This window comes from Lampris incognitus, chromosome 8, assembly GCF_029633865.1.
Source record: "Lampris incognitus isolate fLamInc1 chromosome 8, fLamInc1.hap2, whole genome shotgun sequence".
Classification (NCBI taxonomy): domain Eukaryota; kingdom Metazoa; phylum Chordata; class Actinopteri; order Lampriformes; family Lampridae; genus Lampris; species Lampris incognitus.
This window is the reverse complement of record NC_079218.1, coordinates 17,935,759-18,007,847: the sequence shown is the minus strand read 5'-3', so window position 1 is coordinate 18,007,847 and position 72,089 is coordinate 17,935,759. Positions and strand designations below refer to the sequence as shown.

Genomic DNA, 72,089 nt, shown 5'->3' with positions numbered 1-72,089 from the left:
AGAAAGAGTATATGAAAATAAATTCCTAGGTGTGATACTAGACCACAAGATCTGCTGGAAACCTCACATAACATATGTGCGAGCAAAGCTGGCAAGAAGCACTGCAATCATGAGAAAAGCAAGACGCCTTCTGGATCATAAATCATTGCACACTCTGTATTGTTAATTTATTTTACCATATCTGGTCTACTGTGTGGAGGTATGGGGTAACACCTACAAAACCAACCTACAACCATTATGTATAATACAAAAAGAACCATAAGCATTGTTAATAATGTAAGATATTGTGAACACACCAACAAGCTATTTTTAAAGTCAGGCGCCTTGAAGTTCAGGAATTGAGTAGAATTTAACACAGCACAAATAATGTTCAAAGCAAGAAACGATCTACTACCAAGTAATATACAAAAAAGTATTAGATAGCGAAGGGGATTATAATTTGAGAGGGAGATCAAACTTCAAAAAACTGTGTTTGTACAACTTTGAAGAGCATGGGCATTTCAATCTGTGGGGTAACGTTGTGGAACAGTTTGAGCATGGAACTCAAACAAAATACAAACATTATGCAGTTCAAGAAGAAGTACAAAGGACTGATTATCGAGATACAGGGATGATGAAGAGTTGAATTAACTAAGTTTTATTTATCTCTAAACATTTCTTCTTATTATTTTTTTTCATTTTTCTTTCTATGACACAGTGGATATTCGGGTTGTACGTAGCATTGGGATCTGTTTATTCTTGGTACATGACAATAGGATGTGGTTTTCTTTTTCTTTCTCTCATGTTTGATGGGTTTTTTCCCCCCTCTCTATTCCCCTATTGTTCACAGTAGTTGAGTTTGTATTGTGCAGCACAACTTGCATTGAATTTGAACTGTACAGTACAGTGGGAATTGAGTTTGAAATGTAGGAAAAAATAAGTGTATACTTCCTCCTACTCCTTTTCCAACATGTAACAAATAATCTGATGCATACGGAGATTTGTTCGCTGAGTTTGATGTGTGGATTCATTGATCACTTCACATTATTGGCAATAGCGTATTTATATGTTACATCCTGCTTGTTTACATGTTCAAAATAAATCATTCATTCATTCAAAATACATTCACAGAAAGTTGAATCAGGTCATCTGGGCACAGTTTATTGAGAGAAACGTTTCATCACTCATCTAAGTGACCTCTTCAGTCTAAACTGACTGCAGGTATCCCCACCCATATAAACAATACAGTGGTATATTCAGGGATTGTGATTGTGTTAGTCGCAACCACAATCCCAATTGTGATTGCAACTAATTTAGATGAGTGATGAAATATTTGTCAGACGTTGTCACCAGATATTGAGCATGCGTAATGACATTGCACCTAAGTATTCACAAATCCTCTGTGAATTGTACAGATGGCCATTGTAACTCGTTAATGGTCATGGTAATTTGCATATTGAAACAATACTTCTTTTTGGTTGTTATGCCACTGTGTTTTTTATAAAGGTGAGGATACCTGTAGTCAGGTGAGACTGAAGAGGTCACTTAGATGAGTGATGAAACGTTTCTCTCAATAAACGTTGTGTCCAGATGAACTGATCCAACTTTCTGTGATTTTCTTACCTGGATTATTGAGCATGCATAAAGACATTAGAATAAATTGTTTTCTTTGTTGTTCCTATTAGATCAGTGTAGATGTGGGTGGCACGCATATGGAGGTGTGTCCATGCATTGGAGAGAGAATGTAGTTTACTGAATATGTAAAACAGAGACATATGCAAGATGATGTATGGATAACTGCAGCCAACAATTAAAAGTCGGTGGCCCCTCTTCTGACAAATGTAAGGCCCTTAAGTGAAAACATAATCCAGGGTGGTTCTCTAATTTCCAATCACGGTAAAATGGACATCTTTGTTTTTTTAATCCTCAGAGTAGAGCTGTGAGTTGGGCAAGAGAGGGGTCAATTTTCCATCATTGACCCCCCCCCCCCCCCCAGCTCCAAAATGGCCCTTCTCACATCATCAACAGCAGATGTGCAAATCTAATTACCTGTAGAATGTAGTGCATAACAGCAAAGGTGGCAGTTCAGGTACAAAATGAAAGCAAAGGTTTATCATTATTCGCATTATTAAAAATATTATTGCACCTGTCATTCCAGTACACTTAGAAAAAAATCCAGATATCAGGTTTGGGAATTAAATTCAGAATTCTGTTTATTCTTCGTGCCTAATTCACTGTTCACATGGCATATCTCCTCTGAAACGTATTAGAAATATATACATATTTTTTTCCAAGGCTGTGCTTGGGAACAAGTCAGTCATTATGTAATTATTAACATATACATTGTCCTCGAGTTAAGGTCAGCTGATGGTGACTTTCTTCCAAATGGCCGCTAGAGGGAGACAAAACTGACCAGCAGGCAATCGGGCATAATCGAAAGTGGTTCAGATTTCAACTCTCTCTCTCTCTCTCTCTCTCTCTCTCTCTCTCTCTCTCTCTCTCTCTCTCTCTCTCTCTCTCTCTCTCTCTCTCTCTCTCTCTCTCTCTCTCTCTCTATGCACCGGCGCGTACGCACACTCGTGCACATACATATATACACATACCATATACAAACACATAATTTAGCGATTGACTCTTGCCCGTGTTTTCTATATTATTATTATTATTATTATTATTATTATTATTAGTGTATTAAGTACATTCATCAACAAAGCTCAAATAATGACCAAAAAGCAATATTTCCACTACAACTAAGCAATATGGCCAATATGCTTGATATGATAAGGCTCTTTCCTTACCTGCAAGATAGGGGCAGGAAAAGATGGCTTTATGCAATTCTGTCAAGACCTTTCCTTAACCGTCTTTGTTGTTGTTTCTAAAATCTAATTCTTATACTTGAATTTGTCTTCCGCCAGACTAACAGCATGTTACTAATTGGGTTCCAATTCACTGCCACCGGGTTTGTCGGTTAAATAAGTCGGCCCTGTCTCTAATCTCTACAGAAGGGGGGGAAAAAGAGAGAGAGGGTACCTGTTCCCCCGTCTCGGTCCCTCTCTTTTCTCATGCTAATGAGGGATGCGGTCCTAGATCTCGGGCACCATCTGCCTTTCCTCAGGGCCGGGGCCCCAAACACTCCAGACGCGTCCCATTGTTGGTGTGTGTCCAAGCAGAATGTGGTGAGTACACACGCCTCTTGTGGCAACACACAGTTGCTTCTCCATGAGGGGCACGAGCCTGCAGGTCATTATCCTTCATGGGATGGAGGGAGGGGGCCGCTCGCGTGCCCTGTCTGCAGCAACATGAGGGTGATTTACTATTTACTGTCAGTTTTTGTGTGTGTTGTCATTCAACATATTAAAAGAGAAAACAGTGAAGTACAGATTGGATGGAAATTCTGTCTTTTCAGAGGTGCATTCTATGAAAGACATACTTTTACTATTACCATTTATACTGGCAGGGTTTCCAGTAAATTGTAAAGAGTAAATAGCAATATAAGCGTTGTATAAGTGAGGGAGAGAAAAAATATAACCGACGGACCAGAAAAATAAAATAATCTAAATTAGATAAATGAAGCATATACAGTGAAATCAGTAAAATACATCATCTGATAAAGCATGAAAAGATTTGTTTGCTTGTTTTCCCACACATATTTTATTTTACATGAGGTTATACTGGGAGTGAATCTTGTACTGTCCAATTTTGAAACCACAGCATTATTCTGTAAGGCCTTCCCCTATTTAACCACATGCTCTGCAATGTGCCTTTCAATATGTCAACGGAGAGTCCACCTTAAAACCTGAAATCTGGATGATACTAATTGCGTGCTGGACATAATTTAGTTTAATAATCGAGCATCACTGGCAAAGCTACAAAACAAGATGATGTGCTGGTGAATACGTAGTACTGAAGGTAACATGACAAAACAGTCGGCCCAAAAATCATGCCCTGAGGGACTTCACATGTGGTCAGTAGAGCAGAAGTAACAGAATCCCTGACAGGGCATTGAAAAATTCCATTTTGACAAATAATATAGTAATGGAGAACCAATCCAGGCTAGCCCCAGAGACACAGCTTGTCAGTTAGTGAAAGTATGATAGCATGAACAACACATGTCCAGAGATTCCTCGCCATCTTGTCCAGTGTCTAGCAGGGAAAAGATTTGCCATGGAAGTGTCTAATGCATACCCCCGGTTCTGACCGGCCATGAAGGTCTTCCTCCAACGGGTTCCTGTTTGATTCCCTAAAAACAAGTTGCTTTATTGGCCTTTATGATAGACCAGGTAATCAGGGGTCTTTCAAAAAAAAAAAAAAAAAAAAAACACTGACGCAGTGATCTTCAGATAAAAAAAATAATACACAAAACCAATAGATTACTTGTGAAGCAATTTGAAGATGCTATTATCTGTCTCGGTCCTCTAACCAGGACTTATGGTCATTTCATGTCGCCCGGAAATGCATACAGGCAGCTTTTGACTTGTCTATAATTGCCCCTGTGAGCTGGAGAGGAGTGCGGCAGTTACCCTTCCTCCCCACATCACTGACAAGGAGTCCATGTGTTGCCATTGGGTCTGTCCTCCTCATTTTCAAAGATTCAGTTGGTGGGAGGGGGCTGCTGCTAGCTGCAATGAGATTAGTTATTGAACTGTCCAAGCAAAAGGAAACAAGGCAGCTTCAGTGGCACGGCACACAATAAACCAGCTGTCCATGGGAGGGGCTTGTTTCTGGCCAGTGCTGTCATGGATAGGGTCTTTGTATTAGGCTCCCTACAACCTGATAGTCACACCCATGCTAGCCCACCATGTGCTGATTAATATTGACACAGAGCTTGATTGAGGGCAGGCAAGGGAGTGGGGGTGGTGGTGGGGGGGGGTGCAACAGACTATATTCAACACATGAAATAAATCATGAAACGCTAGTAAGTATTTATACTCTGCAAGTGCTTGCCTGCCCGAGACACGTGTCTTCCTGCACTGCTTGGCTTTCATATGAACATTGCCTATGCTGTATTGCATGAATTTTGACAACGCTCATTGCAATTTCACCCATACTCGTGACAGTGTTTAATTGTAGTTTTAACAATATAGATATTTTAATTGAAGTAAATTTCACTTACCTTCCCATGTCACCCACTAATTAATAACCAATGTCATCAATTATATAATGTTAATTGTTTGTGTGACATTGTGCTCTAAACATATAGTATATACAAAAGACATGTAAAAGGATATTTTGTGGACTTACAATACATCCATATTTCCTCCTTGATAAATAATGCTGCAATGGCCTCTTCCTATGAAAGCCCCTGACATGGTTGTACATTGGAGGATTTTGCTCATCTTCACACTCTTCTAAGGATAACTGTACAACTGCTGAATAACAACTTTGCTGTCGTGGTATCCCCCCCCCACACACACACACACACACAAACGCACACACACACACACAAACAAGCGTCTCCTACAAATCCCAAGTGACCACTCAATTCCATATCCACTTCTATTTTACATTCAAAGGTGCATCTCGCAAAGCCTCCCAGCCAGCATGGATGCCCTTGTTGAATGTTTCATACACCCAAGCCACGCTCTTTCAGACTGAAAATCTAAATGATAGATACTTACGTTGAATTAACATTTATTAATTTTAGCATTTTTGTGATATTTGTGATAACTTGTAACCCAAAAGCTTTTCGAGTTTTTGACAGGATTCACATCTGATCGTTTACACCGTGCAATGTCTATTGCAATTTATTGGTTACATAATAAATATTTTTAATTTCGCTTTCTTGTCTCATGAGCTATAGACACTTACACAATTATATATATTTATGCTTTAACTATGTCATCTACAAGTATAATGTTAAATGATAATTTAGGCCTTCCCATACTGTAAGTATACCTGAATGGTGTTATGGTCATTTTGTTTGAGGTGAACAACAAAATGACATTTAATGAGACAGCCGCTGTATGGATGGAAAGACATGGCAATCAGGGTATGCAGAAGGTAGAAAGAGCTCAGATATAACCCAGAAACGTGAAACCTTCAAACCCACAGAAGTCCATCACCGAATTGTTCAATGAACATAACATACATTTCATTAAAGGAATACAAAGCCATATAAGAAACTCCTGCAACAACCTCTGTGATGCTGGCAAATTTGTACTTGCTCATCCATCCATCCATCCATTATCCAAACCGCTTATCCTGCTCTCAGGGTCGCGGGGGTGCGGGAGCCTATCCCAGCAGTCATTGGGCGGCAGGCAGGGAGACACCCTGGACAGGCCGCCAGGCTAGTTTTAAACCCATCTGATTTTTGCATCCGGATAATCCTCCCCCTCCCCCCCTTTTTTTCTCCCCAACTGTACCCGTCCAATTACCCCACTCTTCCAATCCGTCCTGGTCTCTGCTCCACCCCCTCTGCTGATCTGGGGAGGGCTGCAGACTACCACATGCCCCCTCCGATACATGTGGAATCACCAACCACTTCTTTTCACCTGTAGTGAATTCAGGGGGCAGCCGGGAACCGCCGCCACAGCCGGGAAGTGAACCAGGGTCGCTAACCAGTCAACTAAAGGCTCCGACCCGTTAGCCAAGGCCTAGCAAGTCTAGTCATTCATGGTCGTTACACACCTGACAGTGAGGAGTTTCACCAGGGGGACGTAGCACGTTGGAGGATCACGCTATTCCCCCCAGTCCCCCCTCCCTCCCAACAGATGCCCTGACTGACCAGAGGAGGCGCTAGTGCAGCGACCAAGACACATACCCACATCCGGCTTCCTATCCGCAGACATGGCCGATTGTGTCTGTAGGAACGCCCGACCAAGCCGGAGGTAACATGGGGATTCGAACCGGCTGCACCCGGATAATTGTGGAGCTAGTAAGCCAACTAACTCAACTACATGAAAAAAAAAAAAAAAACAGTGCACACTATCATAGGATAGTTTGGATATGAAAATTACTCCCTTATTTAGGTAATTATTGCACTGTTTATTTGCAATTTCTTTCAATCTGTGGCTCACACGTGGCTGGCTTCACAGGATTTCAGCATGGAAAAACAGCACAAGACAGCAGCACAAATGCATGCCTGCCTTGGGAGATGCCACCTAAATGCCCCCACTCAGCATGTACTGTTGGTAATGGCTGAAATGAGATTCTGTAATCTGCTAATTGCTGAATCTCTTCTATAAGTCACTGCATAAAAGCATGTGCTGCATGAATAAATGTAAATGTGCTCGTTGAGACAGTGAGACAAACCCTTATAAATCTTTGAAGGGGTATTTTTCGAAAACACAAAGAGGCGGACAGCCACAGTAGCAGGGCTACTCCATTGAGAGGACACACTGCATCGGTGACACTGTTAGCCAAATCCCCAACGGCAGCTACTGGTTACACATTCATTTGCATGTGATGATAAAAACAAATGTTGCAATTGTAAAATGGCAGTCGTCACTACACAACTTGGTGGTGTTTTGCGGAACGATCCTCGCTTGTTGTAAAACACTGGCGTGCAATAGACAAAAGAACAGAACCCGTATGTATTATCCAGGAACGGCGCCTCCAGCATCTGGAGCTTCAAAAGAAAATGTCATTCAAAATGTTAGCCCCTGGGTGCAGTCTGTGTAAACTCTGCTCCTTCATACGCTTACGTGGGGTGGGGTGGTGGTGGTGTTGGGGGGGGATTTAGGTCTCTTTTGAGAGCAAATTTCCTGTAGGTGCATGTCTTTTGAATGTTTCGTCCTGTGCCAAATCATTTGGGCCACTGAACAAAAAAAAAGAGATTATTTTTCATTTCATAGAGTGCGATATGTGAGGACAAATTAGGTCCACTTACACACCGGGTAGAAACTGAATGATTGAATCACCACAGCAGGCTAGAGCCAAAGAAAATCTGTCATCTTTTCACCCTAACTCAAATATGTGACAATGCCGTGAGTGTGGTAAGATTTAATTTGATTGTTCTTTAACGTTATTCATTCATTCTGTTAGACACTTCTTTTTTTTACATGGTGATGCTGGTCGCGTGGCTCGGGTCCTGGCTGTGGCGTTTGGACTCTGCTTGGCATCCTCCTCATCATATTCTTCATATATTTTATAATTCCATTACAATTCTGTTGTCCTCTTTCAGTTCTGCAAATTGTGTAAGCACAACATCCATTGCACGTCTGTCCGTCTTGGGAGAGAGAACCCTCCTCTGTTGCTCTTCCTGAGGTTTCTTCCTATTTTTTTCTCCCTGTTAAAGGTTTTTTTTTTAGGGAGTTGTTCCTTATCCTATCGATTTGGACTGGGGAGGTCGCTTGGATGGGTGATGAAGCGTATCTGTCGATGGACGTTGCATCCAGATGAATTGATTCAGCCTTCTTTGATTTAATGGAGAATGTAGAAGTAGATCATAGGTTTCTGGACATTATACAAACGTGTGCGTGCATATATATATATATATATATATATATATATATATATATATATATATATATATATATATATGTGTGTGGCGGCACGGTGGCGCAGTGAGAAGGTCACAGCAAGAAGGTCCTGGGTTCGAGCCCGGGGGTAGTCCAACCTGGGGGGTCGTCCCAGGTCGTTCTCTATGTGGAGTTTGCATGTTCTCCCCATGTCTGTGTGGGTTTACTCCGGGGGCTCCGGTCTCCTCCCACAGTCCAAAGACATGCAGGTCAAGTGACTCGGCCATACTAAATTGTTCCTCGGTGTGATTGTGTCGGCCCTGTGATGGACTGGCGGCCTGCTCAGGGTGTCTCCCCACCTGCTGCCCAATGACTGCTGGGCTAGGCTGCAGCATCCCGCGACCCCGATTGAGATAAGCGGCTTGGATAACGGCTGGATGGATAGATGTTCCTTATCTGATGCGAGAGTCTAAGGGCAGGATGTTGTATTGCAGTAAAGCCCACTCAGGCAAACTTGTAATTTCTGATATTGGGCTGTACAAATAAAATTGACTTGACTTGACTTGACACTCAATCCAGTTCAACGCTGCGGAGTTGATGGATCCTACCTCAGCATGGTTGGAAGGCATCCTGGTCTGGTTGCCCATAATTCACAGGGCTCCACAGACACCCATTCACATCTAGATAACTTTAGATTCTCCATTTTTTTCCTGACATGCGTGTCTTTGGACCGGAGCCAGAGCACCTGGAGGAGCAATCCACCCGCAGAATGGAAATGTCATATAGGCCCACCTGCTAAAAGGCAGTGGGAATGTGCTGAGTTTCCACGATATTATACTGTGCTTGGCAGGATGTCTCGGCCACAGAAACTCGTAAAAGTTTCCAAATTTCATTTTGTTATAACATTCTCAAATTACCATGTGTGAGGATTATGTCTCGGTATTGGTTGACAAACTTGGAAAATCCTTCACACAAGACCTCAGGTCACCTGGAAGGGCTGTGGTTATGGTTATGTGTGTGTGAAGATAGTATGATTATTTGATATAATGGCTGCTCACAAGACTCTCAGAAAATGAGTGGCTTCCTGTTGTGTGCAGAACCTTTTCATTATATCCAGGCTGATGGCAGCGGAGAAAACCTGACAGCAGATTTCATCACATCCGACCTGGACACTTCTTTCCCATTATCACCTCTCATCTACCGGGCTAACTTCCTGCTTTTTCTGGTGGTGCTTCCTTGTATCTTCCCGGCCACTTTGAGCCTTTCCATAATTTGATAACACAAATCAGGGTGGCACAGTGGTTAGCGCAGTCACCTCACAGCAAGAAGGTCCGGGATTCGAGCCCCGGGGTAGTCCAACCTTGGTGGGTCACCCCAGGTCATCCTCTGTGTGGAGTTTGCATGTTCTCCCCGTGTCTGTGTGGGTTTCCTCCCACAGTCCAAAGACATGTAGGTCAGGTGAATTGGCCCTACTAAATTGTCCTAGGTATCAATGGGTGTGTGTGTGTGTGTGTGTGTGTGTGTGTGTGTGTGTGTGTGTGTGTGTGTGTGTGTGTGTGTGTGTGTGTGTGTGTGTGTGTGTGTGAGTGGGCCCTGTGATGGCCTGGCAGCCTGTCCAGGGTGTCTCCCCGCCTGCCGCCCAATGACTGCTGGGATAGGCTGCAGCATCCCCGCGACCCTGAGAGCAGGATAAGCAGTTCAGATAACGGATGGATGGATGGATGGATAGATAACACAAATCAAAATTTGATTTGGTTTATACTGCACTCATCGTCCACATATGGGATTATCTGATTCTGGACCATAGGACCTATCATCATGAGTTTCCTCCTTGGATTCAACACATTTATTAATTCTTCTTGCATTAGAGGGAGGTGTTCATTTAACGTTTATAATATAAACGACGTTTGTGGTAAGATACTGTTTCTATTGACTTTACAAAACGTATGGCTGGCCTTGCACCGTTGGTAAACCAGACACAATCTCTTGTACGTCAAATATGATTGGATTGAAGGGGCTCCAATGTCATAAATCTAGAAAACTCCCTCAACAGCCCACAGTAATTGATGACCATATCACATACACCGGACACTTGACCTCTTGGACAGCCATGAATATTCAGTGAAAAATACAACTGCAGTTTGTTGGTATGTGTATTATTTTTCCTGCGGTTCATATTCAAGGACCCAGTTTTGGCTTGATTGTTCTTGTGGTCCAGAACATGAACCACAGGTCAGGTGAATCGGCCGTCCTAAATTGTCCCTAGGTGTGAAGGTGTGTGTGTGGTGGCCCTGTGATGGCCTGGCGGCCTGTCCAGGGTCTCTCCCCACCTGCCACTCAATGACTGCTGGGATAGGCTCCAGCATCCCTGCGACCCTGAGAGCAGGATAAGCGGTTTGGATAATGGATGGATGGTCTTGTGGTGCTAGATGTGTGTATTGCCCATGCACCATTCCTTCATTGGCCGCAGCCCTCTGTCAGTATCACGCCTGGCATTTAACCTGGCTTGTACCATCATTGAGCGAACATTTTTGCTGGTTGCTGCTAAATTTGCACCACCTTTCAAATGAGAGGTTGATTTGGCATTGTTGTGCTTCTTTTTTGAATTCAAGTTTATATACTTTATATATCCATCCAGCCATTATCCAACGGCTTATCCTGCTCTCAGGGTTGCAGGGATGCTGGAGCCTATCCCAGCAGTCATTGGGCGGCAGGTGGGGAGACACCCTGGACAGGCCACCAGGCTATCACAGGGCGGACACACACACATTCACACCTAGGGACAATTTAGTATGGGTGATTCACCTGACCTGCATGTCTTTGGACTCTGGGAGGAAACCGGAGCCTCCGGAGGAAACCCATGCAGACACGGGGAGAACATGCAAACTCCACACAGAGGATGACCCAGGACAATCCCCAAGGTTGGACTATCCTGGGGCTGGAACCTAGGACCTTCTTGCTGTGAGGCGACCGTGCTAACCACACCGTACAACCCGTACCATACCGTACCGTGCCGCCCCATACAACATGCAATGAGAAGAAAAACACTCATTATAATATTAAGATGGCACTGTTGCAAGCATTAGCTGACCACTATCCCGACTGTATAGTAAATAATTATGACAATAAGAGTACATAAAAGAATATATCATTGAATGTGAGCATTAAAAAATAAGAAGTGAAACTCACTATTCCTGATCATTGTCCTCGTGCAGAATCGGACAACAATGGTTGACACAGAACCAGCTCAGAGTAAAGTATGGTGACTCTTATCTGTTACAGTAACTATAATAAAGTTTGCTGTAAGAATTTACATTTTGCACTGCTTAAAATTTAGTTGAAGTGAAAAGCCATAATGGTAAATGCTGGTTGTGGATATGGTATTGTAGGTGTTACCCAAATTAGAGTCTGTAAATTGGAATACGTTTTTCATCATGTTTTTTCTTCTTCTTTCATTCAGTCTAAAGGTAAAGTGCAACAAAAACAAGTGGATCACCGAGTAATCGGGGAAATGATGCTCTGGTGGAGTACATCGCCGGTTACCACATCAGGTTTTGTGTTACAGATTCCACTTGGGAAGTAATCCTCCCAACTCTCATGTATCACAACATGGTCATAGCCCAGACAGGCCTCGTTACTAAATGTCACTACAGGGATGTGCTCTGCATCACGGGATATTTATAGGACTCATTATATAAACCTGATCACCGCCAGGCAGCCTGTGGACACTAGTAAATCACACCCCTCCTGACTGCGGCTGCAGGCTGTCCTGTCAGCTCCTGATCAGAGCTTTCACCACCACGCTTCAGCAAACCACAACTAAGAGGCCGCTGCAGCCAGTAGAAAATAGACTTAGCCAGTGTAGAGCAGGATGTTGCCTCGTCTCTTGGAGGAGCTCCTCAAAGAAATTTTGTTCTTCGAAGAGGAGGAGGAGGAGGAGGAGGGGGGGGGCTGACAATGTAACTGTGGCCATCCGTCACGCTGAAGGTCAGGCCGGTTTACCACTCCTGCCTGATATGCCCGCATGGCCGGTGCAACATGAAGAATAGGGACGTCGATTGCGAAGCGTTTCATTTTTGGGCATGTTTTATTTTGTTCATTAAGTAGTCCCGCAATTCATAAAGCCGCAAATGTCTTTCCTGTACATTTTAACAGACACTTATCCAGGAAGATTTAAGCTAAGTGAGCAGGTGTATTGCTCTGCCACACTCCAACCCATGGTGGTTGAAGGACATAGATGCCATTTCCCCCTCATTTAATATTACAGACGCTAGACATTTTGGGTCATGATTAATATGCACGTCATATCCAGTCAAATCTGAGCATGTGTGAAACGTAACGCCACGGCACCTCGGGCATCTTGGACACTTTGGAAAGTAGTAGTACAGAAGACAGTGCTGTGTGACACTGGTCCTGTTGGACTACTGCTATGGAGGCACCGAAACCCACCCAGTGATGTCTGATGCCTAGTCCATATGTACACGGGTATCTTTAAAAACAGGGGTTCCCCTTTATTCTTAAAAAAAACTCTCGTCCACTCAAGCTGAAAAAAAAATCCCCGTCCAAATGAAAACGCAAAAACATGCTACTTAATGTGCTATCTGGAGCATGCCAAACCAACAGGTGGCGATACAACGCCAACCCTAAAGCCAAGCTGGCCAATCAGAAACCTTAAAAGAAGCCAAGAACTCAAGAACTAGCCAAAAACTCAGTTTTCCCTGTTTACATGTCAACACTGAAAACGGAGTTTCTGAAAATCTTCGTCCTGGAAGGAGTTTTCCAAAAGGTCTATTGACCTAAAACACAGTTCGTGTGTGGACGAAAGGCGTAGAAAAGAATAGAAAAAGCTACGTATTCAAAAATATCCATGTACGTGTGGACAGAGAAGGTCCTGGGTTCGAACCCCAGGCTGGCCCCAGGTCCTTTCTGTGTGGAGTTTGCATGTTCTCCCCATGTCTACGTGGGTTTCCTCCAGGTGCTCCGGTTTCCTCCCAACATCAAAAAGACATGTATGTTAGGGTTAATACTCCTGTCTGTGCCCCTGAGCAAGGCAATGGAAAGGAGAACTGGAGTTGGTCCGCGGGTGCTGCAGCTGCCCACTGCTGCTATACAATAGGACGGGTCACATGCAGAGAACTAATTTCAGTGTAACTGAACAACTGTACAATGATGAAATAAAGTGGCTTTCTTCTTCTTTCTTCTTCTTGTCGTTCAATAAAATTGAGCAGCAAGTTTGATTCAGGTGAAAGTGATGGTACCTCATTAATTTTCTGGGTTTAGTCCAAGCTACACAATGCACTGTGGACAAAGGGGAAGACAAGGTTTTGTGTGTGTGTGTGCCAGTCTGCGGGTTGACTGGGCGGTTAAACGTCTCTGATGGTCTTGGATGCCGAGCATGTTGGTTGGCATGTGTCAGGAACAATGCCGCCGGGCTAGCCTCTTTCGGTGGTTTCCTGTGTCAACTGCCCATTGATCAAGGAGGCTAAATGAGACTAAAGTGACAGATGGGTTACAGTCGGCCAACAGTCACGTCCAACAATACAAGTGAAGAAAAGCACCATGAGTGGAAACCACGGCCATTATGTGACTCGAATTAGGTCAGCCATGGGCCTTAACAGCGATCCATATGAATGTTTCAGAACAAAGTATGTTTGTTTAGGCATTTGTGGCGAGGAAAGACATTGCGTTATCTTATGACTTCTACTTCCTGCTCTTTCAAACTGACGGGAGGATGAGGGGCATAACAGAAAACCACATGAGTCCATGCATTCATCATGCAAAGTAAATGGATTGGAGGCTCAGTCCACCGATGTAATGTACAGCATTCATTTTCATTGCATGTTTTGAGCCCTGTAATAGAAACAGAGTAATACCGTGAAATCTGTTTGAACAGTTATGCCCATCAGCTAAATTCCTTCATGTTAACAGTTTAGCCATCTGCAAATGGTCTCTCTAGCAGGATAAAGTCCCATGCTAAACAAGATTAGGATTTTCAGGGAATTGCTCCATTTCCTTGAAAGGCCAGTGACCACTTTCTGCTGTGGCTGCCTACCAAGTCACCAGAGCCTGGTACATTTAAATATGTATGGTATGCTTATGCCCCCAATATATCGATGTTGCCCTGAAAGCACAAAGGGGTGTACATTAAGTTTAGCGAGGCGCTCCTACGGTTTTGTACTCCACATCTGGGATTAATCTACATTTAAATGAAAGGGTCTTTGTAGATTCGTGCTGTTTTGAAAAGCGGGTTTTATGTTTTTAAGCACCAGCCGAGCCCGGCATTTCTTCACTGACATCAACATGTCAAACTATCTCAAATATACAACATGGTCCAGCAAATTTACACCAGTGCTTACCCTGTTTATGTGGGCTATTGCTGTCATACCTGGGGGTGAAATCAGTGGAGCATGATAGCTCTGGGATGAAAGACACTCAGACAATTACTCTGACTTACTAGGTGAGATAAAGCCAATTGTGCATGTAACTTTATTGAGCCAGGCAGATTCCCATTTGCGTGGCTGCATGATTGATCAGAAGGCAAAGTCGAGGAGTGTTTACCCTGTGCACAATGCTAACCTTAAGAGCCTTAGACCTATGCACATACACTGATCAGCCAGAACATTAAAACCACTGACAGCTGAAGTGAATAACATTTATTATCTCGTTACATCCCACAGAAGAGCTACTGTAGCTCCAATTGCTGAAAAGGTTAATGCTGGCTATGACAGACAGCTGTCACAACACATCACAGCTTGCTGTGTACGAGGCTGTGTAGCTGCAGACCGGTCAGAGTGCCCATGATGACCCCTTTCCACCACCAAAAGCACCTACAGTGAGCATGTGAGCATCAGAACTGGACCATGGAGCAGTGGAAGAAGGTGGCCTGGTCTGATGAATCACGTTTTCTTTTGCATCATGTGGACGGTCAGGTGCGTGTGCGTAGTTTACCTGGGGAAGATATGTGCTGCACTATGGGAAGAAGGCAAGCTGGCGGAGGCAGTGTGATGCTCTGGGCAATGTTCTGCTGGGAAACCTTGGGTCCTGGCATTCATGTGGATGTTAAATTGACATGTACCACCCTCTTAAACATCATTGCAGATGAAGTACACCCCTTCGTGACAACGGCATTCCCTGATGGCGGTGGCCTCTTTCAGCAGGATAATGCGCCCTGCTACACTGCACACACTGTTCAGGAATGGTTTGAAGAACATGACAAAGAGTTCAAGGTGCTGCCTTGGCCTCCGAATTCCCCAGATTTCAATCCGATCGAGCATCTGTGGGATGTGCTGGGAAAAGAAGTCTGATCCATGGAGGCCCCACCTCGCAATTTACAGGAATTAAAGGATCCACTGCTAACGTCTTGGTGCCAGATACCAGAGGACACCTTCAGAGGTCTTGTGGAGTCCATGCCTCGACGGGTCAGAGCTGTTTGGGCAGCACGAGGGGAACCTACACAATATTAGGCAGGTGGTTTTAATGTTTTGGCTGATCGGTGTACGTCTGGCACCAAACTCCTTTTAGGAGAAAATTGTTCAAGCGGCATTCTGTGGTTAATCAGTTATGTTTCCGACATCGTCCTGAAGAGCTGTTATTTATTGGTTGTAAGCTGCAGTGTCATCGACATTAATTCAGATGTGGGGTGGAATATAGCTTGCAGTTTTTGCTAGCATGTTTTACTAAGCAAAGCAATACATTTTGGAAAATCAACTCGTCCACCTTCATCAGCTGCAACGACAGAGTAGGCCACTGAATTTATCAGGAACCCCCCGACACCCTTTTTTTTTTTACTCTTGGCAACACAACTGGATGCTGTATGTTGACCAATGAAGTAATCATAGCTAACATATGCTAATTTTGTCAGTAACGCCACCTGAGAATTTAGTGTCACAACATCTATCTGTCTAAATAAATCCTTGTACTTGTGCAGAAGCTCACACTGTCATACCGATAATGTATTGTTTTACTAAAATGACTTGTAACTCCAATTTTGGCAGCTCTCGTGGTTTTGCCAGAGTCGGGGAACATTTTAGCACCCTGGGCCCGATAAAAGCCTTTCTAAACCCGTTCTACATTTCAAGCATGCATGGTATTTATTCAAGGCTGCTTTTCTTAGCTCTTTGTAGAGGCGACGGTTTGGAGATTTCCACACACACACAAAAAACCATTTCCGGTTCTCCTTATCTGTATCATTCTATAAGCAGAATTAGAGGCATCTACAGAGTACAGAGTTGATATACCGTGAGCAAATTCTCCATACCCCTGATTTTATTGATGAGTCTGTGATCTGAATTGTGTCCATGTACTTGATCGGGGGTTTGAACATAAGAGCACGTGAATAACAGTTAAGTGTTTGGGTTTTTTTGCATGGCTTTTGATGGAGTTGTCATGCTGTCATCCTTGTCGGAACTGGGCAAGGACGGTCTTGGCACTTTTTCTCCAGCGGTGCAGAAAAAGCTCCCTCATTGCGAGTGTTGTCTTCGGTGATACTTGCCGTCCTTCTAGTCAGAACAAAGCCCCCCTCCTCTCTGCCTCGCTGCTCTAAAATAAGTATTTGCACAGCATTGCTGAGCACAATTCAGACTTGGACCCCTCCGTTCTATCCGCACTGGCAGGAATAATTACATCTTTTGTATTTTCACATGTGTGTTCGGCAAAGCTGGGGACTCACACTACCATTGTGTTCACTGTTAACATCTGTCGTTAAGCAAGTCCTCCTGTTTCTTTCTCAGTGGATGTGTTATTGGATTTTGTTTGCCATATGTCCCCTAGACTTGGGGGAAAACAAAGAAGAAGAAGAAAATTTCACACCTTAAAGAGCAAAATGTTACCCTAAGTGAAATATCCTGTATTTCACTGTACCGCACAATCCAACTTGCTGTATTTCCAAACTCCGTTCGTGATTAGTGTTGGCCACCAAAATCCCTACAAATTAACAATACGGCAAAGATCATCGGATGTGGATCAGGGATTACATAAGTAAATATTTTGAGAAACAAGAGCTACGTACGCCGTTCGATTCTCCATTTGAGGGAGCGCTGTCATCCGACAGCCATATTATTTCTCCAACGAGGAGTCGACATCACGGGGTTGTCAGGACAACCAGCCATGATTCAGTGTGTCTTGGATGGGTATCCACCTCAGGCAAGAAGCACCGGCCGTGAGACTGAGCAGATGCTGAGCCAGGCAGCCAATCACAGGTGAGGTAGGGGAAAAAGATGACATCATAGGCAAATTAGGGCAAATGAGATTAATGTTTGGTTTGTCATCCTCGCGTCTCCATGAATCAAGTCTGAACTTGAGTGAAGCCATGACCAAAAAACGTAAAACCGTGTAACATCATCACTGTGAGAATAAAACCATTTAACTTGGGATTTATTTTCCCCTTAAAGATATATAAGTTACTATAGTCTATATAACACTGATTTTAACTCAGTATACACGTAGATCAAGTTGAATACAGATTGAAACTATCATTCACCTTTAATTACAAATAAGAAACAACTGCCTGCTCAGTCCTCAATTTTGAAATACTGCATCAGCCAGAGGGACGTGAATGTTCTTCAATGTGAAGCGCTTTGGGTGTCTAGAAAAGGGCTACATAAATGTTATTATTATGATTATTATGATTATGATCATGATGATCATGATGATGATGATTATTTTTATTATTATTGATGCTATGTGGCGCTGCATGGGTGTGACTGACTGATATGGGACGAACTGCTAATTGTTCTGAGAAGATATATTCTGCTCTTCATTGTTTTGGGATCAAATGCAATTGAACATTTCATATGTAGAAGCACAGATCGATTGATTGAAATGGCTTGTCAATGTTATGCAATTGCACTTCTGCTCAGTTGCCACAACGAGTCTCCCTTTTATTATGATTAACTCAAAAGACAACAGATGTTATAGCCATCTTATACCAAATACATTTGTTTGTTTTTCCCTAAACAAAAAAAAAACAATGCATTCCTAGCCCACCTTTAAAAGTGCAGTGGGACTGACTGGTCACTGAGTTATGATACAGTTTATATGAAGGTATATACTTATACACCATTCCACTTTGTGACTGTCACAGCTATGAATGGGCATTTCCCCCAACTTTTTCAGTTAACATATTTGATAAAAAAATAAAACAAAAAAACACGAATGTTTGGTCCAGGTTTTACCCAATGATATGTGTCTTTTAATTTGAAATTGCAGTATCTTCTCTTTTTTTTAAATTGATCAGTGAATTAATTTCCCCCTGATCAACCAGAAAAACCCTGTCGAGTTACAACCTGAATCGGAGATATATGTTAACGGAAAATAGACCCTCAGAGACGCACACACGAGAAATAAGCCCTCCCTCCCTTCCTCCCCTCTCAAGTTCCTCATCTTTTTCTACATCAACCAAACGATCGACCGTGGCTGCCTCCTCCCCCGGACCTGCTGCCTTCGTTAATATTCCTGCTCTCAGCCAATGGACCAAACAGGGCGGATGACATCATGGGCTAGGGAACAGTGAGCAGCCAGTCAAGCATCCAGCTCGCCGAGCAAGCCTGCCGTTTTCGCTCGTAGGGTCAGAAACTGGTCTGACAAGAGAACATGGCACTCCTGCACGGCAACTGTCAGTAGGACCTGTACGTTGGACGATGAGTTGCCGACAACACCGGGCCCAAAGGCGATACACTGAGCCAGAGAATGCCAAGACATATTTCAGGTAATGCCCTCGCTGTGTGTGCGATATGTGGATGTGGATGTGGAGAGAGAGAGGAGGGGCGGGGGGGGGGGGCGCAAGGGAGAGGGGTGGGGTGGGGGCGGGGTGAGACTGTACGTACGGGTGCTTTGTAGTCGCTTCTTCTGCTTCTTCTTCTTCTGCTTCTTCTTCTGCTTATGCTTCTGCTTCTTCTTCCACTCTGCATTCTGTCCGTCCGATGGGGTGGGGTGGGGGGGCTGGGGGCTGGGGTGTGTGTGTTTGTGTGTGTGTGGGGGGGGGGTTGAGTAGGCAGTCTTTTTTTTCTCTTTTTTTAATCAGCGTTGCGTTGCGTGTGTTTTCCATCAAAAGGGGAAATGGATGCCTGTATCAGACGGGCCGGACATGTTTTGTATATCATTTGTATTTTGCTTGCCTCTGCAGCTCATCCACCCTGTACTTATGTGCGCTGCCTTGAGCTTCTCAACCCCCCCCCCCCAAAAAAACGTCTTTATAGAAGGGAGGTGCTAGAATCAATAATGGTGGTGTTTGTAAGGGCTGTGTGTGTGTGTGTGTGTGTGTGTGTGTGTGTGTGTGTGTGTGTGAACTCTGTGGAAATGCAGCAGCTGCAGTGGCAACACTGGAACAAAAAGAAGCAGTGCTATTTTGGGTCCATAGACCCGGGGCTGACGGATGAATCTAAGCTGTACATGCTATGGATGGGTCGTGGTAAATGGTAATAATGCTGATGGATGCTCCTTTGTTATCTGTATGTTGCCTCTTCATCGGCCTTTCATGAGGCAATGGCCATCTTTACCCTCTGTATTCCTCAATGCTCTCTCTCTCTCTCTCTCTCTCTCTCTCTCTCTCTCTCGCTCTCTCGCTCTCTCAGAGTAGCGAGCCTCTGTCTCTTGGATTTTCAACATGGATGTGTGTAGCAGCTTCATGTAGCAGCTTCATGGCGGCTGTAGTGACAGCAAGATATACAACATCTGGTCACCTGACTTCATTTGGGGATCAGAGTGGGGGTGGGGACTGGTCCTGTGGGAGCTGAGCTACACTGCCTCGGATTCTTCCACAGCCATCAGCTGGATGGAAGGAGGGTCGGCCACCTACTCCCATCATAGGTGTCTGTCCATTTAGACTGTGGTGACAGAGCAGGGTCGGGCACGCTCAAACGGCTGAGCGATTCCCCCTCTTCCAGGAAGTGCAGTCATCCTCCTGTTTTTGAGAAGTAGGGAATGATGGGAAACCTGTTGTCGGGCTGTCATGTGAGCCAGCGATGCTAGGAAGTCATCTCAGAGATGACAGAGGGAGGATGAGAGGATTGGAGACGAGAGCTGGGGGAGGGGATACTGTAGCTGCTACTCCCTGTGCGCCTTGGCCTGCTGTGTTGATACTGAGGTGATACGTAGTCATCCATTCACTCTCTGTCTGTCTATCGATCTGTCTGTCTGTCTTTTTCATTCATCCATCCATCTATCCATCTACCCATCCGTCATTCATCTATCCATCCACATACTCATTACCATTATCCCTCTCTTTCTGCATATGGATTAATCGCAGCCACAACAGGTTCCTGACATACAGTATGCATCATCATGGACCTGCTCCTGTCCTTTTACAGTTTAGTAGGTTTTGTTGTTTTAACATTGCTTATACCTCATACCTCATCATGTGGTTCATGCAGGAACATAAATTAAGTTGTTACAGTATACCAGGCTAGCAGTGTCTAGTAGAGAACAAGAGGATTAGCCAAAAATGAGCAGGGCCCACAAAGCAAATGAAATTTGGTTAATTTCAAAGGCTAACAGGGACAGATGCTGTGATCAGCCCCTGTGCCCTCACAATTAAAGAGGCTGGCTATTCCAAAGATCAGAGGGGAGAAGCTATCCCATGCTAGCTGATCCCTATGTTTTATGTCTGGAAGACAGTGTGCCACAGGCGATATGCATTATATATTCATCGTACCCTACCCGCATAGACAGACAAGTCCCTCACAGGCAAATGGACATTTTATGTCTCTGTATTGTGCGCCTCTATACGGGTTTGTGGAGGGGGCTGCTCACAAGGGGGTTATGAGAATCTATAGGTTGCAGGAAGCTTCCTGCATAGCTTATTATGTGCACCCCCTGCAAAGTTAATTAGTGAAGAGGATCTCAAAGGCACCACATAAAGAGACATACGTGTTTGTCTCTCGTAAGCAGATAACATGAATCACAAATACCATGTATGGACTTTTTATAAGTAAACAAAATGAAGTCAGAAAAGTATATCCAGTATGAATGTTGCATTCTGAATGTGGATATTGCACAGGTAGAGTATGAGCAAAACGTATTGCCTCGGTTTCAATATTCTTGGTAGTAACAGTTGGGGTTATTGTAGGAACTCAAAGTCATGATGGAGGGAATGTGAAAAATCCGTCCCCCCAAAGTCCTCATCAGTATGGACAATGATGTTTGGACAGTTAATGTTCAGTGAATTAGGTATTATGCCATTCCCAATAATGATGATGATAATAATAATAATAATAATAATAATAATGAAAGTAATAATAATAATCCATCCATTAGCCAAACCGCTTATCCTGCTCTCAGGGTTGCGGGAATGCTGGAGCCTATCCCAGCAGTCATTGGGCAGCAGGCGGGGAGAAACCCTGGACAGGCCGCTAGGCCATCACAGGGCCCACACACACACACACACACACACACACACACACACACACACACACACACACACACACACACACACACACACACACACACACACACACACGCCTAGGAACAATTTAGTACGACCGATTCACCTGATCTACGTGTCTTTGGACTGTGGGAGGAAACGGAGCACTAGGAGGAAACTCACCCATAATAATAATGATAATAATAATGATAATTTTGGCTAATAATAGTAATTAAGTCTGAGAAACTTGGTGATATATAGCAAGAAAACTGTAAGAATGACAAGAGATGGAAAGAAAGGAGTAATAAAGAGGGAAAATTGTTCTGTTAATGGTGATAAAAAGAAGAAATCAGTAATAGACTGATTGATTGTGAGACAAGCCATATAGAACGAAAATAACATCCAGGTCCTCGTTACTAATTAGAATGAAGATTCATAATGACTGTCGTATGAACCGGGCTGAACCGACGTATGGCTTTTTCTGTCTTTTGAGAATTTCAGCCAAAGAGATGTAAGGAAACGATATCCTCTAGCTGGTTATTTTCTTTCAGCTTATTGGATAGGGATTTTTCTTCTCTGTACTTTTGTTTTTTGAAGGTCACATCAAATATAAGCCTTGAACGATTTCCGTGTGTATGTTTGCCTGTGTCGTTTTGGGCTTCCCCGTGTTTTCTGTGGGTCAGTGTAACCCAACACACTGAGCTTCCCTTACCTCACCTCACTTAACAAAAGCTGCCGACACAGAACCTCCCTTAGCCACCGGCCTATCAGGCCGCCCGAAACATGATAGTGGCACACACGGTAGATAGAAATAGGCCCCCATCTGCCCTGGGCCCACAAACTGTTTAAGTCAGGGTGGGTTTGGGTGGAGTCCTTGTAATGTAGTCAACGGTCGGCACCCTTATTGTTTGTATGCAACCGTGTGTGTGTGTGTGTGTGTGTGTGTGTGTGTGTGTGTGTGTGTGTGTGTGTGTGTGTGTGGTGTGTATGTGTGCGTGTGTAAGGATTGGGCAGTAATTCAATATTATCGATTATCCTCTTTCAATGGTATTGTATTGTGGTGAAATTCAAATATCGTTATATCGTGATACACCACTTTGTTGTCTTAATTAGCGATAAGAGTGTATTACCTAAAGTTTCTCACAAAATGAAGTCTGAAATATTTCAGGGAGCATTATTTGGAAACTGCTTTTGGTTTGATATTTATACTTTACATTACCAAACAGTTCAATGTGATGTACTTAAGCCGGATTCTCAAACATAGCATTTTTGCATGTACAAGCAGATATTGTGACGTGTATATCACTATAATAATAATAATAATAATGGATTACATTTATATAGCACTTTATTTTGACACCCAAAGTGCTTAGTGTAAAAATTCCCTATGGTCATGGTGCTAGTAATATTTTCCATGTCATCCCGCACATCCCTCTGTGTGTGTGTGTGTGTGTGTGTGTGTGTGTGTGTGTGTGTGTGTGTGTGTGTGTGTGTGTGTGTGTGTGTGCGTGAGGACAGAGTTGACTGAAACGTAGCGGTGCTGTAGAGGTGTGTCAGAGCTACAGTCTCTGTGTTGTGGATTAGCATGTGGGATTGGAAGCCATCTGGCCATTTGGTCGGAGGGGGGGGGGGTTAGTAAAAGAGATAGACAGAGCAAGAAAGAGAGTAAGGGAGAGGCTGAGAGGAAATACTCACACACTGACACATTGACACAACGCCCTCCATAATCTCCCTACTCGATGTCTGTTTCTACTTAGAATGGGGCGGCGTGTGTGTTTATCTGTCTGTGTGTGCGCATTCGTTGGCATCTCTGTGTGCAGCAGCTACAAAGCCAGTTCTGTTTCGTGATTATACTGGATTTCTCGAAGCACCAAATGCAAATCTCGCAAAGTGCAACTGTGAGCAGTGAAGAGCGAGGGCCCGAAGACTGCCTCCATGCCCCCCCCCCGGTGAGGAGTTTCAAGATTTGAAGGAAGAGGCAGATGGTGCTGGGGATGAAGAGGTTTCATGGGGGGGGGGGTGTAGGAGAGAGAGAGAGAGAGCTAGCAGAGGAGGAAGAAGAAGTTTCAAGTGGTGTACGAGGTTACAGAGGGTGAGTAGTTTGATAGGGTCAGCAGTTAGCACTCTGTTGCAGAGGGGTTCCTTAACATACTACGTAAGCATGCATCTTAGGTTGGAGAAGATGTGAAAGACGCAGTGCTGCAGGTCATCAGCGGATTTCAGCTGGAGGAAGTAATGGTGTCTGTTTTAATTCGCAAGGCGATAGGTTAATTTATCCCTCTTACAACGGTTACTGTAATTGGCTATGGCCTTTCTTTCATGAATGCCATTCTGTGTTGGATGTTGTCTGGGGCGGGAGCCTGACATGTGCTCTCATGCTAACTGCAAGCCATCATGTGTAAACTATTAAGTGTGTAGAACTTTAATAAGTGAATTTGCAGATGCATAGCAATTGCTCAGGTTGTAACTGGATCAATAAATATTTTTATCTAATGACCAAAAGAGGAAATTACTGCATATATATATCCAGATGAAGATTTTGGGTAGCTGAGTTAATCTGCAGAGTAGCTATACTCGTACATGTGAAACAAATCGGTAAGAGTTTAGAAAAATTAATCGTAACAAGTACAGCCTTGGCACTGATGCAAAGGCTGTACTGTGCCATTGTACTCTGCTGTACAAGAAATTATGCGATATTGAATTTCGAGTTTCTCTTTAATTGATCTCAGGGCCGGTCCTGACCTCCCTGGGGCCCTAAGCAAAATTCTGCTACGGGGCCCTCCTACCTGACTGGTGGGCCATGTAAACCATTTGCCTGTGCCACTCAGTCACAGCTGACATCCCAGTGCTCCCACGACAATCCTCCCTCCTTTAAAGCAGTTTGCCCCATCTTTCGGTCTAAGAATAAGTAGACCTATACAGAACAGAGTGAGGTATGAACAAAACATATTTGTTAAATAGAATATTTTCCATACAATCTCAAGATGAGCGGATATTCACGTGCGACGCGGTTATCTTTGTTGAGCTGCAGCTTTATAAACCCCGTTTCCCATTGGCATTTATCAACCGTAATAAATATTGGTATTTCACTTTCACTTTTGTCCGGCACAAAGTCAAAACACACACAGGCCAGACAGACCAAGAGATGCACTGCCCGGCTAGGTTAGCAAGACAGACGGACTGGGTAGAGATGCACCGCAAGCTAGCACATCAACTCAATGTTACTGTTATTTGAGGACATCGAACTTGGGGAGGAGAGAACACATTTTTATCCGATTGCTGTTCCCACAGTTCACTCTCATGGTGTTTTCCTTTCTCTTTTCATGACCAGAAGGATAGTACCAATTCATCCTCTCATCAAATTCGTAAACACTGACACCCGCTTTGGCACGAGGGAGAGGCGGGGCCCTTGCGTACTTCGCGGGGCCCTGCGCAACTTGCGTAGTGAGCGTACAGGGCTGCCCTGCTCTGATTGAGTTACTTGTTGATCCACCACTTAGTCTCATGGCAATTTTTAAAGCCTTAAGCAAACGTATAATGGCTCTACATGCGTGTGGCTACATTAGGATTATTAAAATTTGAATGCATAGCCATCAGCATTTGCAAGAGATTTTTTTTAAATTTTTTTGCTCCACTTTGTAAGGCTGGGGGGCCTGTCTTCCTCTGCCTTTGGCAAGTAATGTTAAAAGTGTGTGTATTTAGTTTCAGCTTAAATTGTTTGATAGAGCATTGAATTTATTTGATTTGTTCTTCTTATTAATAGACAGATACTAATTGTGTTAATAACAGACTTATAAGTTTAACAATAATTCATATATATTATCTATACATGTTATTCAAAGAATGTCAAGTTAAATTAAGGTAAAGCAAAATGTATTTCAAGTGTTATTACAGCACCAACTTTGTTTTATGTATATGTTTGTCTGTATGTGTTATTACAGTAAATAAAACAAGTTACAATTTCATGGCACGGTACAAAACCAAAGTTTAGTGCATGAATGTGTCTGTATGTGTGTACATATGGATGTAGGAGATCTCCTGGAAAATCCAGTAGATCAAAATGTATAAGAAAGACCTCGCTTTGACCTACAAGCAGCGAAAGCTCGGAAAGGATGATTGCCGGAACGATAGAAGTCATGGTGCATTTAAAGCTGAAATCTGCAGCTTTTTTTTCCGTTAACTGATCATTATTTCATCCAGATGGACTGTGGAGTCAGTTTAAATAATACTAACTGGCATCATTACTGTGGTTGGAGACACTCTTGTCTCCGTATATTGCTGCTGACATTTTTGACCAAATCACATGAACACTGGTGCAGCAGCAAACGTGTACTTGTTGAAAATAACCCCAGCAGGAAAAAGGGTTGTAATGTGATGCCGATGTGGCCATACTTCTGTCGGACAAACAATATTTCTGTAGAGCAGTGTTGTGATATAGTTTTGCATTACGTTAGACTGCCTGTGTTAGCCTTGGTCCAAGGATCCCATATTTACACGGGCGGGAAAAGCTTATTTCTGAGCTGGTGGCACATCAGCAACAATGGCTGATTCATCTTTTTTGTAGCCTGAGAAAATCAGTTGCAACAGGCCTATTTTCTCTGCCTTCTCCATCGACCGGTATTGGAATATTGCTCTACTGTAGTATTGATTGCCTGTCCAACAGAATTGCCGCATCATCATCATAGTGTTTCAAATAGATGAAATAACTTCTAGTCAATGGAGGAAATCACGGATTTCAGCTTTAAGGATATGGTAAACAAATATTTCTTGGATCCGGGACTGAAATATAGACATTTTAATGTCATTGGCAAAAATATTCTTCTAAAGGGATTTTTCCCCCCCATCAGAGGAGGCTTGTCTTTAGCTCAAAATATGGGAAATGGTGTCCCACATCCTGTAACTAGAGGGATTAAATGGGTTTATAGAGAGAAAAGTAAATCGTGAGTATCGTAGGCAAAGGCCACTCAATGCTTTTTCTGTTAAAGGATAATAACTTTGCAGTCATCAGATGCGATTTTGGCAAACCAGTATTTGGCTCATGTCAGTATTCGAGCTGCTGCTTTTGGAGAAAGTTGAACAACAGGAAGTTCTTTCTTTCATTTTTGTTAGACAACCACACTGTACTGTAGAGGAGCGTTGCGGTGACTTATTCTACAATTAATGAAAATTGCAACAGTTTTCAAGTCAGAAGAAGCAGAGGAAAATTTTCATCTCGGAGGCCAAAATACATTGTGGTGGATGGTGCCTTAAAAAAAGATTAACAAATGATAGGTCTGGATTACAGACAAGACTTTAAGCTGAGTGGTTTGGAGCAACTGTACAAACTCGGATGTCAAGTGAGGGATCTGAAAGTGAATTGTCTGATTTCTAAAGAGCGTGTGTCAGTTGCGAAAGCAGTGGTAATAAGGAAGACATGATTCGTTAGTCATCCCTTGATACACACACTAAAGGAAACCAAGTTCTTTTCATCATGTGGCTTTCCCAACTTTTATTGTAATTTTGAGCTATGTAGAAATCTGTGTCATCTGCGTATGGATGATATAGACTAGAAGATAGAAAAATTACATCTATTATAAATGCTAAGAGCAAGAAGCGGAGGACCTAAACTAATTCTTGAGGGATATGCCAGATTAAATCAGTCAAGATGTTCTGCGATGCCAAATGGGATTCTTAGTCTCATAGTCTAAATAAGGTGTAAAAGAGATGAATCAATAGTTTTATTGTGCCAGCCAACATGGTTTTCTGGGGCATTCAGGCGGCTGTCATTATTAACAATATCAAAAGCAGCTTCCACACTAAGTGAAACAAGAACCAGTTGGTGGCTAATAATAGATTAGTGGTGGCTTTGATTAGTGTCCTTTCAGTGCTTATGCTGTGTACTAAATCAGGATTGCAGGATACCATGGAAGCCACTTGAATTCAGGAATTGGGCTAACTGCTGCAAAAGTATTCGGTTTAAAATGTTTTCCATTCACGCATCAACAAACTTATGTAATTTGCACAATGGTATGATCTGGAACACTTGTTTTCTCCTGATGGTTTTTTATTTTTATTTTATATTTTTACATTTGTCATCACAAGACATATCATCATCGCTCATCAGAGGTTTTATTAATTTTGCTTTTCTTTAGATACATGCTTCAGTTTGTACAGTATGTTATGGAATGGTGCAAACCTTATACAATGGCAATATTTAACATTCAATGTTTTTCTCCAGTCCTAAATAATGATTGTCACTTTTAGAAATAGAAATTTCTATTTCTAAATATATAATATAATATAAAATATAAAGCATCCAGCGCTTTACCCGTGCCCCCGTCCATAGGGTTAGTGGTTGTGTCAGGAAGGGCATCTGGCGTAAAACTTTGCCAAATCATTATGCGGATTGACAAGACCATACCGGATCAGTCAAGGCTCCATACGGGATTGGCTGAGGCCCTGGTTAGCAACGGCCGCCATTGGTGCTGTGCCCTCACAGGGTACCGATGAAAACTTTACAATCCGCTGTGGCGACCCCTGAAAAAAAGGGAACAAGCTGAAAGAAGAATAAGATTTAGAAATAGAAATTACAACACGGTATTATTTTTTTGTTGTTATTTCTTTTCACTAATTGAACGCCGCTGTCCTTCATCATCGTAAATGACACATATCAAATAATATTACGGAAATTCTTAAAAATGACATAATGATTGAACATATTTATATGCAGTATTTAGACTATACAGTGTGTGCCATGTAGTTGTTATGAATGTGTCATTTTAAGCCTTTATGTTTACCGACATTTTTTTATACGAATTGTTAAGAAACTGGTAAATGCTCATGTATTTTTCTTACATAGTGTGTTTTAACATGCTCAAGTCTAGCTCACATATAGGCAAAAAGAAACTTGGGTCCATGAAAATGTGCTAATAGGAATTTCTGGTGATCCTACTTCATGGTCCAACAATGGAGTAAGATGGAATTTAGCTGGCATGTAGGTGCTAATAAGTTATGAACCTGGGTATCCACACATACACACACACACGTGAATGTGGATATTGCACAGGTAGAGTATGAGCAAAACGTATTGCCTCGGTTTCAATATTCTTGGTAGTAACAGTTGGGGTTATTGTAGGAACTCAAAGTCATGATGGAGGGAATGTGAAAAATCAGTCCCCCCAAAGTCCTCATCAGTATGGACAATGATGTTTGGACAGTTAATGTTCAGTGAATTAGGTATTATGCCATTCCCAATAATGATGATGATAATAATAATAATAATAATAATAATAATGAAAGTAATAATAATAATCCATCCATTAGCCAAACCGCTTATCCTGCTCTCAGGGTTGCGGGGATGCTGGAGCCTATCCCATTAGTCATTGGGCAGCAGGCGGGAAGACACCCTGGACAGGCCGCTAGGCCATCACAGGGCCCACACACACACACACACACACACACACACACACACACACACACACACACACACACACACACACACACACACACCACATCCCACCTGCCACCTGTTTTGTGTTTAAGTTTGATATGTGTTGCCGTAGTTGTGAAGCTGAGGTTGGCAGCTGTATGTAAAGTGGGTCTGGGACTTACTGGAGGAGGGGGACCAGAGGTGGAGCCTCTTGCAATGAAGCTGATAAGTCACCAAACTGAAAGCGAGGCATCTAAATCATGCGCAGCCTACTGTTTATTTTATCAGCCTGTTGAGTTTCACACCTTATAAATGCCACGATGCAGATCTGATATGTCCGCCAAGAAAATGTGGTAGCACACTTCACCAGAATGCTACTGCTGTCTGGTTAGTAAAGCAGTCTAGCAAAGTAGTTTTTGGCCATTATAATCAATGTAGCAATCAAATAAACGTGGTGAAAATCGGGGATTTGTGTGATAAGTTACAGGTCCAGTCACCTGGATTTCTTCTGTCGGCAATTCTTAGAGAAACCTCTGTCCCACAAAGAAATCCCATTAACTATATTATCATTTCACATCCAACAAGGACTTGAGTACATTTTCAGGTACACCGATATTGATGAGCCTCCAGGAAATGAAATACCAAATGATTGGCGCATAATCAATAGAAAAAGTAATGTCGGCAACAACAGTCTGGATAGTCAAGTCTTTTCCAAGCGTGGCGTTGTGGAATTGTGTTTCAACGTCTAATCCACACATTTCTCAAAAATGAAAACCTCTAGCATGATTTGATTTGATGATTATAGCTGTTTTCCTGAAGGATGCCAGGGCATGTTTGACCACACGGGGCTCTGAAGCGCTCAGTCTTGTGACCGAAGGGTCTGCTTATCTCTCTGTCAAAGGGAGCTCTTGTTAAGTGAGTTGAACCACACTCCCGATAGGAATGAGAGGTGGATTAAATGATCAGTCTTTCCTTGACATCTGAGCTATGATGGCCGCCTTCGCTTCTCCTATGCTGACCTTGAAGGGTTAATCATGCGGGAGGTGAGTGTTTGGACACCGATGTCTCGACATCTGTTGTGATCGGGGTCTGTGTGTTGTGGGCAACCATGCCTTATGTCTGGCTGCACCGTCTGCTGTCCACACTCTAGTCTTTTTCTGCCTTGTGTGTGTGTGTGTGTGTGTGTGTGTGTGTATGTGTGTGTGTGTGTGTGTGTGTGTGTGTGTGTGTGTATGCACTTTATAGAAAGATGTGAAGTGAATTCAGTTAGCTACTCTTGCTCAGAGGGTCCAGCCCCAGCTGTGATCAGTGATATCATATTTTATCTTTTTCTCACTGGAGGAACTAAGAATTACTCAAAAGAAAATTCCTCCTGTTTTGGATTAACCGAATGCCTCTTAAAATATTTCTAAAAACCAAATGTTCGAACAAAACTCTTCTTCTTCTACTTTTTTTTACATCTCCTACATGATAATTCTAGCATCACAGGAATATAATTTCAGCCTTAGGGCCCCGATCCCTGCAGCCCTTATAATTGGTTGCTTGCACATTGCCCTGCATAAGAGCGTCACCCTAATGTCTAAAATGTTAATAGTTTACTTTGGTTTAGTGTCACTCTTATGGAAATACGGTCGACCCTGGCTTGTAAAAAGGCCAGATTGTTCCGAGATAAAAGAGGAACCGTTGAAGAACCCTTCCACTTTGCGTATGACCCTTCCTCCTCATCCTCTGACTGTCCTCTAGCTGTGCACCCCATCCAAGTAATCAGCATCCTTCAAAGAGGCACAGCCAAAGCTAAAGCCAAGTCAAATAGAGAGCCTGTCCTAATCAGGGGCACGTAGAGCCAGGCTTATGGAGCCCTCCCCCCACTGCGGGGCCATTACTGGGCTGCCATGGGCTCAAGATTAGAGCCTCTTTCTGTGTTAGCCATTCAAATTCAGCATTAATGTTTGAAAGAGCAGAGAAAATGCCTGCTCTTCATGGACAGATTAATATTTTATGGGAGAGAAATGTGAAAATATCCCCAGTACTATCTAGGTTGTGTGGGCGATTCTGGCAGCCAAAACTGAAGTGTGTGTGTGTCTGTGTGTGCGTGTCGGCGGTGGTGATTGTGTTTATTTTTTGTGTAAGTAAGTATGCATTCCTATTGCTGATATAGCACATCCTAATGTGGCAGGCCAGGCTCAATAAAGAGGGTAATTTCTAATATTTCGGCATCTAAATCTCACTAGATTAGACCCATTTTCTAGTTAGTGGTCTTAAGTGGGCATCAATGATTTCATTTTATTTTTTACATTGTATTCAAATGAACACTGAAATCTAAAAACAAGATGCTCTTGATTCATGAACAACAGAGCGGTCGGTCACTCGTGTCTCGCCAGCTGAAACATCCCTACCTAAAAGAAGAATGTCTTGTCAGAGCTGCATGTCTAGTAGATAGGCTAACGGCAGCTCGGAGATGATTTTTATCTCGGGAGCCCAGCCTATCAGTATTGCAGAAATAGGAGATGCTTGTTCCAGGGGCAGTGCACTCACTGCCTGCTTGGCTCGCCTGCCTGTCAGTCTGCCCAGTAAATAGGTCAATGTTTTTATGCGAGTGGGGAATCGGTAATGTCTGGAGCGACCATGGATCTGCCATCTTTAGGTGTCTGTGCAAAGAATGACCACACAGCCCTGCTGGAGCAGCCGTCAGTCAGGTGACTTAACAGAACAGCCACACACTAATGGTAGCCAGTTTCGAGATGTGTAAGACAAAATCCTTTTTTTTTTTTTCCCCCTCTCTCTCTCGCTCTCTCTCCCTCTCCCCTTCCCCGTGGCTCTCCATTGTATCCTGCAATTGGCGTTGCGGATTCTCACTGTGCAGGATGGACTGAAAAAAAAACAATCATAGCAGTAGTCGCAGTCTGGCCGGGGTGTTTTTCACATTATTGTTGCAACATCGTGTAGTCATACAGCTCTCCAGCGCTGCTTGTTTTCATGAATCATCATATTCACAGCCAACAGTCCTGCACTGTTCCAGTAAGGGCTGGGAATAGGCAGGTACCTCTTAATTCAATATTTCAACATCAATATTTCAGCACCGGCCAGCTACATATAGCGATTTCTTTGAATATCATGATATAAATCTTGGAATTTGAAATTTTGCTTCATGTTTTTTTTTAAAGCCCCATCCCCACTTATCTGTAGTAAAACGTGAAAACTGAAATAATCCAAAGGGAATGTAAAGCCAAATTGCATCTATTCTTAGCCCCATCTGTAACAGTAGCTGTTCAAGCATTTCAATTTCAGACATTCACAAATGTAGGAATCATTACGTCTCTTCACAGCATCTGTTAGTTGAGTTTCAGCAGTGCAATTCGGGGGAAATGCTGCGGTGTTAAAATCGATGCAGCATAGTATCACTGTTTTGCACCGGATCAATTTTTCCCCCCCAACCCCTGGTTCTTATATAAGCGTAGCCCAAGATGCATGTTGTGTTTTAGTTGGCCAGACGTGGGCCGAGAGACATCACTGACAAAGAACACACATGTGGCGGGATGTTGTCCGTCAGGCGTAACCTAATCTTTTAATGTTGGAGATGTTCTGAACTTCTTGACGCCGTGTCATCATCTGGTGATGCAACCTATTGATTCTCTCCTCTGTATTTGCTGACCAGATACTGACCCGATCAGTCTGAACCCAGTTACTGCCCCCAGATCTTGCCAGGGTGGTGTGTGGTGTTACAGAGTCCACCATCACTGTGCTAGCCTGTGAAGATGGTTTGACAGCACTGCTGCAGCTAAAACCTGCATGATTGTTCCAAAAGTTTCAGTGTAAATGGGTGAGCAGGTGCGTCTATCACGGCTGCATCGATCTCAGTATAATGTAAGGCCTTATAAGAGTGCAAAACCCCCCTTCCATATTTATTAATAGAATAGAATAAAAGCAACTTGTGCAAATGTGGCTGATAAATGTGATTTGAATATTTTTTTATGTTTTTTTGGGGGGGGGGTGCTTTTCCCCCTTTTTGTCCCCAATTGTACTTGGCTACTACCCTATTTTCCGAGCCATCCTGGTCACTGCTCCACCACCTCTGCCGATCCGGGGATGGCTGCAGACTACCACATGCCTCCCAGATACATGTGGAGTCACCAGCCGCTTCTTTTCACCTGACAGTGAGGAGTTTCACCAGGGGGGAGTAGCGCGTGGGAGGATCACGCTATTTCCCCCCAGTTCCGCCCCCCCCCCCCCAACAGACGCCCTGACTGACCAGAGGAGGCACTAGTGCAGTGACCAGGACAAATACCCACATCCGGCTTCCCACCTGCAGACATGGCCAATCGTATCTGTAGGTACACCCGACCAAGCCGGAGGTAACATGGGGATTCGAACCGGCAATCCGCGTGTTGGTAGGTCAATGGAATAGACTGCTATGATACCCAGACAGCCCCGTGTTTTGAATATTTGAATGCTTACAAGCTTTATTGTTACTGGAATTATTGGTTTGCTGTTTCCAAAAAAAAAGTGAATACTGTATCAACAAACACAGCATTGCTCTATTTGAAGTATGGTAAATCCTAATTTAAAGTAATTTTGGAAAAAAAAAATGTCCTACTGTATCAAATCAGCACAGATATTTTTAAGGATGGCAACATGTTGGTAGTGACTGGCCAGTGCCTGATATGAGCAAGTTTGTCTCTATGTAAAAATGACTGTTACAAAAGACTGAAGAGGGAGGATGGCAGTGAATTAATTAATCAGAACTCTCCAGTTTGGTTATCATTCAGCACTTATTACCAAATTGCGCAATCAAGCTGGGCAAGATATCAATATAGTATTGATAACGCAATATGAGACTAGATGTCATCTGGGATTTTGGTGTCATGACATGTAGATGTAACTTAAATCTTGTCATTCCCTGGTCGTTCCTGAACTTATCCGACTGTATTAGCTGAGTGAAATGAACAATGAATGAACTCTCCGTGCTTGGTCATCATATCCACATTATGAATTATCACTTCTCGCAACATTCTATGGAACCACCCATCGGCCAAATTTTGTCATATTGTCGATATCGGGGTATTCAGTCAAAAATATCATGATATTTGATTTTGTCACTATCACCCAGTTGAGCAATTCAAAACTCATGTTTTTCAAGACATCATATGAAACAATCTAGTAAAAATGTGCTCAAGGTGTCCAGGCAGTGTAGCAGTCTATTCCATTGCCTACCAACACGGGGATCAGCTGTTCGAATCCCCGTGTTACCTCCGGCTTGGTCGGGCATCCCTACAGACACAATTGGCCATGTCTGCAGGTGAGAAGCCGGATGTGGGTATGTGTCGTGGTCGCTACACTAGCACCTCCTCTGGTCGGTCGGGACGTCTGTTTGGGGGGGAGGGGGAACTGGGGGGAATAGTGTGACCCTCCAACGCGCTACGTCCCCCTGGTGAAACTCCTCACTGTCAGGTGTAAAGAAGCGGCTGGCGACTCCATATGTATCGGAGGAGGCATGTGGTAGTCTGCAGCTCTCCCTGGATCGGCAGAGGGTGTTGAGCAGCGACCAGGAAGGCTCAGAGAGCAGGGTGATTGGCCAGGTACAATTGAGGAGAAAAGGGGGGGGAAAATATGCTCAAGCCTTACTTTAGCATGGCCTTCACAAGGTCCTATCGCCTCTCGTAGATCAACGTTGAAGGCTATCTGATGTTTATTTTACTCTCTCACAGCCTTTGTGATAGCTGTTGTTACTCTGTAGGGAATGCCATGCCAGATTTTCTGGTGGCCATGTTAATAGAAGGGTTTAACGGGTAATTTTTGCTGCCTGGAATGTCACCTGAAATTAAGGCAGCACGGTGCAACCTGCAAACCAGGGGTTGCACTTCCAGCAGTAGAGCTGGAAGGATTATTGAAATAAATAAATAAACAAAAAACAAATAAATAATCCATCAATTATCCAATCCTAATTAGGGTCTTGGGATGCTGGAGCCTATCCCAGCAGTCATTGGGCAGCAGGCGGGGAGACACCCTGGACAGGCTGCCAATCCATCACAGTAATAATAATAATAATAATAATTAATAAGCATTTTATTTAAAGGTGCCTTTCATGATACTCAAGGTTACCTTACATCAAATACAATAAAACAAAGCAGTAAAAAAACATTACTGCAATCAACAATAAACCACACAATAAGCAATAGGGCATATATCAGCAGGAGAAAAAAAAATATATATACGTATGTAAAAAGTCTCTCAACCACAGCCAGACCAAAGCCAACTCAAAACATACACACATTAAAGCCTCAAGGTTGTCTTTTTAGTTTGTTTGTTTGTTTGAAGTCACACCGAAATCAGTAATCACAATTGACTTCTATCAGAATTAACTAACCTCTTGGTAGGCGGCATGGTGGCCCAGTGATTAGCACTGTTGCCTCACAGCAAGAAGGTCCTGGGTTTGAACCCCAGGCCGTCCCAGGTCCTTTCTGTCTGGAGTTTGCATGTTCTCCCCGTGTCTGTGTGGGTTTCCTCCGGGTACTCCGGTTTCCTCCCACCATCAAAAAGACATGTATGTTAGGGTTAATGCTCCTGACTGTGCCCCTGAGCAAGGCAATGGAAAGAAGAACTGGAGTAGGTCCTGGGTGCTGCAGCTGCCCACTGCTCCTATACAATAGCATGGGTTAAATGCAGAGAACAAATTTGTTGGAAGAATACAATGACAAAATGAAGTGGGGCTTTCTTTCTGTCCTCTTTCTTTATACATTTATCAGTAACTGTTTTCAGTGGGCTCAAGAACTGAGGGAGTGGCGTAGTTCTCATTAATATTCATGGCTGAGAAGAAGCTAGCGAGGGTTGATGGTAAAGGTGGGTGGGGTTTCGTATCTTGATGCTCTGATCTGATTGGCTGTATGTAAATATGTATGATGGCGTCATTAGTATCTGAAAGAAAAGATCAGCTGAGAGAAGCTGAACTTGGGGGAACGCTTTTTAAAAAGAGATAAAAATAATAACGGAATTCTGCCTTTTATACTTAAATTTTTCGTTAGAGAGAGACAGTATGAAATACATGATGATTAAATTGTGATGATTAAAGTAGTACCCTAAGTAATGTTCGAAAATATTAGTTTTTAACTTCCAGGCAACCAAAATCTCATAGACCCATTTGAAATGAGTCACCGGTGCTTTTATGTCAGTGACCTCTCACCTGCCAAACAAGTAAAACATGGATGATCCTTTTTTTGTTAGGTGGGTAAAAAAAGGAGGTAAAAGTCTTTTACCAGCCTGTTCTGCCAGATCCGCTTGCTGGCTACAACAGCTCTTCCCTGTCTAACTCACTGCCACCTTCCTTATTCCGCATTTTGCTGTCATGGCGAAGACCTAAAATGCTGTAGTGTGTTGTTTTTCCGGTCAAATTTTACCGCACAGATCCCATAAAAATGAGCGACTACAAAAGTTTTCAAGATTTTCATATTCTTGGATTACAGCTATGTCTGATTGCATAGTAATAAGGGAATCCTGCCAGCCAATCATAATACCTATGTAGGCTTGCTATTATTAGAAAGGTCAAAGCATTTGTCACTATAGTGAGTCACCTGTTCCTAATCCTGGCCTTGACAGGAATGATTCAGTAGTTTCTCATGGCCGACAAGTAAGGAAGCGTTGTCTTTTTGGGTTGCTCAGTGTGGGTCCACCATTAGTTCCCACTCAACTCATACACTGTACAAAATGCAAATAAGCCTGTCACCCACAGCACAGAATAAATGGAAAGGAATCATTTGAATCGCAAATGCCATGGTGGCTGCCACCAAAGAATTTGTTTAATCAAAACATGGGTTATAATAAAACCTCACCCGCCATCTCTGTTGAATACTTCACCAATCTAAGGAAAAATACACGAGCTGTTTAAGATAATACAGCTCTTGGTGTGGCTAAATATTCCATCCATCCATTATCCAAACCGCTTATCCCGCTGTCAGGGTCGTGGGGATGCAGGAGCCTATCCCAGCAGTCATTGAGCGGCAGGCAGGGAGACACCCTGGACAGGCCGCCAGGCCATCACAGGGCGGAGGGACTGTAGTGTCGGTCATAGGGCAAAATGATAATATATTCAAAGCTTCAAAGCTTAAATAGGTTAGGTGTGCGCAAATACCCAGTCTTGTTTTTTTTCTTCTATTTTTTCTTTTCCTCTGCATTGAGTCTGTTATCCAAAACATTTGATCAGTTTAGGAGCACTTTAGTTAGCCAGTGGCGGCTTGCCAGTACAGGGCGCTGGGGCACTGCCCCCTTCAAACATCAAGAGATGAAAATCTACTTAAACATGTGAAATATAATTTAGTTGTATAATGCAAATAATTATGAAATAAAAGGGTTTTTTTCAGTCTGTGAGTGCCTGTCAGCAGCCATTAAATATTGGTTCCAAATGGTGTTTGATTGATTTCTGTCTGAATACATATACTTCCTGGGTGAGGGGCACTGGCCAAACCATACTTTATGTAAGCCCTCAGACTTTTGGCGAGCAGATGACCTGAGGCTGCTGTCTAATTGGTTTCTTGCCCCAGACACTCCCACTTTTATTGGCAGCGAGTTGGTATTGTTTTAATGGTTTTTGGTCTAATGTGATTGGACAATTCTCATGGCTGTCAATCATGTTCACACCCACCACCACGCCTCGTCTCGACTGTCAATCATCCCCCGTCTACGAACCCTGATAAAATCTATAGGCTGCATTGCCCTTTTTAATAACTGCGAAGTGTGCTGCGCCAAGGTAAATTGTGCCCCCCCCCAACATTTTTACCACCAGCTGCCACTGGTGTTAGCTAATTATTTTCATTTGCCTCCAGCAGTATTCATACAGCCATTGAAGGCATACATACATCGTTAACTGATGCCAGGCATTTAATGTGGTTAATGAAGTGAAATGCAAATTTTTGTTTTGATTTTTTGCTTTTACTACATTATAGAAATAGTAACCTAGTGCCCCACAAAGCTGATGAGTATTGAGTTTAAAATTGAAATCGGTGTCAAACTGCTAACATATTCTTTCTGCACCATGAGATATCCAGATCAGCAGAAGACAGAAAATAGACTGTCGAATAGATTTTTTTTTTTTTTTTTTGGTAGGGTACTTCATAATTTATTGGACCATAACGTTATGTAAAGTAGGTTATAATCAGTTCAAGGAGTGTGAAGCAAGTTAATGCCCTCAGTATTGAACAGCTAATACTAGGCATCAGTTCTGAAATTCTATCCCATCACTTTTTCTTAAAGGCGTGTTAGCAGAAATGTGCCTTGATGCATGCTCAATAATCCAGGTAAGAAAATCAAAGAAGGTTGAATCAGTTCATCTGGATAGATGAACTGCTTCAACCTTCTTTGATTAGCAGAAATATGTGACCATGAGAACGTTTCTATTGCTTTTGGAAGAAGAAAAAAAACAGACAAATGGAGGCCTATTTTATAAGAAAACAGTTACATTTTTTTAATATATTCAGGCATTTGAATGACAAGCAAAAGGGCCTTTTGTATTGATGACCTTATGAAAAATACATATCCTGTATAGCAGTGCGTGTACCGTGTAATGCACCTCACAAAAGGGAGCTCTCTCGCGCTGGCCTGTTAATCCATCAACGTAGTTAAATGTTGCTATTTATTAAGTTTTTCTTCCATTTGCGTAATTTCTCATTTTCTCTGCACAGTCCCCCCCCTCCCCCAATTGTACCTGGCCAATTACCGTACTCTTCACATCCACCTTCCCACCCACATACACAGCCAATTGTGTTTGTGGGGATGCCTGACCAAGCCGGAGGTAACACTGGGATTCGAACGGCCGACCCCTGTGTTGGTAGGAAACGGAATAGACCACTACACTACTCGCACTAACTTTATAATTAGTGTGTTTGGAATTAAAAGTTCATCAGCATGAAATACTTGATTGGGTGGAACTGCTTTCTACCCACCCAGTGGGCTGAGCAGGAGCAGTGCGGCAGGCTCCTGACATGGACACCGTTGTGGGAGAAGGTATTTGAGTCTGTGGCTATGAGAGCTAACCTTACTGAGACCAGCCCCTGCTATCACCCACTCAGAGCTGTCTTGTTTTGATGAATCATTTAATTCAAGTCATGATATTTGGTCTTAATATTAGAGATTTTAGAGTCTCAAATTCTTGTTGACTGGGCACCCAAACCAGGGCCTCTTATCAGTTTACATCTTTCATTCAAGTCCAGTCCTTTCTGGAAGTCAGCAAACAACTGGACATAATGCCTTGCTGACTGACCGTTGTGCGTAGGAAACGGTCATGTAAAATTATACAGATGTGCACAACGCAGCCTATGTACGTTTCAAAGGCAAGCATAGTATATAAAGAAGCGAGGAGGGGGTCTTTGTTCACTAAAGTAGGTCTCTGCTAAGGGGCTGCCCAGTTGGCCCTCTTTCTGGGACTGTTTTACTGCACATCACATGATGGGCTTGGCCTCAGGGTGAGGCAGTGAAGAAGTCTGAGATGGTAGTAGAGAGGATTGAGTGAGCGAGAGAGGGGATGGGTGGAGAATGAAAGGATGAGTGATGTGAAGATTAACCCCTGCCAGCCTCTCTCAGGCTCAGCTCAGGGTTGCCATTTCACAGCTGAACAGACCTACTGGACATCAGCAGCACACCACCTCAGTTTGTAGTACGCTGTTATCCTGCGATATCCATCATCATCGAACGCCACAGGAAAGTGTCCTCTCATCACAAGGTTGTGCTTAATTCACATTCAGTTATTTACAATGCAATGGAATTTCCTTGAAAGTAGTATTTAAATCCCGTTTCACAGGGGAAAAAAATCAGCCTTTTGTTTGTGCAGTCTGAATGTGCCGATCTGTTCACCAGGATTTCTTTTGATGTGCACCCTGAACTGCAAGACCTGGATCATATTACTTGTAGTACTGAAAGTAGGCCAAATCTAAGCATGCACAGTACTCTGGTATTGTAATTTAGGGCTGTAAATTGTAGCTGTGACGGACTGCAGCTATGTCTAGTTTTACGAGCTTCGTTGTTTGCTTTTCAGAGAGTCCTGTTTGTTATTCCCTTTACACATTTACGATAGCCCTGGTTCTGCTGGTCTAGCAAGCCTTACGGAAGCTTCTAGATATAACAACATAAGATAGATGCGCGGGAATATCTCTTCTTTATTACTTCTATTTTGCACTACTGCCATGATTTGGAATTTTCCTTTACTATAGCCAACAGATGACTTATTCCTCGAATCAATAAATTAAAGGAACAAAGGAGTTTGTTGTCTGTTGAACCAAGTTTGTTTTGTGTTCATTTCTGTTGTGGCGATAGAGTTTCATGAATTGTGTGCGCTGTTAACGTCAGTGTGTGTCTGTGACTGTCACGTTCACCTGTGGATAGCACATCCTACCGTGCAGTATCCTCTGATTCAGTCAAGTTTTCTTTTCCAAGCAAAATTAGTCTTCTGTCCCTTGCATATAGCGTTGATAAAAGGCTTGTTAGCTCAGTAGCAAGCATCCCCAATCAGCACCGATATAAATATCAAAAATAACTAAGAATAGTTAAAAACATCAGTATATTTACAGTTTAAGTGCCTCATGAGATGAATCCATCATATGTGTATATAAAATATGGATGAGTTCATTGTATATATAAAATGGTTTATCCCATTAAGGTAGTTTTTTTTTTTTTTGGCAAGCATGCCTTCATTAATTCTTGAACAGTCATTCTTGAGCATATTGTCATACCTGCCAATCATGCCTCTTCTCCCAACTCAGGTGTGTTTGCATATGAATTTAAAGTCAGCCAAAAAAAAAAAAATCATAGGGCGTCCGGGTAGCGTAGCGGTCTATTCTGTTGTCTACCAACACAGGGATTGCCAGTTCGAATCCCCATGTTACCTCTGGCTTGGTCGGTTGTCCCTACAGACACAATTGGCCATGTCTGCGGGTGGGAAGCCAGATGTGAGTATGTGTCCTAGTCGCTGCACTAGCGCCTCCTCTGGTCGGCGGGGTGCCTGTTCGGGGGGGAGATACCGTGATCCTCCCATGCGCTACGTCCCCCTGGTGAAACTCCTCACTGTCAGGTGAAAAGAAGCGGCTGGCGACTCCATGTGTATCGGAGGAAGCATGTGGTAGTCTGCAGCCCTCCCTGGATCGGCAGAGGGGGTGGAGCAGCGACCGGGATGGTTCGGACAGTGGGGTGATTGGCCGGATACAATTGGGGAGAAAGGGAGGGGGGAATCATAGACTTGTGTCTATTTTCAAGACATTTTTTGGCATACTAACCTGATTTGATGTTCGACCAATGCGTACGACAATGCGTAAAAGTAACCTTCTTTCTATCCCACCTGTTTCTACCCAGAGGCTCTTTCTGTACTTTTTTTAACACAGCGCCGTTCTCTGTCGTGTTTCTGTCTTTCTCCCAGGACGTTGTAAGTATTACTAAAGATGTCTGATAGTGTCGATATTGAAGAGAAACCACCGGCCCCTCCCTTGAGAATGAACAGTAGTTCCCGAGACTCTTCATCAGTGAATCACGCATCCAAACCACTTCCAATGGCTCCCGAAGAGAAGAATAAAAAAGTCCGCCTGCGCTCCATCTTCCCTGGAGGAGATAAGAGTGAGTCCTGCTCTCAACGAGCCATCTTAACCACTTGTACCTTATCATAAGTCACTTCCATCTTATTCTCTCAATTACCATGTGAGAAGATATTACCCAGACTTGAGCTTATATTAAAACTAGACATTATACCCTAGCTAGAATACTCTGACTTCTTCTTTGTTCTTCACAAGAATAGCAGTAGTAGTAGCAGTAGTAGCAGTAGTAGTAGTAGAAGTAGTAGTAGTAGTAGCAGCAGCAGCAGTAGTGGCAGTATTAGCGGTAGTAGTAGTCGTAGTAGTAGTAGTAGAAGTAGTCCAGTAGTAGTAGTAGTAGCAGTAGTAATAGCATTAGTAGTAATAATAGTAGGAGTAGTAGTAGTTGAGCAGTAGTCGTAGTAGTAGTAGTAGTAGTAGTAGTAGCAGTAGTTAAAGTAGACCAGTAGTAGCAGCAGTAGAAGTAGTAGCAGTAGTTGTACTAGTAGTAGTACTAGTAGTAGTAATAGTAGAGGTGGTAGTAGTAGTAGTAGCGGCAGTAGCAGAAGTAGTAGCAGTTGTAGTAGTAGTAGTAGTAGTAGTAGTAGATGTAGACTAGTAGTACTAGTAGTAGTAGTAGTAGTAGTAGTTGAAGTAGGCTGTAGGAGTAGTAGTTAAAGTAGGCTGTAGGAGTAGTAGCAGTAGTATAAGCAGTAGTAGTAGTAGTAGCAGCAGTAGTAGAAGAAGTAGACTAGTAGTAGTAGTAGTAGTAGTAATAGTTGAAGTAGACCAGTAGTAGTGGTAGCAGCAGAAGTAGTAGTAGCAGCAGTAGTAGTAGCAGTAGTAGTAGTAGTAGCAACAGCAGTAACAGCTGTAGTAGTAGTAGTAGCAACTGTAGTAGTAGTAGTAGCAGCAGCAGTAGTAGTAGTAGTAGTAGTAGTAGTAGACTGAATATCTTTCCCGTCCCCCTGCAGCAAACAAGAAGAAAGAGAAGGAGCGTCCTGAGATCTCTCTACCCTCTGACTTTGAACACACCATTCATGTTGGCTTTGATGCTGTAACGGGAGAGTTCACGGTGAGTACTTTTTCCACGTGGTAAAAATAAATCCACTAACGGGGTTACTGACATACTAGTTCCATATGTTCTACAGCTCTCTCCTCATCAGATAATTGAGTCGCTGGCATGCATTTCTGCCACAGCGGTTCTCTCTGATGGGCCCCTGTGTCTGTCCTTCAAGGTGTAGAAGTCAGCGTCCTTTTTACATAAAAGCGGCGGTACTGGTTATTTAAATGACAATCGCCCTATTTCAAGGCTACGCTGTGGTCGATGAGTTGGAAATGCTTCAACATTCCTCTGTAAAAGATTTGGTTTAGAGGCCGTTCCACTTTTTAAAGCCATGAAAATGTATCTGCACCTTGTCTGTCTGCATTTTTGACACAGGTTGGCCAGATTAGTTCTGTGAGTCCTTGTAGTTTATAGATGGAGTACTGTTACTGCCCTACTTATTAATTACGTTTTCCTATGTGTTAACCCTCAGACCTTTGGTCTCTCATCTCAGATACAAATGCCATTTGTTATTATTGTCAAATAGCATTCAGCATTTTGACACCAGCTATCAGTCTGGGAGTCTGTTTGTTGGGATTTTTCTTACATAATAGAAAAAAAGAAGACAATAGCAATATCATCTTTCACTTTCCTTTCGTTAAACAACAACACTGTGAAGTGATTGAGATTTGGGGCTATGTAGTTTTAGGTAAAAACAATTCGAAACAAAAAAGTAGAAGCCAAATGTGGATTTAGCATCTAGTTTTAGCTTTCGTATTTTGAACAAATTACACACTACCCCTATATCTTATGCAAATACAGCAGCTACATATTCTTTATCATCATCATTTCTTTTTCTCATTTTCTGTGTGTGCCATATTGCTTGGTTCTTCAAGATTTGATTTCTTGTCAATGCTTCTTTTTTTTAAGTTTTAATCTTAAAGATATTTTGCCTCTGTGGAAAGGACACCCCTCTAAACAAGAGCTCTTTATGTGTCATCTTTGGTTGATAAGATTTTCATATAGCACGAAAATAGTCACATGCACATCTGAACCTAAGTAGGCCAGGTGCTGCATGAAGCGATGCATAGCAGGTGAGACGCTTACGCAGTCTCAGTCCCATAAACATCTATATATACCTACAAGTAACTCCAGATGAGCTGTTGTATTCGCCAGTAAAAAGTCTCGTGCCCAGCCATGTTTATTATCCTTGGTGCCGTTGAAAGCAGGACTTGTGATATCTTTTCACAGAAGGTACCCTGTATGCAAGGAGAGCAGAACGCTAACGTCTTAAATAATCAATTACACGTGCAAAAATAGACCAACACTGTATTCTACCAAAGATATCAGGTCATTAGATAAATACTGGACTGAATTTGGCCTTTTGAACATTTGACATTTGACACTGCGCCCCCCCCCCCCACCTCTCTCTCTCTCTCGCTCTCTCTCTCTCTCTCTCTCTCTTTCTCTTTCTCTCTTTGTCTGTCCCTACAGGGCATACCAGAGCAGTGGGCACGGCTCCTCCAGACCTCAAACATAACCAAACTTGAGCAAAAGAAAAACCCACAAGCTGTCTTGGATGTTTTAAAGTTTTATGACTCCAAAGAGACTGTCAACAACCAGAAATACATGAGCTTCACCTCGGGAGGTACACAATCGATGCACTGATCGTGAATACTAGCTTTGAAAGTCACAATGTTAAAGACGCTGATGAAAATGTTGTTTCGTTTTGTTTTGTTTTTTGTCCTTTTCAGACAAATCAGCACATGGGTATATCGCAGCCAACACTCTGGTAAGTTCTTATGTAACTTCTTTCAACTCTTTCCATATGAATGGAAACTTTTTTTTTAAATATTCAATGACACTGAACTTATTTAGAATCAGAACTGTTACGACGTGATATTAACCCGCAAAACTAATGTCATCATCAAGTACTGCATAATCAATTTTGAATGAATTGCAATAGCCTGCAGTATACTCATCAGTTGGACATGACCAGTCAGTCCCTCTGTTTTATAGAAAATTACAAAGCTGGCAGATTGTCAGCTGAACTGTAGTTCTTGACCCTGCTTGACTGTCTGAGTATTACGAAACTTGCAATTGTAGGTCAGCCCACTCTCTCTGGCCCTCCGCAATGAGCTTCTTCTGTAACATTTCATTGACTTTGAAAAATCTCTCAGTCCTGAGTAATTTAGAGGCAGGCTCTTGCATTTGTTACAACATAGCACTAAAAATTTCACAGGTAAGTTGCAACGTTGTGTGACTCATACATTAAACTGATATTTGTGAACTTGGGCAACAATGCTTTTCACACTAAAGTGTGCTGATGCTCTTCGCAACACATCCTCATGACATAGTGAAGTCTTTTTTTTTCTGTGGATTTCTGTCTGGGAAATGTATGAATAGACTGCATGTCTGTCACATGTGTTTTGTTTCACATAGTCCCCCCCCTTCCTAGTGGTAAAATGTCACTGTTCCGCCCTGTAGAGACAATAACCCTGTGGCACAATGCACTGAGATTTGCATAACATGCCAGTCAGTATGAGGCTCAAGCATAGGTGACTTCAGTGAAAGCTGTTGTCAGTTTTTTTTGTTTTTTTTGTTTTGTTTTTTGTAACAAGAGACACTCCAACAAATTTTGCCACACCCCTAGAAAAGTACCTAACAGGAACTGTACTAGCAGTTGCTTGGCTAGAAGATCTACTAAGGCTAGGAGTGTCCCCACTGTGTTGGCCTCATTGCTAGCCTCAGCGAGCGTTATCTATGCTCTGAATGTTTCGGCCTGGAGCATGCTCAGTCGGTCCACTTCATGCAGGGCTTTTGCTTGACAGAACTCCTTTTATGAGTAGAGGGCAAGAGACTTTGGCAATGGCTGACAGGTTTTGCAAGGTCAGAGGGGGCATCTGTGGGTATCTGTCATTTTGGAAGCCCTGCACTCTCATAGTCCAGGCCTTGCAGAGGTGACTCAGTTATTAGCTGTGGAACCATAGTTAGGCCCCTTAAAAAAAATTAATTACCATTATTCTGAATCCCTGTGTGCAACTGTCAGTAACCAGCTTCAACTGTCAGTAACCGGCTTTGCAGCTAAAAGGTGCATGTCGAAGGTGGTGACGTGAAAAGAGGAAGCACATTTTGTTTGTCAAGGTATTCCTATCTTCTCTGCTGCACCGACTAAACAGGTGGCTGGCACCTGTTAATGCCAAATTTGTGTTCCCTTTTCATCGCTTCTCGTCGTGAGTTTTTCTAACGTCTTCCTTTCCGAAACTTTTCTCTTGAGGAAGAAATTCCCCAGGGCATTATGGTGACTTGACAGCAGGATCTTTCTACAATTTTAAAATGCCTTGCGGGTGTGAGCTTCCATTTAAACCGGTGGTTCAAATTCCTCAAGGTTTTTATCAATCAAGATGACCATGCTCTTTGGCTTGACCTCAGCTGAATGGGTTAGCAACCCACTCAAGCACTCTACACAAGATCAGATTAAACGTATCTGGGCATCTGGAGCAGAGAAAGCTTCGCTGCCTGTTTCTGGTGTGCGCTCTCGCATGCAGTGAATTATTCTCAGTGGCCCCTCCACCAGACACCAGAGAGTTCATACTTACGGTATGGTATTCACCAACTTCCCCTTTTTTTGTCTGCTTTCCTTACTTAACAATAGCAGTATTTGAGATTAACTATATCTTTCCTCATTTCCTGTACCTAAATCCCTGTTATAATTACAACTCTCAGTGTTCTTCGATGCTGCTGTCATATTTGCTTCAGCAGCTATTTTTTTCTCCAAGACCAACTTCTTGACAGTATGGCCTCTCCGTCTCATCCTTTGACAGGATGAGAAGAAGTTACCACTGTTTAGCAATACAGCTACGTCTCTCACAATACATATCAATGCCACTGATAACCAGGTGATCCTTGGTATTTTACCTAAGGGTATCGCCATTATAAGTATAGGTGTAACAAACTCATATAGCCTTGCCTTTCAGCCACTATGGCCAGTGGGAGGGCTCCACCTATATTCATGTGACTAGGGTCACAAAACAAACAAATGTTCCTTGGCTGAAAAGAGAGTGAGAGCTATACCTTTGAAATGTGCAAATCCCTTCATCTTTGAATGTTGTTGACTTAACTAGTCGACTTTACAAACAGAAACCTACCAAACCAGCATGGTTGTCAGGTTAATGCATGGGTACCATAATTTTTCACCTTTCTGGTTTACCTGTGTAGACATTCCTTGTCCCTCCACTGGTAGCAAAGAGTTTGAAGATGTTGTTTTCTCACATCATTTTGTTTAAACCCCCGCCATGCACAGTATCATACTTTAAATGCAGATAAACAAAATTATTGGGTAGAATGTTGTCATCTGGGTATCAGCTGGATATCAGTAAAACATAAGCCCTGTTCACACCTGGCATTAAACTGTGTCTTTGGGTGATCCGATCACAAGTAGACAGCTCTAAGTACAGGTGTGAATACACCCAACACGCATTAAGGACGCATTGAGGTCCGATCGCTAAGACCACATTCGGAGGTGGTCTGAGCCACATATGGCCACGTTCTTATGGCGGTGTGTACGCAAATGTCTCCTGGGCCACATTGAAGGACCGTCTACTCAGCTGACATCCTCTGCATAAGCAATAGAAATAAGTTCCAACAGAAAAAATAAGCTGTGTGATCCTGCCGAGCGCAGCTGAATTGTCAGAGGTGATGGACCAAATACAAACTAAAACGCAAGTAGGCTGTAAAGCAGCTGTTTTGAGAATAAAAACACAGGCTGTCTACCTGATGCTTGTTTTACCAAACCCTCCTTTGGGTTTAGCTTTTTTTTTTCCCTCGTCTGCAATTTCTGACACACAATCATACCCACAACTGTGGAAGAGCCCCTGCCCGCTTGCACATTCAAGTTCAACTTCAGGTTCAAGTTCATTTATCCACTGCAGCGCAGAGCTCGACCCTCTCAAACCCCCTGGAATAGTAATTGAATAATCTGAGCCTGAACCGCCATGATCGGGTTGAGCCTGACAGGGTTCGGGTGGAGAATTGCAAACACTAGTGTTCAGACATTTACATTTTCCCATATAATGAGTTTGAAGAAGGAGTTTCGACTTTTGCTGTGTATTCTGAGCACAAAACGAGCAAAGGCAAACAATCGGTGTCTGACGCTCCTAATTCACTCAATTAATTTTCCTCATCAGATTATTTGTCTCTATCTGGTGCAGCATGCATTTGCTGCATTTCCATGCCATTGTAATAATGTGGAACTATTTACCCACAATAGAATTATTTCTTAAATGCAATCAGGTCAGGCGTCTGAAGGGTTTCAGGCAGTTCTGCATCATCATCATCATAACAACATTTATTTACAGAGCACTTAAAAAAAACCTGTTGTGCTTTACAACAAAGTGGAGTGGAAATAAAAGAAAATAAGTGCAGTTGGGATATGGGATGAATTATTGTATTTCTTTAAGAGCAAATTATGTTGTATGACAACATAATTTGACAGTAATCATTTACAGATGTGAAATACGTCATAAGTAATTGATGGCGCATTAAAAATGAAGCTCGAGTGAGCGAGGATGTCTCATTTGGTTAAATGCCTGTACATGATGTACATGTTTATTTACATACAGAGCGGGGGAGTGAGAGCCGATCACAAGTCACTCGAGAGGCATGTGAGTGCCAGGTGTGGACTGTGGAGCTGTCTTGCTTGTGATCGCATCACCCAAGGCGCATGTTAATGCCAGGTGTAAACAGGGCCGTGTAGGTGAAGCAACTACTGGATAAAAGGGCCGCAAAATGGCTGTTTGTATAGAAAGGAAGATGTAAAGCACATGTTTGTTACCTTATGTGAAAAGGAAATATCTTTTAATATTAGACATTTTCATTTCCTAAACTGGTTCAGTGAGAATTTTTCACTCTCATCTGAATGTTTGAATGTTAGTAACGCTTTTGCTGAGCGACTATAAAAACATTTGACTTCAAATACTCTCTGTGGAGTTAAAGAAGTGATGACCGGTCATTCAGCCCGTGTAAGGTTTAACTAGACTGCAATGATAATTTTTCCCCATTTTATATTTCAGGATATTTAAGTACAGGATTCATGTGCATTAAAGCCGTCTTCCTCCATTCTCTTCTCAGAACAAATAACACAAATTCTTAAAAATCCTTCTCAGAAAGTAAAGACGTTGCACTCTGGGCCAGCACAAGGCAACATTAAAAACTAAACGTCGGGCGCCCGGGTAGCGTAGCGGTCTATTCCGTTGCCTACCAACACGGGGATCCGCGGTTCGAATCCCCGTGTTACCTCCGGCTTGATCGGGCATCCCTACAGACACAGTTGGTTGTGTCTGCGGGAGGAAGCGGGATGTGGGTATGTGTCCTGGTCGCTGCACTAGCGCCTCCTCTGGTTGGTCGCAGCCCCTTTTCAGACAGAAGGGGGAACTGGGGGGAATAGCGTGATCCTCCCACGCGCTACGTCCCCCCCTGGTGAAACTCCTCACTGTCAGGTGAAAATAAGCAGCTGGCGACTCCACATGTATCGGAGGAGGCATGTGGTAGTCTGCAGCCCTCCCCGGATCGGTGGCGGCGGTGGTGGGGCGGCGACCAGGATGGCTTGGAAGAGTGGGGTAATTGAATGGGTACAACTGGGAAGAAAAAGGGGGGGGGAACTAAAAAAAATATCTTTCAATTCAAATTTCGTTAACAAAACAGGTTTATTAGAAACTCCTTCACGAAGCAAAAAAAAGTAGAGGAAACCAAGCACATCACAGGTTTTAAGAGGTGAGGTCGGAGCTTTCTCTCTGTGTGCTGAGGCATCCTGCTTTAAGACGGTGCAGGGGAGTGGAAAACAAGCAGCCAAACAGACCCTTCCTTAAATGGGAAATGAAGGCAAGTGAAAGAGGACTGGCTGGTATGAAAAGATAGCTGAGGAAGATTTGTGAGCATGGAAGCAGGTGTAGAGCCCTTTACTTCATGATCTGGATACTGTTGAGACCCACGCTGAGGCCTCACTCCGGAAGTGCCGACGGTCAAATCAACTAGCCGAGCTGACCGAGAGACTCGCAAGCGGTCACACATTGGAAACCATATTGACTATATAATTAGGAGAGGGGGGGGGGGTTGTGAGATTTCCCGAAAAAATAAATCCATGAAGGCAATAAGGGACTTTTTTTTTTCTCCATTGACAAATTACGGTAAGGAAAAGGGTGAGTGGAGAAGGGTCGGAGGGGAGACAATCATCAAGTGGCATGACTTGTGTTAACCTGTGTCTCATCAGCGCCAGTGAAAACCTCTCCTCCTCATCTTGTGTGTCAGGAGGTAATGTATGGACTCGGCGTCCATCTCTTAGCAGCAACCCCCACCCCACCCCCACCCCCTCGACCCCCTTCCCACCCTACAGTACTCCTCCCCTTTTTTTTTTAAGTCCGCTTACTTTGAACTGTTGTGTCGGTTTGTTTTTGAGTAAATCCTCCCATTTTCAACCTCCACATTCAGAACCGACTGCTGTCGTCTGGGCCTCCTGTCAGCCTTAGAACCTGCAGCGCGTTATTTGAAAAGGTAATTCCTCCATATCACTTTCCACATGCTGTGCCTCTGCGTTGGCTAGAACGAAATTCACTTGGTTGAGCTCCTGATTTTTTTTCCTTACTAAGTCAAGCAAAAAAAATACTCCATCACCACTTGTATGTCGAACCGAAAGGACTATTAACATAGCCTCGCCAAGCGCTGGATTTTAGAGGCGTCATCACTCTCTGTAAGTGTTATAAGGGGCTTAAATTGGATCTCCTAAATTTCCACATCTGCAAACACAGTTTATTTTAGCTGCCACTAAAACACTACTAATCTGTAAAGTTTTTTTTTCTTTCTTTTTTTTTTTTTAAATGGTCCAACTCTGAGAAGGCAGGGCAGGGGCGCGTGCCACAGAGGGTTGTGATGACTGTTAAAAAAACACGTCTGCATGCATTATTAGCCCATGTGCCTGTGACTCCATCACCATCGTAGACACTGCTGCATGGCTCTCAGTGGAAACCGCACAGCACTGCTTATGGTCAGCTAGTCTCTCATGTCTGCGCTGCTATGTTGGCCCAGCTCTCTCTGGAGCAGAACCCAGGTCAGAGGCCCCACATGTCTGAATGGAGGCCTGGCACCGTCTCTCAGCCAGGCACTTTGCCTTAATCACTAGAACTAAGCTGTGCTGCTTCATTTATGCATGACAAGACTGGGAATGGATGAAATGTTTCCATCCCATAAGAGGAAGATGATCCAAGGCGAGCAGAATTTTGGATGGGGGGGGGGGATAAAGGGCTGCGCTTTGACCATAATTGTTGTGTTTCTCCAGCACTTGTGAAACGGTATATGAGGATGAAGAGGATATCTCAGTGCATCACCACATTGTACACTACTGTAATGTGGCAACCTTGTTTTTTTCTTCTCTCACTTCTCAGTAAGCTGTCAGACAGTGTGTCGATCCAATAAAATCCACACACGCTCACCATTGGTTCACGATGAGCTGTTCACTGCACCTCTGTTAATATTTATTTACCTGGCTCACAATGCTTTCCTGCGCAGTTTTCCTCTCAAATTCTAAACTAATGAGAGTTGATCTTATTCTGTTTTATTTAGTTTTCCCAAAATGAAGTTGTAATAATTGAGTTTATGTTGATCTCTTTTGCTCATTTACTTACATGATGCTTTTCATTTCCCTCCTTCGGGAGTACTTTAGGCTTCTTGCCGTTACTCTTGATTTTTATGCCGTTATTCTCTGATATATACTTGATGCAGTTAAAATCAAGTTAAAACCAGCTTTAGGGTTTTTATTGGTTAATTGATAAACTCACAAAAGAGGCCTGTAAAAGTTTTTGGCAGAACCACCAAACTCAACACAGATGTTTTTGCTGGGGCCACAATCTGTCTGTGAAGGCCACAGTCTAACAAAGAGTTAGGATGAATTTTTTTTGTCAATGCCAGTTTAAGGAAGCATAAGGATTTAGATAGAGTTTCAGGAATATATTAGAAATATGCACATAAATATCTCATTCCATCATATCTCCTAGCAAAGACTTCCAGTCTAACACACCCCCTCTACCCTCCAGGGTGCCAAAACGTCATCATCTGAGCCCCCGATAGCTCCCCCTGTGTCAGAAGAAGAGGATGAAGAGGAAGAGGAGGAGGAGGAGGAGGAAGAAGAGGACGACGATGATGAACTGCCCCCTGTCATTGCACCCCGGCCCGAGCACACCAAATCGGTGGGTTTCCGGTGATGGACGAGGAAGTCGGTCTTTTTCCAACGTTCTCCTTGCCTCTGCTGACTCGTTTTCTCCTCCCAGATCTACACACGCTCTGTCATGGAGCCAACGAAGCCCCCGACCCCTGTGAAGGAGGTGTTGACTCCACCGGAGTCCCAGGTCCAGCCAGAGAACACATCCAACACAATGTATCGCCACACCGACCGCCAGAGGAAGAAGTCCAAAATGACAGATGAGGAGATCTTGGAGCGACTCAGTATGTCTAGTCATAGGAATGTGTGTGTGTGTGTGTGTGTGTGTGTGTGTGTGTGTGTGTGTGTGTGTGTGTGTGTGTGTGTGTGTTCGTGTGTTCGTTCGTATGTTTGTGTGTATTTTTTTGTGTGCAGTCCTCCTATTGCTCCCACACATACTGAAGTGGCCAATATGTTTCATGTCCTCTGTTTTCCAGGAAGTATAGTGAGTGTGGGGGACCCCAAAAAGAAGTACACACGCTTTGAGAAAATAGGACAAGGGTAAGTCTATCCTCCATCATTAACCGCTCGGCAATGCCTTTAACATGAGGCATTTTCTGGAGCAGTCAGTCTGGCCAGGAGACGCTGAGCTATAGTGACCACTTCAGAGAAACAGAGGTAGGGGGGAGGGAGGTTGAATGCCTGAGGGAGAAGAAAGAGAAGTCGAGAGGAAATGAGAAATGTATCCAGAAATGGCCATCAGCCAGATTAGCTCAGCCCTCTCTCGCTCTCCATCCCCGCTCCCTCTCTCTCTCTTTTTAGGCGGCTTCTCCTGTGTCACCATTTTCCACAACTCCCTTTTCACTACCCAAAAAAAAAAAAAAAAGCGTCTGAGCTGATAAAAAAAAAAAACTGTTGTGGCGTTAGCTGTTCTGAGTTTCTTCTCGTCGACGTTCATCTTTGAGAAAGCGTCTCTATCTGCCACGGTCCCTTTACTTACTGCACAGTTATCTTCAAGTTGTTGGGTCCAGACTAAACAGGAGTGCTGCTTCATTATTCATAGCCTCTGATGGTACGCTGGTGTAGCTCACATCGGACGGCAAGGAGAGGGAGAGAAAAGATTATCGGCCCAAATTTTACCAAAGGCTGTGGAGTTTGGGAGTGTGTGCTACGCCTCCAAATAAGGAGAAGATTATTTCAAAAGGTCTTGACCATGTATAATAAACAGAGACCATGAATGGCATGTTAACCCAGCGTGTGTTCTTATCGACACATACGTAATGTTATGCAAATTAAGTTTTAGTGGTAAAATGAGCACGTACCTTAATGAACTCGGGGTCTGAATATTTATAAGGGGATTAGTCTGAGAGCATGCCTAATCTAAAAACAGCAGGCCCTTGCAAGGCTGCTGCGCAACCAAAGTTTTCGGAGGAGCTGAGGTAAAACAGCAGATGTGTTTACGTAGAAATGCTGTTGGAAATTTCAGCAAAATATTTCTTAGATGTGCGATGTATTTTTCTTTTCCGATGGAGCTAGAGCATGGAAACATAAGTTTGATAGCGAATGTAGTAATTGGCTTTTGAAATCAATATTGTCCTCAGTTCATGAAATAAATCTGAGAATTGTGCTACATTCTTGTTGAATAGACACGGTAATCTGATGTTTTTGTAAATTCTTCCCGACTTAAAGACTAAGACGAATGGTATTTATTATGAGGTAGATATGGAGGCAGCATGTACCAGTGCCTGACTGATGCATCTGGATAAACACGGGCGGCTGCAGGTTGTGAGCAAGAATGAAACTGTCTTCAGTAGATGTTTGGGTTGTTTTGGGGGTTTTTTTCCAGTAAGAAGACACATTAGTGTAATTTGTAGAAATAGGCACTTTCGTTATGTTTCTGTTTCAAGTTTGAGTGTTGCAATATTGTCAGAACAACAGTTTATTAAATGAAAAAAATGTCGTGACATAAGTGAGAATAAAGAGAATTACATTGGTCCAGGCAAGATAAAATCAGATATCCCACAAACAGTGATGTTAAACATGGTCAGCATCTTTGGTGAATGCAAAGTAATGTAGCAGAACTGTTTAGAAAAAAAAAAGAAAAAAACCTTGCACGGCATTCATGCAGTGTTGCTTCTTGTGTTTCTACAGAGCATCTGGCACTGTGTACACTGCCATTGACATTGCCACTGGCCAGGAGGTAAATCACATTATTACTACCTGCACTGATTCATCTCTAGTCCCCTCACATGAATCATCGCCACCCAGTTTAACTGTCTGTCCTGATGTATGTAGTAATTTCTTTTCTTGTCTGTTTACTCAGGTGGCCATTAAGCAGATGAACCTGCAGCAGCAGCCCAAGAAAGAGCTGATCATCAATGAGATCTTGGTAATGAGGGAAAACAAAAACTCCAATATCGTCAACTATCTTGACAGGTCAGCCTCTCAATAAACACTAAATCAACATTTGCAGTAGTTACGATCATGTCATTTTGGGGGGGGGAAATCTGTTATTTTAATCATAAAACTCAAGATTCAACGCAGGGTCTATGTAAATGATACTTCAATACCTTCAAAAGAGCCCTGCTTCTGTTTCACTGGTTCCAATGGTAGAATGTGATGCAAACTGTGTAATTTCAAGGTTTTGAATGAGATATTGTATGACTTACAGTCCTAATTCAGGCATTTAGCTCATTAATTTCTCCAAAGTGACTTACAATAGGTATAACAATTGAAAAAGTTTGGGTGGCGCAGTGGTTAGCGCTATTGCCGCACAGCAAGAAAGTCCTGGGTTCGAACGTCATCCCAGGTCATCCTCTGTGTGGAGTTTGCATGTTCTCCCCGTGTCTGCGGTGGGTTTTCTCCGGGTGCTCCAGTTTCCCCCACCATCAAAAAGACATGCATGTTAGGGTTAACACTCCTGTCTGTGCCCCTGACTGAGGCATGGTGAGACGAACTGGAGTTGGTCCCCGGGTGCTGCACGGCGGCTGCCCACTGCTCCTAGCTACACAGCTAGGATGGGTTAAATGCAGAGAAAGAATTTCCCCACGGGGATTAATAAAGTCGTTAAAAAGAAAGGGTTGGTATTGAAGAGCCCAATAATCTCAGCCTAATGAACAGCTATCCAAATGACTTCCCGTCCAAAACCCACAAACCTGATTGTGTAGCTAAGTTAGCGTGACACTTAATCTTGCTGAATCTAACTGACAGGACTGCATACCTACCATACAGCGACATTGCGTCTCTCCGGTTCAGCTAATCAGTGCTTACATAACAGTAGCAGTTAGCTTAGCTTTGATGCAAACTGAGCATAAAATGACAGCAATTAGATGAGTCACGGCCATGTGATGAAGCTGCCACACAGCTTTTTGTCAGGCTACAGGTGTGATGAATGTGTTACAGTCAATTCTCAATTTAAAGGTTTCAAGTAGTCTTTCCTCACTGTCTATGGCTTTATTAGTGCAGCATGCATTTTCTGTCATATTTCAGTCCACAAATTGCCAAGATGACAAGGAAATTGCTTGCCCCCCCCCCTAATGATTCTGAAGAATCCTTTAGTGCCTCCAGTTTTATGACAGAGGAGAACCACCTTTTATTGTAGTTTCAGAATAACTTCTTCTTGCAGTGGTTGAAAATCACTTGTGTTAACTGCCACCCACTGCATCATTGTGTGAAGCAGCGATAAACCACACAAACGAAAGTGTAACTTTCACAAAAAGAGGCAAAACATTTTTTTTGAAAAATACTTATTAGTAACGAATTCCAAAAATTACCCCAAAAAGTGTAGATTACTTTGATTTGGCTTTCATCACTACTTTGTCTGATATCTTTACTTTTCATACCATGTCCAACTTACTCCTGCGTCCAGTAGAAGGGACATAGGCCGGGAGGGTATTTCTGAATAAACCATAATGTTGTTGTGAAGCCTCGATCACCATCAGAATCCCTCCACTATTTCAAAGTAGCGGTAATTTCAGTACATCGACAATGCTTACCTGAGGAAATACCTTGTATTGAGAAGCCCTTAACACACATTACTAACATATTATTATCATCATGCTCTTCGCACCGCTTGAGGATTACCTCCGTCGGTTGCATGGTGACCATGCTAGAGAACACAGCTACTATGGGAAAATGAATGCATCACAAGATAAAGTGGTGCCATCAGTTCAGTTGACGAGCTTTCAGTCAATCTTCCCTCTGAAGAATGACTGAACCATATTTATAAAAGCAAATGCACTCCACATTTCCAAAGTACTTCACTGTGGGTTGAGTCAATATTGATGTTTTCACTGGTTTTGAAATGCCCCTCTGTTCTTTTCTTTCCATCTTTCTTGTATCTGTATGTAGTTACTTGGTAGGAGATGAGCTATGGGTGGTGATGGAGTATTTAGCCGGTGGCTCCTTGACTGATGTAGTGACTGAGACCTGCATGGATGAAGGCCAGATTGCAGCGGTCTGCAGGGAGGTAAGACTCCCTGGGTATATATCAGTGTGGCGGGTGGGCTGTGGTCAGCAATATTAACCACTTCCTTGAATGTAACTAATGATGGCCCTATGTGTGTGACACCCAGGGGTGCCAACATAGTCTTACACTTTTTATCTCTTCTCACAGTGTCTTCAAGCCCTGGATTTTCTACACTCCAACCAGGTGATCCATAGAGACATCAAGAGTGACAACATCCTCCTGGGCATGGATGGCTCCGTCAAACTCAGTAAGTGACTGTCAGAGAAAGAAAGGATAAGACATTAGTGATTAATGAATATAAAGTAAGGAATGGTGTGGGTTAGGCTAATAAAGAAAAAATATTATAGATAAGATGTATCTTTTCCATTAACGCTGCACATTATGCGAGTTGATAGGATCATTTACTCTTATGGTGAATTTATTTTCTAATGGGAGTAAATTACAATCCCACAATTGAGTTAAAGGGACATTTCATGGATGGTTCTGTGTTTGTACCCAGCCACTCGGGATGCACAAGCCAGGGCATTCTTAGTGCCAGTCCCAAGCCCGGATAAATGGGAGGGTTGGGTCAGACAGGGCATCCGGCGTAAAACCTTTGCCAAATTAAATATGTGGCTCATAAATCAGATTTCCATACTGGATCGGTCAAGGCCCAGGTTACCAACGACCACCGCTGGTACTGTTGGCCAGCTGGGTACCGGTGGAAACTATGCTACTGTTGGGTGAGAGGAGAGGAGGAAGGCATCTCCAGAGGCAGTGGGAGAGGAGGAAGGGTAGGAGTTTGGAGGTGAGAGTCTGAACTTTGAATGTTGGCACTATGGCTGGAAAAGGGAGAGAGCTGGCTGATGTGATGGAGAGAAGGAAGGTAGATATACTGTGTGTGCAAGAGACCAGGTGGAAGGGGAGTAAGGCCAGGAGCATTGGAAGTGGGTTCAAATTCTTCTACCATAGTGCGGATAGGAGGAGAAATGGGATAGGGGTAATCCTGAAGGAAGAGTATGTCAAGAGTGTGTTGGAGGTGAAGAGAGTGTCAGACAGAGTGATGTTGTGATGATGAATGTTGTCAGCGCATATGCCGTGCAAGTTGGGTGTGAGATGGAAGAGAAAGAAGAATTCTAGATTGAGCTGGATGAAGTTGTGCAGAGTGTACCCAAGGAGGAGAGTGTGGTGATTCGAGCAGACTTCAGTGGGCATGTTGGTGAAGGGAACGGAGGTAATGAGGAGGTGATGGATACGTATGGTGTCAAGGAGAGGAATGTGGAAGGCCAGATGGTGGTGGATTTTGTGAAAAGGATGGAAATGGCTGTGGTGAATATGTATTTCAAAAAGAGGGAGGAACACAGGGTGACGTATATAAGTGGAGGAAAGTGCACACGTGGAATATATCTAATGCAGGAGGAGCAATCTGAAAGGGACTTGAGACTGCAAGGTGGTGACAGGGGAGAACGTAGCTAGGCAGCATCGGATGGGAGTCTGTAGGATGGCTCTGGAGATCAAGAAGAGGAAGAGAGTGAAGGCAGAACCAAGGATCAAATGGTGGAAGTTGAAGAAGGAAGACTGTTGTGTGGAGTTCAGGGAGGAGTTAAGACAGGCACTGGGTGGCAGTGAAGAGCTGCCAGATGGCTGGGCAACCACTGCAGAAATAGTGAGGGGGACAGCTAGGAATGTACTTGGTGTGTCTTCTGGATAGAGGAAGGAAGACAAGGAGATTTGGTGGTGGAGTGAGGAAGTACAGCAAAGTATACAGAGGAAGAGGTTGGCGGACAATCAGAATCATGTTTATTGGCCATGTAGGTTTGCACATACGTGGAATTTGACTCCAGTTTCATGGCTCTCTCAATGTACTTAACATAGAACAGCAACACCACAACACAACAATCTTCAGATTTATACACAAGGATTGACTTATACAGGGCAGCACGGTGGCACAATGGTTAGCGCGGTCGCCTCACAGCAAGAAGGTCCTGGGTTCGAGCCCCGGAGTAGTCCAACTCTGGGGGTTGTCCCGGGTCATCCTCTGTGTGGCGTTTGCATGTTCTCCCCGTGTCTGCATGAGTTTTCTCCAGGTGCTCTGGTTTCCTCCCACAGTCCAAAGATATGCAGGTCAGGTGAATCGGCCATACTGAATTGTCCGTAGGTGTGTGTGTGTGTGTGTGTGTGTGTGTGTGTGTGTGTGTGTGTGTGTGTGTGTGTGTGTGTGTGTGTGTGTGTGTGTGTGTGTGTGTGTGTGTGTGTGTGTGCGTGCGTGCGTGCATGTGTGTGTGTGTGTGATAGCCTGGCGGCTTGTCCAGGGTGTCTCCCTGCCTGCCACCCAATGACTTCTGGGATAGGCTCCAGCATCCCCATGACCCTGAGAGCAGGATAAGCGGTTTGGATAATGGATAGATGGAAGGATGACTTATACAGGCGAAGAAGTGGAATAGTCAGAGAGATGAAGAAAGAGAGTAAAAGACAGGAGTACAAGGAGATGTGATATAAGATGAAGAGAGAGGTGGTGAAGGCAAAGGAGTATGGTGAGTTGTATGAGAGGTTGGACACTAAGTAAGCAGAAAAAGACTTGTACCGATTGGCTAAGCAGAGGGACTGAGCTGGGAAGGATGTGTAGCAGGTAAGGGTGATGAAGGATAGAGATGGAAATGTGCTGACAAGCGAGGAGGGTGTGTTGAGAAGGTGGAAGGAGTACTTTGAGGGGCTGATGAATGAAGAAAATGAGAGAGAGAGAGAGAAGGTTGGATGATGTGAGGATAATGAATAAGGAAGTGCAGTGGATTAGCAAGGAGGAAGTGAGGGTGGCTATGAAGAGGGGGAAGAGTGGAAAGGTGGTTGGTCCAGATGACATACCTGTGGAGGCATGGAGGTGTTTAGGAGAGATGGCAGTGGAGTTTTTAACTAGATTGTTTAACACAATCTTGGAAAGTGAGAGGATGCCTGAGGAGTGGAGAAAAGGCTTACTGGTACTGATTTTCAAGAATAAGGGCGATGTGCAGAACTGTAGCAACTACAGAGGTATAAAGTTGATCAGCCACAGCCTGAAGTTATGGGAAAGAGTAGTGGAAGCTAGGTTAAGAGGAGAGGTGATGATTAGTGAGCACCAGTATGGTTTCGGTATGGTTATACTACAGATACTATGTTTGCTTCGAGAGTATTGCTGGAAAAGTATAGAAGGTCTTTGTGGATTTAGAGAAAGCATATGACAGGGTGCAGAGAGGAGGTGTGGTATTGTATGAAGAAGTCAGGAGTGGCAGAGAAGTATGTAGGAGTGATGCAGGATATGTATAAGGGAAGTGACAGTGGTGAGGTGTGCGGTTGGAATGACGGATGGGTTCAAGGTGAAGGTGGGACTACATCAAGAATCGGCTCTGGGCGCTTTCTTGTTTGCAATGGTGATGGACAGGTTGACAGATGAGATCAAGCAGGGGTCTCTGTGGACTATAATGTTCACGGATGACATTGTGATCTGTAGCAAGAGTAGGGAGCAGGTTGAGGAGAGCCTGGAGAGGTGGAGGTATGCACTGGAGAGAAGAGGAATAAAAGTCAGTAGGAGCAAGACAATGCGTGAATGAGAGGGAGGACAGTGGAATGGTGAGGATGCAAGGAGTAGAAGTGGCAAAGGTGGAGGAGTTTAAATACTTGGGGTCAACCGTTCAAAGTAATGGGGAGTGCGAAGGTGAAGAAGAGAGTGCAGGCAGGATGGATTGGGTGGAGAAGAGTGTCAGGAGGGATTTGTGACAGAAGGGTACCAGCAAGAGTTGAAGGGAAGGTTTACAAAACAGTAGTGAGACCAGCTATGTTACATGGTTTGGAGACAGTGGCACTGATGAAAAGACGGGAGGCGGAGCTGGAGGTGGCAGAGTTGAAGATGCTAAGATTTTCAGTAGAAGGGAAGAAGATGGGGACAGGATTAGGAGCAAGTATATTTGAGGGACAGCTCAGGTTGGGCGGTTTGGAGACAAAGCAAGAGAGGCAAGATTGAGATGGTTTGGACATGTGTGGAGGAGAGATGCTGGGTATATTGGGAGAAGGATGCTGAATGTGGAGCTGCCAGGGAAGAGGAAAAGAGGAAGGCCAAAGAGGAGGTTTATGGATGTGGTGAGGAAGGACATGCAGGTGGTTGGCATGACAGAGAAAGATGCAGAGGACAGGAAGAGATGGAAACAGATGATCCGCTGTGGTGACCCCTATTGGAAGCAGCTGAAAGAAGAAGAAGAAGAACAACAACAAGTTCTGTGTTTTTATAACCAGTACTGATGAGTAATGTAGTCAGTTGAAGGAATAAAGTACTCACTGTGTTTTATATTGATTGAGAAATCAGTGTTGTCCTGCTCACGGAGTCTTTCCCACAGCAGGTATACGCACATACCAGAATGCATTGCTGCATGCTAGCTTTTGTATTGTCGTCCATCAAATCCTCTATGCTAGTGTTGTAGGGCAACATTTTCACCATCGGAAATACAGCTTGGTTGAGAGAATGAGGATTTTTTTTTTTAACAGTGGGTTTAGAATAGATTAGAATATCAGAAACCCTGCTAGGCTGTAGTTAAAAACAAAAGAATAAAAAAACAAAAACCAAACTTGGTTTCACTGCTGCCCCAGAAATACAGAAGCGATCAGGAACAACTGCAGGTGTATATTTCAGGTGCTAACCCTGTTGGACAGAGATAAGGTTGAAAATCTGTGAATTTTCCCGTCAAGTAGTTATCAAGTGACGTGATCATAACAATAGTTAATAATGTTTGCTAAAGTCTCTCTCTCTCTCTCTCTCTCTCTCTCTCTCTCTCTCTCTCTCTCTCTCTCTCTCTCTCTCTCTCTCTCTCTCTCTCTCTCTCTCTCTCTCTCTCTCTCTCTCTCTCTCTCTCTCTCTCTCTCTCTCTCTCTCTCTCTTTGCAGCGGACTTTGGCTTCTGTGCTCAGATTACTCCTGAGCAGAATAAACGTAGCACGATGGTGGGCACGCCCTACTGGATGGCACCAGAGGTGGTGACCCGAAAGGCCTATGGACCAAAAGTGGACATTTGGTCTCTGGGCATCATGGCCATAGAGATGGTGGAGGGTGAACCACCCTATCTCAATGAAAATCCACTTAGGGTAAGACAGAAATTGTCCGTACAGTCACAGCATAAGACCTCTCTTGCAAAAGCCACTCTGCATACATCCCTAGTGTTCATACGGTATCCACTTGATTAAAATGTTAAGGTTTACTTTAAAGTATTGTATATCAGACAGTTATTTGACTTTCTGCTGCTTGATGCCACCCAACCTTCCAGGCCCTGTACCTGATAGCTACCAACGGCACACCAGAGCTGCAAAACCCAGAGAGGCTGTCGTCTGTATTCAGAGACTTCCTTAACCGCTGTCTGGAGATGGATGTGGATCGTAGAGGCTCAGCCAAGGAGCTTCTCCAGGTGATAATGATCCATCAGCAACGCCGCTAAAAATAACTCACATTCATGCAGTACTTTGAGCCGAACTTTTCTGTTGCCCTTTCTCATCATGTCCTCTAGATGGCGCCAGACTACCGTTAAACGATAAACCACTAAAACTGCTCGTGTGTTCTTTTTCCTTTTTCACCTACGTTCGACCAACCGTGTCTTTCTCTCCTCTGCAGCATTCCTTCCTGAAGTTAGCCAAGCCTCTATCCAGCCTGACGCCTCTGATTGTAGCTGCGAAGGAAGCCATAAAGAACAGCAGTCGCTAGAGCGCACCTTTAGTCCACGCCCAAAGCTGGAACCTTGCCCCCGGATTAATGGGGATTGGGGTTGGGTGTATGGTCGGTGGGTGACTCAACAGCGACAGCACAAAGGGGTTGTGGGACTTACAGTGGCAGCACAAGGTTAAGACACCCCCTTCCCCAGGCCTCATATGTAGGATGGACACCTGGCCTTGCAGCCTCAGCCCATGCTGCTGAAAAGACCTTGCCTCCTTTTTTTGACTTTTCCAGCACTCTGTACATGTAGAGCATTCCATCACGCGCGCGTGTGTGTGTGTGTGTGTGTGTGTGCGTGTGTGTGCGTGCTTGTATATGTGTGTACATGCGTGCATGTGCGTGTGCATGCGCCTGCGAACACGTATGTGGAGCTAAATGCACATGCACATGTCTTTGTGTCATACGTCCTGTTGGGGGGGCAATTATTCCCAGATCAAAAAGGGTATAAAAAAGAATCAAATACAAAAGAAAGGCATGTTCCTTCTCAAGATTTTACAGAAGAGGAACTCAGTGAGTGAAGAGGAGAGAGATTACCGTTTTCTAGCTTGTGATTCCTTCCTTGTTCAGCCACACACAGGCTGTGTCTCCTCCTACCCAGCCCCTCCACAAGACACGATCGGGCCACCCCTGCACCTGCAGTGAACACTTGATGTGAGAGAGAGAGAGAGTGAAAGAGAGAGAGAGACTCGGATCCAACTTTTGCCTGCATGACAATGGCTCTGTTAAGCAATCTTGATAATGCCCTGCAAATTGTCACATCTCAAGGATAGTGGGTGTATTTTTGAGTGTGTTTTGTGTGTGTGTGTGTGTGTGTGTGTGTGTGTGTGTGTGTGTGTGTGTGTGTGTGTGTGTGTGTGTGTGTGTGTGTGTGTGTGTGTGTGTGTGTGTGTGTGTGTGGTATTTGGACGGTGGTGGGAGGTGCCATTAAAGAAGGGGAAAGGAAGGAATAATTTCCCAGGCCTTAAAACACAACTTAAATCAGAATTTTAAAGACCCGTAAGAACCGCCACCATTATTCATGTGTTCAGCATCAGTGAAAAGCTGCGCCTCTCTCTCCTCACTTGAGCATACACACCTCCATCAAAGAGGTCAGCGGAGTTTGTTGAAGAGACACCGAGGTCTCTTGCCTGTCTTTCTGTCTGTTTTTTTTTTTTTGTTTCTTGTCATTCTCACTTAAGCCTTATCGAGCGTAGGGGCTTTACTGTGACCTCTTGTAAACTGAACATAAAATCAGGTACATCCAAAATTCCTCACAGGGACCAGCCTAAGTGCTGGTGAATAGTGGTGGCTTTTTTAAGAAAACAATTCCCTTTCAGTAGGTAGTTGTCGCACGTAATGTATATCTATTAAATTTGGGATGATTTGGTGAATATTATCTCAGTTTCATGGGTCTAGGGCATGAGATTTTACAGGTATTTTAGGTGGCTGTAAAGTTGAGAAATTAGAATCACAGTGTCATACTGGTCCAGAACTTTCCACTGATATTTTAAAAGTTCCCATAGTGTTTTCTTTTCAAAATATGTGTGTTCAGCAAGTACAGGAGATGCGAGACTCCAATTGGCTTTTCTATCGTCTTATGACAAGGACTATGTCTCATATGTCAAACATCCAGATCCTGTTAGTCCTTTGCATCTAATGAGCTCATATTAACATTTCATACCACTATTGTACGTGTTATTACTAGTATTATTATTATTAGATATAATTCAGTACCTAATAAAATGATTATTCAAGGCACACCAAGGTAGGAATCCTTTGAATTTTCAAGAAAAAAGAAGCACATTGTGCACAATGTGCAATTCTAGTCTGTTTGCATGCATTTGCCTTTTATCTGTAAATCGGGGCTATGCAGATTATTTCAAAATGTGTGCAAACACGAGCCTCGCCTCATATCCAAGATAAGGTTCAGCCTTTTACGATCTGTAGAAGCCGCCACTATTCTAACATTGGAAAACGACCGGGTGAGCTCGGTTTCTGATGGCTGATGCAACAAGAGGTTGTGTTGTGTAGCTGGATGTGAGTCCATTATAACATCTTGTGAGAGGATGGAAGGCTGGCAGTTTTTCCTGTGTCTCTCACCTGTCTGCCGTCACATGTGTGTGTGCAAACAACCGTAATGTTGTTCTATCGAGGACGAGAAGGAGACTAGGGCCAATACTCCTTCACACCATAGAGCTTGTCTGTTCTTCACTACACGTAGATGAGATGTCTTGGAAACTTTTGGATTGGCTCGATGTTGAGATTTCTAACACACACAATGGACACAACGTGGGATGTTATGTCCCCTAAAGTAAACTGCTCAGACCAGAAAGTAACTGAGGCTTATTACAGGGGACACCCACAAACAACATGAGCTATATTATAATTATTAAAAAGACTGTAAGGCTTAGTTCAAGGGGAACAGCTTGCTTAATCCACTTTTAAAACATGCAGACGGAGAGTTAGCGTTGCAGACCGAAGCCCCTCGTGGAGGCAACAAAACTCAGGGGGAGGAAAGCCAGCTCGAGCTAATTGGAGTTCAGTCCAGGCTAATTCAGGTACAGAGGTACGTCCACTTCCAGACGCTTCCAAGCGAAGCGAATTACGACAGCAGAGGTTGTAGTTCAGGTGTTTCGGAGGGTTATAAGTTGTTAAAATGAACGGAGACTTGATCTAAAATAAGTTTTGCAGCTATTCATAAGAAGGTTCGAGACTGTGTGTGTGTGCCTCACAGTTACCAGGTTTTGCATTATTGCTCTTTTTTCCAAGTTAGTTCGTCATGAGAAGGCGTTGGCTTTATTGTTTCTGTATTTGTTAGTAGTGACTGAACTGAACCCGTACATTTAACATTTCAATGTCATTGCTGGTTTTTACTTTTTAGCCAATTCATATATCCAGTCTGTTTGTGTATTCATAGTCAGTCAGTCAGTCAGTCAGTCAGTCAGTCTCTCTCTCTCTCTCCCTCTCTCTCTCTCTCTCTCTCTCTCTCTCTCTCTCTCTCTCTCTCTCTCTCTCTCTCTCTGAGTATTTCCGATGCATGCTAACAAGCGCTGCAGTGTTAGCATCAGCAGCTAGATGGGATCACAGTTTACATTATAAACCTTATGGCGAGGTGCAGTTCAGCAGCTGAAAACACCCTTTCCTTTTTTTTAATACTTTGATTCAATCTGTTGAGACTGTTTTTATTTATTTATTATCATTTTTTAAATTCTCGTTCGGCCTAGAGTAATGTTTGCACCAGAGAAAACGGGGTGGGGGGGGCACTTCATCACGTGCCATGTTCATTGGCTCATAGTTGGTTGTTTTGATTTGGTGCTCATGCTCACGGTATGGCTTTTACATGGCTTAGATTAATTCCCTGTAAAATGACCTTAAATTAATTCCCCTGGAATTAAGGCTAATAATATTATCCATGGGTGTGAATATCAGTGAGCATAGAAATTAAAAATACACGAAAAAAAAAGCAAAACCTTCTAGCAAATGGAAAGAGCTGAAAGCAGGACATGGAAAATTAATAATAATAATAATACATCAGACTTATATAGCACTTTTGTAAATACTCAAAGATGCTTCACATCAAAGGCACAAGCGAAACATAACTGTTAGTAAAGATGAATTGTAACAAAATGGAACCATTAAAGTAGCGGTGGTTGGAACGCCTTGTTGGCATCTTCTGTGATGAATGTTGGCAGAGAAAAGAACAAGGTGACTCTGTTTGTGGGATTTAAAATCGTTCGTTTCTGGTTACTGCCAACAAAATTCTGTTTTTCCTCTTTTGTTTTCATTTGGTGACTGCTAACTGCCTTTCTAACTTGTCCATAATCGCTCGTAATACATTTCAATGTTCTCCTAAGCAATTCTGATATCGGGCCATAGAGGGAAAAAAAAGACCGCATTCCTCAGCAAACAACCATTTCAACTAAAACAGAAAAGCTGCACTTTGCAAGTTGCCCTGTGCAATGGGCCGGGAGAGCAGAATATATATATATATCTTCACCCAGTTGGCTAATGTAACTTAATGCATGGAAGCCATAATGAAGGCTCATCCTCTTGTACAAGAGCTACTTAAACAGTTTTGTCTACTAATGTCGGGACTGTACGCCAACAAAAATGGGGCCTGGCTGCAATACAATTTTAATGAGGCACCGTCCACCCGCCAACCTCCCGCACCAAACTCCGACCCCACCCCGAGCACTGAGGATGCTGCTACCTCTGCTCCAGTGTTCCTTCGTCGACCCATCCGTCTTACGTGACCCGTTGCTCGTTTGTGTTTGTCCCGAATGGGTTGCTGGGAGTTTTAAGACATGGCTGATGTTGAGTAATTGTCCCCATGGGGAGGTTTTGGAAGCAGAGAGTGCCATTTGTGTGATTGTAGTCTTGTCTTAAAGAGAGGAGGAGGAGGAGGGTCGTCTTTCGTTAGCCATTCCTCTCGTCCCTGCTAAGCGGTAACACCTTCCTCTCTTGTCTGTACATAAGAAGGCTGGAAACTACTCTGTGTCTGTGTTTGGTAGCTTAGTCAGGCATTTCCTGTGCGGCTGGCATCCCTTTGTGTGTATGTGTATGCTTGTGTGTGCGTGCGTGCATGCGTGAAAGAAAGTGTCTGCGTCTGGTGTTTTGGATGGGTGGGGGGCGAGGGGGGGGCTACCTCAAGCTGCACTAAAAGATGCCTCACTCTTGTCGACCTTGACTCTGTGGTGCAGGGTAGCTGCTCTGTCATATTGTACCTCCATTGTACAATAAATGTACAGAAAGGACGCGAGAGTGATGTGAAGACAGGAGGGTGTGACAGATTCCGTGCATGGAAAAAAAAACAAAAAAACAAAACTTATACATTGTATTTCATCTTCAAATAGGTTAAGATTGTTAGGATATGTATGTATGTATGTAAATATGATGGGGAAATGCCCTTTTTCAAAATCATGTAACTTAAAATGACAATATTCCGGTTGCTATATGGTATGTATCTATAAATGTTTTGCACCCTGAAAAAGAAAACCACACACACACACACACACACACACACACACACACACACACACACACACACACACACACACACACACACACACACACACACACACACACACACTCTCCTGTCTTTCCACACCCGGGTCAAATCTCTCCTGTCTGGGCTTCATTGGACTCTCCTCCGTCTGGACAGAGAGCCGGGGGATGCAAGGCTCTGTGTGCCGGCCCACACAGTCTGTCCTGAGGTACCACTTGCCGAGTGTCTGTAGGTGTACGTATGTATGCGGTAGCGGAAGGTGGCCTGTCAGGAAGCCTCCTGCAAAGTCTGCTGAGCCCTTGGACGTTTGCCTCCCCCCCCCCCCCCGCATCCTCTCTCCCCACCCCCATGTACAGGTCTGAACTATGAGCACAAAGATGTATTTTGGGAAGAAGAAGAAGAAAAAAAGACCCCCGCTGACCTGCCCCCTCGCCCAACCCAACCCCCCCTTTTTTTTCGGTAGTTGCTCCTGTACATTCCTATCTTCTGAATGTGTAAACCTGTACACGTGGTGTGAAAAATTCCTCTATTAATGTGTAACAAGAGAATGGAACAAAGACAAAAATGTTTCTTTTTAAATTATTACTACTATTATTATTATTCCTCTTATCATTGTCTAGCTTTGTTAAACTGCTGAACCATCCGGCATACCTCAGCAGGCCTTTCCCCATCTTTGAAAAAGGACAAACAAGTTATGGGGAAATAAGGTTTTGGATAAACTATTTTTAACTGTGGTTGAAGCAATAGACTTTTTGAACTTTGAATTGTGCATGGCTGTGTCTTGAGTGTAAAACGGAAAAAACAAAACTTTGCAGTTTGGGAACTGGACTGAAATAAAAAAAAAAAAGGAAAAGAAAAAAAATCTGGAAGAAAACCAGACTTGTAGCCTGTCATGTAGGCTACCATGAATGATTTTGGGGTTGAATTTCTTTCAGGGAATTGTATGATATTGATATAAATGACCAAAAAAAAAAATACACTGGCAATACTGACAGAAAGTCGTAGAAGACAAAATGACTGTAATATGACTGAAAATACTCTGAAAACACAATGTGTTTGATATTACGCTGCACGTACAGTAATGCAGTATTTTGTCACACTGAAGGCGGTAATAAGACTGGAGGGAGCTACAAAGTATTCATATCATAAAACGTGTATAAAATGAGAGTAGCTAGTGAAGAATAGCAAAAAACGTATATATTATCAGCTGTCCAGTAGCATGCCGGTATAAAATCATGTACAGTATGTTACACAAAAATTATTTTTCAAAAAATAACAGGCTCAGAAAGGAGTCATGCTGATCAACAGGAATTGGTACATTCAGGTTATTAGTGCCCCGTTCTGGTCTGAACGAGGTCTGAGTGATTAAATACAGACACTGCGATTTGTTCCGTGACCGGCTCAACTGTGCTGAAGCCGGCAACACGGTGCTAGTACTGGAAACTAATGATGACCCGGCTAACTAGACAACGATGATGACGACGGTAACCATGGGCCAGCCAGTGGCATGACTGACGTGATCACATGGCTGTCAGCTGAGCGGAGGTGATGATCCTCAGACTGATGGTGCCAGGCATCTCATCAGCCATGCGCCGGCCTCTCTTCCTCAGCTGGAGCTTCTGGGGATCAGTGGTGTCCTTCTCCGTGCCGGACAACACCACCTGGCCCAGGAACTGGTCCTTCAGCGCATTGCTGTTCCACACCTGAGGATGGGAAGGAAACATGTACAAGACAAGTTAGGAGTTTAGAGAGTTAAAAGTGTTTGGATTGTGTGGTGGTGGGGGGGGGGGTCATAATTCATGTAATCAGTCTATTGGCAGCTTCAAAATAGGCATCGCGGCATACTTTCATGCCTAATTTGATATGACTTTTCTGCGTTTGAACTTGGGATTGTGGGATTGTGAAGACTTCTTATCAGTGGACCATAAATGTCATGTTTCATTTGATTTAATTTAACATCTGCTGGGAACCGTGTTGGACTGGCAACCTGTCCAGGGTGTTGCCTTGCTTTCTGCCCAGTGCCTGCTGGGGTAGGCTCCAACCCACCACTCCACTGAACTGGATTAATTGGGTATAGTAGATGATGGATGGGTGGACGGATGGGTGGATGGACGGACGACTGGACATAACATCTGTGCTACTACTGCAACAATAACATCCAAAGGCTTGGAAAACAACAGTTTTCTCTCTATATGGACATGCAATGCATTTCATATTACTATATAAGTACTGCAAACCACATGAGAAAACAACTCACAGGAATACAAGCTGTCATCCGAGCAGTTTTTATTTAACAGTGTTGTTAAAATCTAAAGGTAAAATGCAGGCAAAAAGTAAACTCAAACAATACTACCGGTTAGAGAGTTGGCATATTGTCGGTGTCAGGATCACATGTATTTGGGCTACAGAATTAATTCAGTCTTCTTTTTTAAATTTTGCATCCTCACCCATTGGTAAAACTGGTCATTTTACCTCCACGGAGATGGGCTTTCTCGGCTTCTTCCTGTAGAAGATGGCTCTGGTTCCAAACTCAGGGTTCAGGTCGTCTGTCTTGATGATCGAACGTACGGAGTGGCCCTCACAGGATATGATCACATAGGGGTCTCCACCTGCAGGAAAATTTGGAGGGAGCCATAAGTCAACCTGTGTCGGAGTATACAGTGTTTTTTTTCCCAAAGTGCGATTATGTTTGATGCGTAAGTAGGTTCTGGAAAAAAAGTCCTGTAACCTCCTGAGCTGTCCTGGTTCTCCAGCCCCTCGGCTCCGTGGACGTAGATGTGAGTCACAACCTGTGGATAACCGACGAATGAACTCCAGCACTTCAATTTTGGTTTATCCTCTGTCAGCTCTCTGGAAAAGCAGGACAATGCACCGAGTGAGAGAGCATCAGAGCGGGAGTAAGAAAATATGATTTATTAGGATTTATATCATATAATGTGATGAGCTATGGAAAACTGCTCGCACACTGCCACCTTTTGTCACGGCACTATGGACCATTAAATGTTTGAGAAGATTTTTGCATCCTTAAACCTCCGTGCGGACATTCCTTTTGTTTAATATCAGTGTGCAAGCAAGCAATTCTCTATATCTCATCTTATACTAATTTGGCTCACGCACCTGTTTAAAAGACCTAGTTTCTTTTTTTTCCGACTAGTTGACAAGAGCGCAAACTATCCCCCCCCTTTTTTTTCTCCCCAAGTGTATCTGGCCAATTACCCCACTCTTCCGAGCTGTCCCGATCTCTGCTCCACCCCCTCTGCCGATCCGGGGAGGGCTGCAGACTACCACATACCTCCTCCAACACATGTGTTGTCGCCAGCCGCTTCCTTTCACCTTACAGTGAGGCGTTTCACCAGGGAGGACGTAGCGCATGGGAGGACCACGCTATTCCCCCCCAGTTCCCCCTCCCCCTTGAACAGGTGCCCCGACCGACCAGAGGAGGTGCTAGTGGAGTGACCAGGACACATAGCCACATCCGGCTTCCCACCCGCAGACACACCCAGTTGTGTCTGTAGGGACTCCCGACCAATCTGGAGGTAACGCGGGGATTCGAACCGCCGATTCACGTGGTGGTAGGCAACGGAATAGACCACCATGCAACCCGGACGCCCTTTTCCTATTTTTTTTAATTATATAATGACATTATGATCATTATGTTCCGATAACACAGATCAGGTGATGACACAACTATACTGGCTGTAATCAAAGCTGCGGCTTGTCTAGGCAGCCTGACCGATGCGAGCAGAAGCAGTTGTCTGCCGAGTGGAATGTGAGAAATCTTGAAAAAACAAAATCTGTGGCCAAGGAACGCAACAGTAGGCCAAGGACATTGCTTTGTGAGTGTTTTTCTGTGACCCGAGAGTGTGCCACTGAAACTATTAACACTGAAGTTACAGCACAGTTGTAACCTTCAGAGTGGGATATACGTACGTACTCGCTGGGTTGATAGTCTGGGCCAGCAGTTCTGTTGGTCTGATCTAAATCAACCAGTCGTGAACGGTATGAGGATAACTCGGGCAAACACAGTAGCGCTCCCCGTCCTTTTGAAGCCATTAGTTCTGGCCGCCAGCTTAAAAGACAGCCTTGCTAGTGACTTGACTAACTCAAAAAACACACTCTTGATAAGACAAGTGACTTCAGCGGATGATCTGAATCTCAGTGTCCTGTCACCTGCAACTGGAGTCCACATCGGTGAAAACACGGATCATGTAGTCTCCAAATGTCTGAGGCTCGAAGGTGGTGGGGATGATGATGTAGCGTCCCTTGGGCAGCATGCACCTCTTAAACACCGTGCGGGCATTGATGTACTTGGACGTCGCCATACACTGTTGGGTCAGGATGTCATGCATTCGATACTTCCTGTTCAGTTCCACCTTGCAGAAGAGAGACAATTTGACCCGATTAATACTGCCCGCTGTTCATGCTAAAGGTTAATGTCACCCAATTTAAGAAAAAAAATGTTCCCAGCGCCAGAAACCAAAGAATAAAGGATGGAAGATGTGATACCGTTGGGTATGGAGAAAGGAAAATATGAAGGATGATTATAACAGTCTGGTCAGGCCTAATGTGAATTTTAATAACTCATTAACTGTGATAATAACTTATTCTTTTGCACTAATACAACTGATTCACAAAAGCAAGTGTGCACATGTCACGGCAATTGTGTACTGCTAGTTTGCCTTTGGAGTAGACAAAAGATACAAGCACCTTATTTAAGTTTAAGTGCACTGTATATGTTGTTACAGCAGTGCTCATGGCATGACCAAGATGCACATCACATTTTAGCTGCCATAACAATTCCACTGTGTTGTTTGGCATCTTCCTCTTGGAGAGGAATTGCACCAACATAAAACCTGTTTGCTGTAGGTGAGTTTTTTCTGCCTCCTTGTGGCAGAAAAGTCAACAAACTTTTTTAAATCTGAGGGTTGGAGCGCAGAGGGTTGGAGTCTGTCAGGCATAGGGATCATATTTAAATCAGCAGTCACACAGAGCAGAAGAGGACCAAGCAAACACAATAACT

At 43.5% G+C, this 72,089-nt stretch overlaps 2 protein-coding genes across 3 annotated transcripts in view; one reads left to right on the top strand and one right to left on the bottom strand.

Moving 5' to 3' along the window:
* The first annotated feature begins 18,695 nt into the window (after positions 1 to 18,695).
* LOC130116918 (serine/threonine-protein kinase PAK 3) lies at positions 18,696 to 62,174 on the top strand. Its single transcript, XM_056285021.1, has 16 exons — positions 18,696 to 19,083; positions 41,535 to 41,728; positions 42,657 to 42,757; positions 44,222 to 44,375; positions 44,482 to 44,519; positions 50,213 to 50,275; positions 51,811 to 51,963; positions 52,045 to 52,219; positions 52,412 to 52,475; positions 54,066 to 54,114; positions 54,238 to 54,350; positions 56,265 to 56,382; positions 56,530 to 56,629; positions 61,270 to 61,466; positions 61,646 to 61,783; positions 61,987 to 62,174. The coding sequence occupies exons 2-16, from the start codon at positions 41,557 to 41,559 to the stop codon at positions 62,074 to 62,076; spliced, it is 1,725 nt and encodes a 574-aa protein (XP_056140996.1). The 5' UTR covers positions 18,696 to 19,083; positions 41,535 to 41,556; the 3' UTR covers positions 62,077 to 62,174.
* A 4,928-nt stretch (positions 62,175 to 67,102) lies between these two features.
* Positions 67,103 to 72,089, bottom strand: part of LOC130116916 (calpain-5-like) — a 17,765-nt gene continuing 12,778 nt past the window's right edge. For both annotated transcript variants that reach the window (XM_056285019.1, XM_056285020.1), the window contains exons 10-13: positions 71,240 to 71,442; positions 69,798 to 69,919; positions 69,542 to 69,678; positions 67,103 to 68,772 (exon numbers count right to left, since the gene is read on the bottom strand). In XM_056285019.1, coding sequence (XP_056140994.1) covers positions 68,590 to 68,772; positions 69,542 to 69,678; positions 69,798 to 69,919; positions 71,240 to 71,442 — 645 coding nt within the window. In that variant the 3' untranslated portion in view covers positions 67,103 to 68,589. The remainder of the gene's footprint in view (positions 68,773 to 69,541; positions 69,679 to 69,797; positions 69,920 to 71,239; positions 71,443 to 72,089) is intronic.

What these genes read in the sequence shown, in the direction of transcription:
- LOC130116918 (XM_056285021.1), top strand. Translation starts at nt 41,557, where the DNA reads ATGTCTGATAGTGTCGATATTGAAGAGAAACCACCGGCCCCTCCCTTG. An exon ending in CTGTAACGGGAGAGTTCACG is followed by an intron (nt 42,758 to 44,221) that starts GTGAGTACTTTT and finishes CTGTCCCTACAG; the next exon opens with GGCATACCAGAGCAGTGGGC. An exon ending in GCAGCGCGTTATTTGAAAAG is followed by an intron (nt 50,276 to 51,810) that starts GTAATTCCTCCA and finishes TCTACCCTCCAG; the next exon opens with GGTGCCAAAACGTCATCATC.